Source organism: Phascolarctos cinereus, unplaced genomic scaffold, assembly GCF_003287225.1.
Source record: "Phascolarctos cinereus isolate Bilbo 61053 unplaced genomic scaffold, phaCin_HiC Scaffold_5;HRSCAF=322, whole genome shotgun sequence".
Classification (NCBI taxonomy): domain Eukaryota; kingdom Metazoa; phylum Chordata; class Mammalia; order Diprotodontia; family Phascolarctidae; genus Phascolarctos; species Phascolarctos cinereus.
Window position 1 is genome coordinate 8,725,903 of NW_027555958.1, and position 72,089 is coordinate 8,797,991.

Sequence of the window (72,089 nt, forward strand, 5' to 3'; positions counted from 1 at the left end):
TTGACCATATGGCCCTGGGCAGCTTACACCGTACCAGAGGGAAGCCTCTAAGTCTCTGAGAGGCAAGTGGCTGTGATCTGCTGGTAGAGGGACTTTCCTCACCTTGGAGTTCCCTATGTCAATGAAACCACAGATTCAATCCTCAGCCCTGCCCTGAGAGGAGAGGCAAGGCTTGGAGTCAGAATGCCTTCGTCTAAGTCCCGGTTCCACAAAACCTTAGCTCTGTAGCTTTGGTCAAGTAATACACCCTCTCTCAGCCTTAGTCTCCTCATCTATATGTTGGGTACGATACCTGCATTCCCTATCACACAAGCTATTGTGAAATTCAGACTACATTAATGGTTTAAGAGCCTTATAACCATAAAAAAGTTCTGCTACTTACTACATATGGGGCCTTGGGCAAGTAATGTCCTCTTCCTGGCTCCATGCGTTCACAAAGAACTGTACATATGTCACCTCATTAGATTTGATCCTTACAACAAGCCTGGGAGGCAGGCATTGTTATTGTACCCATTTCACAGATGAGGAAACTGAGGCTGAGAGGGACTAAAGGCTTGCCCAAGGTCACACAACCACCAAATCTCAGAGGCAAGTTGTGCTTCACACAACCCATTATTAGATTGGAAGCTCTTTGAGGGCAGGGACTATCTTTTGCCTCTTTTTGTATTCTCAGCACTTAGCACAAGGCCTAATGCATGGTAAATACCTAATACACCTGTGTTGAGTGGATTTGAATTACGTCTGTTGATAGAAATCACAGTAAGTAATAGCAGGCATCACCACGTGTCCAAAAGAGTCTATGATAATAATAATAATAATAGCTAATATTTATATAATGCTTACTGTGTGCCCAGCACTGTGCTAAGCGTTTTACAATTATTATCTCCTCTTACCTTCACAACACTACGCTGTTATTATCTCCGCTTTCCAGAGGTGCAGCGACTTGTCCAGGGCCACACGGCTAGTAAGGGTCTGAGGCCATATTTGAACTCAGACCTGACGGACTCCAGGCCCAGAACTCTATAGTCACCTAGACTATGATTAAAGTATCACCAGCAGCCTTCCCCAAAGGCCTCGTGGTTCAGTCTCAGCATGCCCTCCCAGCACGTGGGGTTCCTGAGGAAGCTCACTGTGCCCCTTAGCTCCCCTTTCTGTATCCAGGACAGAAGAGCATGACCTAGTCTTGTCCTGTCTGGGCCGTGTGTGCACACATCTTACCGCGCTTTCTGGGCAGATTTTGAATTTCTGGGAGGGTTTACTTGCTGGTCCACAGCTGGGTGCAGGACCCCAGAATCTCTAAGTTACAAAGGACCTCGGAGGCACCTAGTTACACCTCTACCTGGAAGCATCCCTTACAAGCGGTCACCCCACATCTGTTGTCAAACCTCCACTGAAGGAGAGCCTGCTCCCTCCTGGGTGTGGTGACCCAGGCTGCTTCCTCCAGGACGCCTGAGCCCCTGCCCATCATGGCTGCCAAGCCAGCTCAAGCCAACACATTTCTTGACTCTGCTGGGCAACAACTCTCAGCAGTGACCTGGGCCACACAAATATCACTTTTCCAGATGGTGAAAGACCAAGGCTCTTGAGGAAGGAGGAGAAAAGACAGAAGCGGTGAACATTTTCAAGGATTTGAAGGCTGTAAGTAGAAGACTTATTGTCTTGGCCCTGGAGGGCAGAACCAGGAGCAGAGGAGGGAAGGGAAAGGGAAGGAGAAGGGGAGAGCTTTTGGGTCAAAGTCAGGGGAAAAAAAAACACTCCAACAGCTGAAACTGTCCTGGAGTGAGCCCTCAGGGGCTAAAGTCACTTCAACTGCCAAATTCTGTGCTGGGCTACCTTTATCTAGAGTGCAACAGACTCCTTTCCCATGCCCCTCCAAAGGGAACCCCCAGTTACAGGAGGCAAGCACAGATTTAGAACCAGAAGGGACATCAAGTCTAGTCTAACAACCTCATTTAAGAGATGAAAAAAAAAACCTGAAGGAAACAGAGAGGGCAAGGGACTTGTCCAAGATCATATGAGTAGTTAAGGGGAAAGCCAGAATTCAGATTCAAGTCCTTGGACTCTAAAGCCAGGGCCCTTTCTATTGCGCCATCCTGCCTCTACCTCCCACATTTGCCTTCTTCTTTATTTGGTAAAGGTTATTCCAAGGGCTCCTTGTTTCAGTCCTTCGAATGTGACCTCACCCCCAACACACGCATACAGCATGCGCAGGAACCACACACACACACACACACACACACACACACAGAGCTTCACTAGACAGAATGCTAAATCTGGACTCAAGGGATCTGGGTTCAGTTCCTGGCTCAGCCTCTTGCTTTGTGATCTCAGCAAGTTACTTCCTCTACCTGGGCCTCAGTTTCCTCATCTGTAAAATGAGGGGGTTGTACTCACTGACCCCTCAGGTCTCTTTCAGCTCCAGCTCTGGGTCAGTGACCCCAACAGTAGCTCACACCTCTGGATGCTTTGAGGCTTGCAGAGGATTTTAGAGGTGTCTCGGCTGGTCCTTACGAGAGCCCTGGGAGGTAGTGCTGCGACCATCCCCATCTTACAGATGAGCAAACTGAGAGATTTGGTGACCTCACCCGGGGTCTCACCACAGCCAGGAAGTGTCTGAGGCTGGATTGGAACTCACCTAATGACCTCTTGAATGGCTGCTTCTGTCCCTGGGTGACCTCCGCAGTCGCCCCCTCCCCCAAGTTCTAAATCTATGGTTCTGTGATGCTGGAAGCCCATGAATAGGAGGCCTCTGAGGTCCCTGCCCACCAGTGTCCTTACCCGAGGCCTCACCATTCTTTGGGATTCTCCAGCTTGCTGACTCAGCAGCAGCAGAAGGCGGCCTTTCTCAGTGAAAGCATCTCTGATTATCCTTGGGGATCCGTATTGGGGCCAAACGGGCATTCCAGATTGCCCAACAGTCTGAAACCTGGAGAAAAGCCATCCTTGTCCTGCCCCCCAGGCAGGAGTGAGCACTGATGGGTCAGAGGCCAGAAGGTGGTTCCAGGCCTGGGCGGCCCAAGCAGGCCTCCCTGATCTCCTGTAAGGTGGGATTCTGCCAGCACCTAATGAGAGAGACCCTGGGGCAGCCCTGAGGGGCTTAATGAAGTAAGCCAAGGATGCCTTTGGCCCTGGAGCCTGAGCTTGGGCGCTTCATTCTTCCTTCCTCTCTTCCTTTTGATAAAAAGCTGCAGTGCCTGCCCATTAAAAGCTTTTCTCAGACAACATTAGTCTCGGAGCTGGCCGGCCACATTCATGAAGGATTATCAAGAAGGCTTTCCTAATGAGCACTAAGGCCGTTAATTTCCTTGGCCTAAGCCTTGGTATGAGCGGCCCTTGCCCAGGCAGAGCTAACAGGAAAGCTGGAGACAGAAGCAGACGGATCGCGTGTGAGACCAAGGAGTCCATCTGGAGGACCGTGAGGCTCTTAGGCAGGTGACGGATGATGGTTTTCAATCAGACAATCCTCTTTGGTTCCTGAAGGGAAGTGTCCTAGAAGAAGGCTCCCTCCCTTGAGCTGGGCTTTCTCTCCTTCCCCCACCAGAGACTTAAGTCCAGAGCAAAAGGCCAACTTGATGATAAGAATGCACAGCCTCGCTGGGCCCAGAACCAACAGATGGAGAGAGCAATTTAAAAGTCTCTGCTCTCTCCTCCCCCACGTCTGTATAAGGTGGAATACTGATAGAGTCCAGGGATGACGGTGAGGTGGGGACAAGGAACCCAATCCATTTAAGACGTCATTTCCAGGCTTGAGGTTTTCTCTTGCCTTTGGATTCAATTCTCAAGGTGCGCATCAGCAATCCCCGGAAAGGCCTTTGGGTGCCAGCTTCCAGAGGAGCTGGCTGTGAGCCCCTGCCCAGCCCCAAATGCTCCATCCAAGGGCCCACGGGCTTGATGTCAAGGCGAGGCAGAAGGAGCATCCTTGGGCCTCCTCTAGAACACTAGGGCCTGGCTGTGTGTTAAGAACATCAGATTACAGAGCCAGAGCTGGACAAGATCTTAGAGGCTACCTCACCTAATGCCTTTTTTACAGACAAGTAAACTGAGGCCCACACAGATCATAGGACTATAGAGCCAGAAAGGATCTTAGGGCTCAGTCACCTCATTTATTCCCTTCATTTTACAAATGAGGAAACTCATTTGTAAGGGGAGTGACTTGCCCAAGGTCACACAGACAGTGAGTGTTAGGACTGAGATCTTAAGCAGAACTGGGATTCAAAGCAGGTTCTTCTCACAAGGGGTTCCACACTTTCTCAAGCAGGCTTTTCCTACACTCACCTTCATTCATAGGGGAGATCTGGACCTGCTCCTATTGGTAAATATACCCTTAAAATGTGGCATCTCATAGGGAATATGATGTTTTCCAGGTGAGCTGTTCCAGAGGGCTGTAACTAGGGCAGGGTCAACAGGGTCTTGCCAATGGAATGCTTGCATTAAGGGTACCTTTCACGGCACTTGCCCTAGACCCAAAATTATAGCTAGTCCCACCTCAGACAGACTGGGGATGTGACCCTGGGCCCACTGAGCCATCTCTCAGAGCCCCAGACAAGCCTCTAAGACAGTAAGGCTCAGAGCAGGTGCAATGAAATCAACGATCTGGGCAAACACTCCCAGGCAGGGATGGCTTCGTTTCTGCCTGTACTCCCACACTCACACACAGCCCTTTGCCTGTAACATTGTTAGCCCTTAATAAGTAACTTAGCTGAATGGAATCGCAGTGTCCTGGGACACGTCTCTGACAATTCTAGCGCTGGCTGGGTAAGCGGCACCGACGTCTCAGCCTGCAGCGTTCCCTCTCTCTCCATGTGCAGCCTCCCTGGACCGAGGTAGTTTGAGGACAGCACCATCTTCTTCTGTCTCGTGGGGTTCACTCCCATGTCCCAGCCCAGCTGCTCTGCCTAAGGATTTCTTTCTGCATCTGCCACTTGGGCCTCTGGGTAAAACAAACGGGTGATTGTCCCTGTGTTATTTTTTTTTTCCTCTGATTTTCATTTCCAAAATAGCTTCTTAGGTTTCAGTCAGGACTTTTGAATTGGGACAAAAGCACCAGGATTGTTCTGAGAGGGTCGCGGTTAAATAGAAATCCTCACTGCCAACTCAGGGTGTTCCTCGGGGCTGCATGCTGGGCCCCTTCCTAATGCTGTCATTGTGATTTTCTCAATAGCTGGGAGACATTTTGAAAGCTAGATGACAGAGGGTTGGTTGAGATTTTCTTTTCTGTTCTGGCTTCCTGAATCTTTATCAGGTAGCCAAAGGCACAGCCACCTGTGTGATTTCCCAGCAGAAATTGCTGCAAAGATAATCTCCCAGGCCCATGGGATCCAGGCGAACATACTTGTCTGTAGGTAAGACGATCACTTGTGAGCTGAGCTCTCTTGCAGCTACCAGCTTCCCTGTGTTTCTGGGACATGAAATCCCTGGGGCTTAGGTGCACAGAAGGACCCACTGGGCTGGAGGAGTATGCTGTACACCCAACTTACAGAAAGATGAAGCCATGTGGGAATTGTGTGTAGCTGGTAAATTGGGCAGGCAAAGGGGAGGAAGAGAAAAGGGCCCCAGGAAGGAAAAAACATGGAAGTATGGGAAGGAGATGGAGGGAAAGAGCCAGGACAATGAGACGTCCAGCTAGTCTCAACTCCAACGTGAGGTGGTCTAGTCAGGCTAGACAGTGGGTCCATAGCAGCAGAGACTCAGAAGAGCGTCTTAAGAGAGATGGGAGAGACTTTACAGACATTGAATTCAACCTCCTCATGTTACAGATGAGGAAACTGAGGCCCAGGGAAGTTAAGTCATTTGCCGAGCATCAGACAAATAGTAAGGAGCAGAACCAAGACTGGAACCCAGGGCCCCAGATTCCAATCCAGGGCTCCTTCTGCTTCCCCAGGCTGTCCCTCAATTTGTCCTGGGCACTTCCACACACAGGAGAGAGGCCAGTAGAGGGGGAACCATCCAGCTGCATAAGGCAATCCACCGGCACCGGTACTAGCCCATTAATGACAGCAAAATTCAGCAAACATTTATTAGTCCCCTATTGCATTCAGCGGGTGGTGCTGGCTGCAGGGAAGAGGCAAAGCCCCTGTTTTAGATTAATTCTATGATAATTTGGAGCTGTACCATAGAAAGAGCTAGATGTGGAGTCCAAGGACCCGGGTTCAGATTTTGGTTCGGTCATTTGGGCCTGTGTGACGTTGGGGCCCAACTTTCTGGGGCCTCAGTTTCTCATCTGTAAAATAAGAGTGATGGATCCACTGGACTGTGTTTCTTTTTCATATTTGTATCACTAGTACTCAGCACAGTGCCTGGGACATAGTAGGTGCTTAATAAATGTTGATTGAAGGGGCAGCTAGGCGGCACAGTGGATAGAGCACCGGCCCTGGATTCAGGAGGACCTGAGTTCAAATCTGGCCTCAGACACATAATACTCACTAGCTGTGTGACCCTGGGCAAGTCACTTAACCCCATTGCCTAGCCAAAATTAAATAAATAAATGAATGAGTGTTGATTGACTGCCAGATTGACTGACTGACAAGCACACCCCTACCTTCCCTCTCATCGGAAGACTTCAGGAAAATAGGGAGCCACTCTCTACCATGAAAACAGTTTGGGTGAGGGTGGGGACCCTGGCTCTGAAAGTCTACTTGAGCAGGAAACCTTCTTTGGAATAAATTGGCCATGTAGCCCAGACTTGAAGCACTGGAGTTGGAAGGGGTCCAGCGGCCATCTGGTCTAACATGAAGAAACCCCGACACTCCGCCTGACCAATGGTCGTTGCCAAATAGCCACATCAGCTTCTTATCTTGTGCGGGGAGAACACCAGGGATGATGTGGGCACCCACTGATCAGGACACGGATGGACAAACTCGTCCTCAGCTGGTCATAGGATCATAGATCAAGAGGCAGAAGAGACCTTCAGACAAACCCCCTCAATTTTCAGGAAAAAACCAAGAAACAAAGATGTGACAAGTGCAATGACTTGCCCATGGTCACACAGGGAGAAAATGATGGAGCCAGCATCCAGGCTGTTCCCTTACTCCTCCAAATGTAATGCCAGTGCTTTGCTCCTGTTGCGAGCACAGGGACTGTTTCATCCTATGTATCTGTATGCCCAGCTCCTGACTCATAAGTAGTGATCTGAAATGCTTGTAGATCACTTATTTGGGGCACGATACCTCTTCCATGTGGGCATGCATAGACATATGAGTACCAAGGAATAGCCTTGTTTGTGCCATAAGGAATGGTGGCTTCAAGGAATTCCAAGAAACATGGGAGGACTTGTACCATTGGGAGCAGAAACACAGAGCTCAAAGAATCTTGGAGGTCTTCTAGCCCAGGGGTGGGGAAGCTGCAGCCTTGAGGCTCCATGTGGCCCTCCAGGTCCTCAAGTGTGGCCCTTTGACTGAATCCAAACTTCACAGAACAAATCCCCTTAACAAAAGGATTTGTTCTGTAAAACAAGATCTAGGATTTAGGGGGCTATACGTGGCCTTGAGGCCATAGGTTCTCCACCCCAGTTCTAGCCCAATCCCTTCATTTTACAGATTAAGAAACTGAGGCTCAAAAGCCTGCCCACAGGCTTCAAACTCAGGTCCTTTCACTCTAAATCCAGAATTTGCCCTCACCATATCAAGCTGCCTTCTATGAACAGTGGCTAGATGGGGAAATAGGATGTACCAGGAGAACAATTTGCCTAATAACTACACTGATGTAAATGGAAAAAAAGCAACAGAATGACACTACATGCAGTGGAATTATAATGAACAATCCTGGCCCCAGAAAAGTGGTGAGAAAATGCACCTTCTATTTTTTTTTCTTTTGGCTGGGAAGGCAGGGAACTATGGGTGCAGAATGGTACATACACTATCAGATGAGTTAGCTTTCTTGCTGAAATTTTTTTCTGCTTTGTTGCAAAGGAGGCATGGAGAGAGACAGGGAGACAGAGACAGAGAGAGACAGAGAAAGATGGAGATAATGAGAGAGTGTAGGGAGGAGGAGGCTTACTTACCCAGAAACTATTGCAAGGTCAACACAAAATGATGGAGGCAGAGTCTGATTCCAGGAAAGTGAGTGGAGGGCAGGGGCATCACACATCCTTCTGATGACCTTTTGTACTTTTATGAGTAGCAGGGAGTGGCAATGACCTGCTGCCCCTGGAAAATCCCTCCTGGTCCTCATCATAGGAATGTACCTACTTTAGGGAGGTCACCCAATGCTCAGAAAAGAATCCAGGAAATGTGACACTCTCTGGGCTCTAGATACATTTCTCCATTCATGATGAAAGCTCTGACTAGAGGTGATAAATGGATCAAAGCCGTGACCGGCCATTGGGAAATCCCGCTGGATGTAAAAAATGGATCAAAGCCATGGCCCACCATTGGGAAATCCCACTGGATGATACAATGGCATTCTCCTGGCTACTGTGTCTCTGGGCTGGCCTGCCAGATTTGGGGGGATGTGCTCTTAACAAATTAAAATTAAATTAGGCCTGAGGCTTAGACAAATTTACTAGGCCTCAGTTCAAAACAAAAAACCCACCAAATTACTAGTTGTTCATGAAGACAAAAGAGCCTACAGGAAAATGCTGGCATTCTTTGTGTTAGAAGAGGCTAATAATTTTTTAAAATAAAAAATTCAGTATGTCCTCATAAATACCGATTGTTTGGGTCTTTGTGATTTCCAATGCCTCCATCTCAATCTGGACGTCTTAAAGCCGTGCAGTCATTGACCTCTAAGATCTCGTGTCACAAATGCATCCTTGACTAGTTTTCTCTTTCTGCCAAATAAACCTCCCATTTTTGATTTGTGACTTTAATATAGGCTCTGTAGGATGAGGTGGTTTTTAGAACTTTCCAGACAGTTTTCCGAGATCCAAGACTCCAGATTTCTGCGGTCAAAACCAGGACACTTGGTCGAGATCTCTTCTGAGGCAATGGTAGAAAGCTTATTTGGCTCTTTATTATTGTCCTCCAAACAGCTGTTGGATGTAAGTAACAAACAAGATAGAGGAGAGGGGTTGGATTTGTGATCTCATCGCTCTTGGGAACTGCCAGATGAAGAAACTCCCTCTGACAATTCAGGTCAGCAATTTCTTTGTGACTTACTGTCTTAGGCAGTTGCTTAGATCATATTATAAAAGATTTAGAGCTCAGAGGGACCTGAAAGACCCCTGAGTCCAAGCCCTTCATTTTGCAGATGAGGAAACTGAGGCACAGAGCTATTGAGTGACTTGCCCAGGGTTCCACAGCTAGCATCTAAAGTGGTGTCTGAGCCCAGGCCTTCCATGCCCTGTGCCCTCTCCACCAGGCCAGCACTGAGAAGCGGCTTGCCCAGTCAGCACGTATCAGAGGCAAGACCTCTAAGGACAGTTTTGTCCGCTGCGCCACACTACCTCTCCTAAGCAGCAAGCAGCATTTCTGATAGATCTGAGATGGCTAAACACAACACAAGGTAACTCAGATTACTTACTGCAACAAGCTCTTTGCCAGCAAAAGTCTCTTCCACCCAGCCCCCCTCCGGGGATGTTCTGCTCTGGCATCAGCCTAGGAAGGGCCTTCGAGGCTGCTGCCAGTTGCAGATTCAGGAGCTACGAGCTTTTGTCTTTACTGCCCTTATATCCTCTGGGATCTGCAGGATCCAAGATCAGGAGTCTTGCCAGCTAGGTCATCCTTGGCATCCTGAGAGGGAAGGATCTTTCTCCCCATGAGAGCAGCTGCCTTAGGGATTGGGCCTGGACCTGGGATTTTACTGGCAAAGGAAAGACCCTGGTGAGGAAGCTTCTTCCAGCAGAGCAGGCTGGCAGCATCTCTGGGCCACACAGCCTCAGCCCAGGGCTTCTTCACCTTTCTCTATCATGGAATCCTTTGGCAGTCTGGGGAAGCCTAGGGATTTCTTCTCGGAATCATGCTTTTATTTTTAATTATAATTAAGGGAAATGCTAAATTTTGATTAGGAGTTAATGAAAACAAAAATGTTTTTTCTTTTCATATCCAAGTTTACGGCCCCCTAAAATTTATCTATGGGACTCCTGGGGGTCTGAGTACTCCAGTTTAATCATCTCTGTCTTCGAGAGTAGCTTGGGTTACTGAGAGCACTGCGCACTGGCTTGCCCAGGGTCATATAGTCAGGACTTGTCAAAGATGGGACTTGAACCCAGATCTTCCCAGCTTCAAGGCCTGAGCCTGTGATGTGAGATCCATTCCTATTCATGCTGCCTCTCTTTAGGTCAGCTAACAGATATTTCCCTTTCTTATCCTTCCTTTCCCTTCTTCCCACTTCACAGGACTCAGAATCAAAATGGGCCTTTGTGACCATGGTCCCAGAGCCCAGCCATCCATGTTTATATTTTCAGACTGCCTCCACTTCCACCTGATCTGAAGCCATAGACAGATAGACTTCGCAACATCTCTGCTCAGTTCTCATGGCACCCCTGAGATACCGAGATTCCAACCATAAAGAGCTACATTCCAAGGAAAGACAAAGCTTGCCAAAGTAACTTGAGCACAGTTAAGAAAAATAAACTCCCTGGAAATGTTACAATGGCAGCCAAAAGTAATGTGACCCCCCAATTAACCTTTCAGTTTTTTATTATTATTATTATTATTATCATCAATGAGTGGAACAAATCAGGAGGCAGGGGACTGACCAAAGCTTTAGAGGCAGGGAAGGATGTGGACAATGTGAGCTGGACTTCATTTCTTTTTTTTTTTTTAAGAAATCATTTGGAGTTCTTTTTGATGTTTGAATTCTCTACAATCTGTGGAGACACAGAATATGCTGTCCAGAGATTCTGGTGGAAAAGGTAAGGAAGAGAATCTCGGAGTGACAAGGACTCTGTCTGAAGGACCCTTGAGAGGGAAGTGACTTGGCCAGGATCATACAGCCTCTCAGTCTCTAAGGTGGGATTCCCACTCAGCTATTCTGACCTCAAATCCAGTGCTTCCTCATCATTTGGCCCCAAGATCAAACAATCACAGATCTAACATTGGAAGGATCATGCAATCACAGATCTGATATTGGAAGGATCATGCAATCCCAGATCTGATATTGGAAGGGTCAACAGTGAAACTCCCTCATTTTACAAACAAGGAACGGAGGCCTAGAGTGGAGATAACAAGCCCAAGGTTATGCCACTCGTGAGTGAGGTGATGAAAATGATGGTAATGATGGTGGCTAGCATTTATATGGCCCTTTCAGGTTAGAAATATTATTTTAAGGGGCAGCTAGGTGGTGCAGCAGATAGAGCACCAGCCCCTGAAGTCAGGAGGACCTGAGTTCAAATCTGGCCTCAGACCAAACACTTGACACTTACTAGCTGTGTGACCCTGGGCAAGTTACTCAACCCTAACTGCCTAAAAAAAGAAATATTACTTTATCTTCTCAACAATACTGGGAGATGGGTGTTATTATTGTCCCTATTTTACAGATGAGGAAACTGAGGCAGATAGCAGTTAAGTGTCTTGCCCAGAGTCACACAGCTAATAAGCATCTGAGGCTGAATTTCAACTCAGGTCTTCCAAAGTCTACGTTCAGTACTCTCTCCACTAGACCAGACCACCCACCCCCCTACCTGCATGGGAACCTGACCACACCCACACTGCTATGGGCACATGCACAGGTGTAATGCAGTAAGGATGACTTCTCAGTGGATCACCCAACAGGTCCCTCTGTAGACCACAAATATGTGACTATGACATTCCAGTCAACAGTGACAGAAGAAGCCCAGTCTCAGGCCTAGCTCTCTGCTCTCCAAGAAGATTGAGGCTTGTACCCCAGGAAAAGAGCTATGCAGGGTGTCCACGCCTCAGCTAACAGCTGGTGTATCCCTCCTGTCTAGGGTCAAAGGATGACAATCCACTTCTGCCATCACAGCCTGGCACTGAGCCAATGGGAACCTGCTTGGTGATCCCACCCACCCCAAATGTTCACATTTGGGGACAAATCTATTCACCCCGTTCACACAGAAAAGCTCTTTCCTGATCCCTTTTAATATTCCCTCTGAGATTATCTTTAATTTATGATACATATTTATTTATAAATATATATATAACTATAAGTAGAAAACTATATCCTATGTACATATACACATATATTTACACTTATGTGTGGTTTGTACATATTTGTTTGCATATTGTCTTCCTTATTAGACTGTGGACTCCTTCAGGTCAGGGACTGTTTGGGGCTTTCTTAGTATCCTCAGGGCCTGGCACATAGTAGGCACTTTGCTTGTTAACTTGACTAATGGCCCGCAGTCTGGTAGTCAGTGAGGAGAAACTAACTGGCCGAATCAGCAGGGCTCATCACTCGGCCAAGTGGGTCATCGGTATCAGCCAGTTTAGGACACACACACACACCCCCAACCCAAGATCCCAAAAAGTGAAGCATGACTTTGGACCTGATCTGAACTTTTCCACATTCTCTGACTTTGAGCCTCTAGCTCTATGGCAGATTTCTCCTGCTATACACTCAACCTGGCAATTAGTCCACGCTTTGTGTCAGACCCTTGAATACTGAAATCCATCCCCCTAGGACCTCCTCCCATGGTCTTAGGGTTTCCTATCTGCTCTTCTCACCGCTAGCCTCCCCTGCCCCTGCTCCTCACCCTCAGGTAATGATTGCCTTCTCTCCAGCTGGAAGAGTTCGCTAATTATTGGCATGTGCCAAGCCAGCCTCAGGCAAGAGCATGACACAGACAGGAAAGTCACTTCATACATAGAATCTACAGAATGTGACAACTGATGGGTACTCAGCTTGGGAGAGAGGGGAGAGTCAAAGCTGCTTCTGAGGCTGTAACCCAGCTTAAGAAAAAGGTCCTAGGACTGACAGAAATAAGGACCCTAGAAAGAGGGGAAGTGGTTTTGTTATTCTTGTTAAAGGAAAATGAGTTCATTTGGGGATGTTGAGTTTGGAGGGATCGGGGTAGAGATATGTAAGAGCTAATTGGGAATTCAGGGCTTTAGAATCCAGATGAGGGCTAGAAAGAGAGCTTTAGGACTCATCTTCCTAGGGATTGTAATTAAAGCCATGGAAGGGGTTGAGCAGAAAGTGTAGCATGAGAAAATAACAGGGTCAAGGTCAAATCCTCAACATTTTCTGGTTGGCTACTAAGTATGAGGACCTGTGCACGTGTAAGAAAGACAAAAATAACTTGGGGGAATCTAGGACTTCATCAGCCAGGTATCCTAGACTTTGGCAAATGAGATTTTGTTAAAAATACAGATTAAAGTAGGTATAATCTTATGTCTAGAAATGCAAAAAAGGGAAGATGAAACACAAGGAATGAGAGGCTTTTAAAATCAGCATTTAAATATTAAACACCACTGTGTAAAATTCTAGTGCAAAACAAAAAAGGGAAGATGTAAAATATTTCATGTGACAGCAGAGGAAGCTACCTAGCTCAGATTCTGAAAGGATATATAAAAAAGATGAATAGAATGGGCAAGAAGCAAAGAATGGATGTGAGCGGTACAGTCACTGGCATGCAAAACCACACCCAGAAATCTAACACAGGGTGAGCTGAGGCTCATGGAAATACTATTTCATTGTGCTTCAGACCAAGAACGAGGACGAGATAGGTCCACTCGTGTGCGTCTGGATTCATAACTTCTTGGGGAAAGCTGGCACACAATGATAATGATAGAAGGCAAATCTACCCAGTTACCATTTTGCTTTTAGCTTTTCAGGGAAAACCTTCAAAAGGGCAAACGAGATGCCATAGACAGAGGATGACAGGCCAACCCGTCGCCTCCAGGTGAGGAGGAGGAGACTCCCCATAGGCTTCAGACAAGCTCAAGCCTCCTGACTATGATAAATAATACTCAGAGTGCTGAAGGAGCTGATCGGTATCATCACTGAGCCATGGTCCAGAATCCCTGAAGATGGACAATTGGCCAGTGGAGACAGACAACGATAGGTGTGATTTTTTTTAAAGGGTTTGGGTATTTTCATCACAGTGAGGAGATGACTGTGGCTCCTTGATGGTCATCTGAGTGGAATGCAAGCTCTGGAAGGTCCTGTCAAAATGGAAAGGCTTTGAGTGAAGGTCAGGTGACAGACCTCTTCAGGGGGATGTGGCCAGCCCCCTGAGGTTCTGGCAGCCTCAGCACCAAGTTGGCCCCAGAGTAATGAGATTTTTGACAGCAGGGCTGGCAAACTGCTCACTTAGCTGTGGAAGAGTTGGGCTTTGCACAGGTGATAGAAGCAGCCACGCTGATCATTTTATTAAACCGAGCTGCCATGGCAACAGAATAGATTTTGATCTTTTTCTTCAAAAATGACAGGACTTTCTCTGTAGAGGAAAAACAGAATGGAAAAACACATAGCACCTGGGGAAGCCCCTTGCACACATGGAGACTTCAGAGAGGCCATCTCAAGGTCAAAGTCCTCTGTGAGTCTACAACTACTCAAAAATGAACTTCACGAGCCCCCACTTGTATGTTTATTTTGACTAGTCAGCCAGAGGTCACAATGAGTTCAAAGCAATGGCTTTAATGAAAGCTAGCAATACACCATTCCCCCTTAAGCTTGGGAAAGAGTTGCCCATACATACACATGCCATCATCAATGAGAAGACTTGACATGTCAAGGGAACACATCTGGAAGAATGTGTAGTACGTGTTGCCATGGCATGCCCTTGGAGAAGTACAATCATTGAGAATTCATGTGGCCAAGGTTCATACCAGAGGGATGCAAAGTGGGGACTGTGGGTGCCCAGGGCACACTCATGCCTCTGCAGAGGCTGGGCTGCTGTTTGCCTTCTAGGAATGTCCTTGTGCTGCTGTCACTGGGCTTGCTCCCCACTGGCCATGGGACATAGTTGCTATTTGGTTATGACATCTCTCTGGTCCCCAGGGGTCATTGCTAGTCACTGCTCCACTGGTCTGGTGGTCATTGCTGGGCATTTCTGCTGGGACTGGGGTTAGCAAGGTTCTCTCAGTATCACATGGAGCATAATGTATTAACAAAGTAGGAGCTTCAAATTTTTTTTAAAAAAAAGCCATAGCAGGCATTTAACAAATATTTGTTGAGTGATAGTCAAAGAAGAGGGAAAAAAGCAGAGTAAGAAAATAGAGGAGGCATACAATAAAGGATGTTTCCAATGAAAGAAAATATGGAGGAGGTAATTAATTTGGAAAATGGTGGGGAGGATAACTTTATCTTAGCTTTCTGAAAAGAATCTTTCTCCAGTATCAGTCACCCCGCTAATAGGTCAGCAGTCATATACACATATTATAGAGAGGACATCACTTATTATAGAGAGGATATCAATGGCCATGTCCTGTGGCCTTAGTTTTTAAACTTGCTCAGAATCATTTGCATAACAGACACCCATAGCATTGTGGAATTCCTAAAACAAACTGCAGTGGCCCCCACCCATACATCTCTGTGTGTTTTTTTCCACAGAGTCCTCCCTTGAAATAGGCCCCCTGGTAAAGAAAATAAGCAGGGAATTAGAACACATTTCCAACCATAAGTCTGAGTGAGTCTTCTGATACAGATATTGCCCTCGGTGAACAGGGAGTCGAGGTTAAAAAAAGAAAAATTGGCTAGTTAGTATGAGTGCGGGCTACAAAGAACTCATGGGATAACGAATATGCTTTTAGAGGGGGAAATACCACCACCACCACCCCAGGCTAAGACACATAAAAGATCTCCTTATAGCACTGGGCCAAACACTGGTAAGGAGCCCTGTGGACTGCACGTTGACTGAAGAAACCACATATTAACATTATTCTTTTTCTATTGCATTGTCATTTAGTTTGTTAAATATTTCCCAATTACATTTTAATCTGGTTTAGGAAGAGTGCTCGGGTACTTGCTACCCCTGCCTTGTAGCACTAAAGTTGCTTTTCTCTCTAGCTCTAAGGCCGGGTGTCAAGAAGATTGATAACCCTTTCTAAAAGAGCCAGGTATAAAAGTTTCCAGGATTTAAGCTGAAAGAGAGAGGGCAGAGTCAGTTCATTCTCTTACGAGAAGAGGGAGCGGCTCATCTGAGGACTCCAGTTCACGTGTTTGGCCAAAGCTCAAAACTGGAAGCAGAGAGAAAATCCAGAACCTAGTGGCCAGGGAAACAATGTCTGGCAATGGGCAGCAATGGTGACAAGGCCTTCAGAGGGCTGGGGGGTGGAGGGGGCAATGCCTGCCAATGGGCAGCAGTGGTGACAAGCCTTTCAGAAAGCGGGGAGGGGGGAATGCCTGGCAGAGACTGTGTGCTGGGGAGACCAGCATGGCCGCCTCTCCACAAGACATCGACAGCCACCGGCGCCAAAATGCGTGGCATTCCTCCAAATGGGCATGCTGGTTACATGGATCCCTGCATGCTATGCACACTCCTTACACATGTCTACTCTTTCCATGTTGGTGGTATAAGATTGTGACCCAGGATGATGAAGGAAATATCACTACTTTTCTTACTACGTGATTTCATTAAATGTCTTTTTCATTTATTTAAGTTTCCTGACCAATTAGAAAGGTAAACACATTGGTGATGACTCATGAGTGAAGATTGTGAGTGGATTTTGTCAGTCCATGTTCCATAAATTTAGGGTAGACACGTTTAGGGTACCCATGTGCAGGTTGGGAGGTGCACCCAAGTGTGCCACTCAGCTGTTAAAAAAACAAAAAGCAAAGTCACCTTCCTTGAAAAAAAAAATTGGAGTGGCGATGTTAAAGAAGGAAAGGCCCTTCAAGACCGTTTGGTTCAATCATCCCACTAGGTCTAGAGATGTTAAGACAGGTGCCCAGGACCACGCAGCTGGCAGCCAGATCTCAAGCTCAGTTTTCCTATTCCCCAAACTCCCTCTGGCCCCAGCATGGGCCAGATCAGAGCTAGCTCCCATTTCTTCCTCGTCCAGTGTTCTAATGCAAAGACCCTTTCTGAACTGCGTCACAACTGTGACTTCCTAAAAACCCAAGCAGCTCATTGTTGTCAGAGCTCCCCACTGCTCCTGACTCCATTTGGTTCCTGGCCGATCAAACCCACCTTTGCGTTGGTTTGTTTTCACTCCTGCACTGGTCTGTGCACTGAGAGGCATCCAAACAAGGAGGGAGGGGGACAAGAGGAGAGACCCATGAAGGAAGGGGACTGAGCAGCCTCTAAATGGTCCAGCCTCTGGGCTGAGTCCCGCCTTCAAGGTCTGCTCTGAAAGATTCTTTCATCAGCCTTATTTTTTTTCCTTTTTTGAGATATCCGATTTTTGCTTTGGTTTTATTTTCTCGGTTGCTGGCAATGAAGGGAGAACAGTGTGTGTGTACAGGGAGGTGTTTCAGACAAGTTTCAGTCTGTCTCCCATATTGGTGGAACAAACAACCCAGCCTGCCCTCCCCTCCCCCTCCCTTTCGCCTTCCCCTTCCCTTCTCCTTCCCCTTTCTTCCCCTCCTCCTTCCCCTTCCTGTTCCCCTTCCCCTCCCCCCTTCCCCTTCCCCTTCCCTTTCATTATAGGATAGTTCCTGTCCCCATATTATTCTACTTGTTCTTGGCCTCAGAGGGCAAAACTAGGACCAATCAGAGAAATCACGATGAGGAAGATTTAAACTCAGTGAAAAGCAAAGCTTGTAAAGACTGGGCCAGGCCTGGCTGCCTCTGATAGGAGGTCCTCAAGCAGAGGCCAGGTGCTGTTTGTCAGGAATCTTCTGGAGGGAGGCTTTATTCCAGTTTGGTTGGATTCACTGGTCTCTGAGGTCCTGTCCAACTCTGAACTTCATTGTGCCTGGGAACTCTTAGATTATTACTATCCCTGCATTTAATCATCCCTTGTGGTCAAGTTTGATTTGCTTTATGCAAAGTAGTAATAATAATAATAAATAAAAAATAGTAACCCCCTGCCTCGGCTGGTAGCTAACTTTCTGAGGTTGTGCATGAGGGACTGAAGTCCTCCAGCCCCCTGCTTGAGCAGGAATTTCCCCTTCCTCCCCCTCACAGACGATCATCATAGCAGGAGAAGAGAAGATCCCCTCTCCCATACACACATGGCCTTCAGATTGGGCACCCCAACTTCATTCTCTGTCATATGCAGAAAGAGATTCTATCACCCCCATTTTCCAGGAGGGGGGGTCCAGAGGACCAAAGAAGAAGGCTTCTCGGCACACTCCCCAACTCCTGTCCCAACTTTGGCATGTGCAGAACAAAACCGTCAAGGCAAAGGAAATGGTTGCTCAGGAGAAAGAAGAATGAGCCAAGATCATTTGTCAGAGGTCCCTAACAGACCAGCGGCAGATGGAGGCCTGGCCTCCTACTCTGAGAACACCTTCTGCTTTGGACAGTGAGTGAACAAGGTGGGCAGGCCAGTGTTTATCTACAGCTTACAAAAAAAATTCTCCAAATAGTCCCAAATCGCCCGGGACTAAAACAGAGTCTGCTGGCTTGTCAGCTCTGATGAAAAGCAACTTGTCTCAGACAAAATCCAATGAACCCAGCTGAAATCTGTTCTGATTAATTTATGTTCAGACTGAGGAAATAACAAGTCTCTGGTTTGGGGCCTAAATGTGAAAAACATACAGACTTCTGCCAACGTCTGGTCAGAATGTGGCTGTTCTTAGCAGACCCTCAGAGTCTGTCAACTAGAGCTATGGCTGCTGACCTGCAAAAACAAACCAACCCAAGGCCCAGGGCTGACCTTGTGGCATCGGTAGAATAATTACTGACCCCAGGCAATGTTTCCTTCCTGACTTGTTCTCAATGGCACTTTTTATTTCCAATGTATTTTTGTTAAGTGGCCTGTCCCTGGAGGGGCTCCCGTTCCCAGAATCAGAGACTGGAAACTGTAACCTGGGAGAACAGATAACCTTGAACAAGTGAATTCTTCTTGTCAGCCTCAGTTTTCTCATCTGTAACATGAGAGGTTTGATAGGACTGGTCCAAGAGAATGAAACATGTATGTGCATTGAGGGTGAGGAGATAATAAAATGTGTGTGTGTGTGCATGCACGTGTGTGTGTGCACGTGTGTGTGTGTGTGTGTGTGTGTCAGGGGTGAGGAGGCCTAACACGGCACTGCCCACTGGCCAACCTGCCCTACCTCACTGGAGGAGTAGCTGAGAATGACTAAAGGCCTGTCCCCCTTAGGGGGCTTTTATTCAGCAACATCTCTTAGAGACTAGAAGCTTTATTCTTCTTCTGTCACCCACTATTCCCTCTATGACTAACAATTTCTTATCACCTATTTCCTTCTCCATTCCTGCATTAATCAATCACTGGTTGCATCCAGAGAAAGAACTGAGAACTGGAAGTATGTATAGAATGGTTTTATACACACACACACACACACACACACATAGATATACACACATACACACATACAGATATATATACGTATACACACATATATTTATATTTATATACACACATACATATACACATATTTCTGTCTAATGGTAGCCATCTCTACGGTGGGGGAAGAAAAAAGGGGGAAAAAGATAGTTATGTGACAACCTTATTATATTTAAAAGCAATAGCAAGTTGTGTGTAGTAGATTTGCATTTTCATGTGCAATCTTTTTTTCTATTCCATTATGGTAAAGATAAACCCATTGTTTTATTTAAGTTCAAATACATTAAGTTTTACAATAAAATAAAAATCAAATGGAGTAAAAACAAACCAAAACTCAGTCACTGGCCTGGTAAAACTTGTGCTTCTCTCCTCCTCTTCTCCCCCCATCCCCTCATCTTTCTCAGTCCTAGCCCACCCAAGCCCCACCCAGTCCTGCCCATCCCTTCTGCTCTGCCCTCTGTTCCTTAGTGAACGAGCCTCCCTTTTCTCTCACTCTCCCTCTACCTTCCAGCCTGCACTAATACCTGCTCTGTGCCCTGCCAAGGTGGTGATGTATCCCAGGCACTCCTCTCCACCCCTGGCTCTCCCTTCACCCCCGCACTCCTACACACTGCTTTGGAAGGATCTGAGGGTCTCCATGCTCCTCACAGCTACTTTCCAACTCTCCTGTTACAACCATTACTCAACACACTCTCCTCCTTTGAACAGCACAATATCAAAGTTTTCTGCCCCATTTAGGTAATGGTAACTGTTGTATGCCAGCCCCCCAGGTCATTCTCCCTCCTTTCTTGAAGTGTTTGGCCCCTGAATCACCACCTTCCTCCCCTCCGTAATGCCCACCTTTATACTAGGCCTGGCAGCTAGGGGGCACAGTGGATCGAGTGCTGGGCCTGGAATCAGGAAAACTCATCTTCCTGAGTTCAAATCTGCCTTCGGACTTTTGCTAACTGGGTGACCCTGGGGCCAGTCACTTCACCCTGTTTGCCTCATTTTTCTCATCTATAAAATGAGCTGGAGAAGGAAATGGCAAACCACTTTGGTATCTTTGCCAAGAAAACCCAAAATGGGGTCATGAGGAGTCTGACATGCCTGAAACAACTGAACAACAAAATTATACTAGGTCACTTCAACATCCATATAACTCTACCTTCAAACTCCCCAACTTCCCAATTTCTCAGTCTCCTTGAATCTCATAACCCCGCCCCCCCCACTCTCTGTGATCCAGCCAAACTAGAGGAAATAAAAATAAATATCAACAAAGTAGTTAGGTCCTCCTACTGGAAAATGAGGGTTCTACAACATCCTTCTGGAAATGATGAAGAATGCTATCTCAGGAATGTTCATTCTGAAGAACTTGTATGAGGTCAGGGAGAGGTTCCCCACCCCCCCACTTCTCCTGCTATGATGACTATTTGAGGTGATGAGGGAGAAGGAATTCCTCCTGTTCAGGCAGCAGGTTACATGACTTCTGTTCCTTTTACACAACTCTATCTCCCATCTCCATGCCTTTGGACTGGTTGGCCCCACCTCCCAGAATCCTTCTCTTCCTTCCCTCATATATATATATATATATATGTGTGTGTGTGTGTGTGTGTGTGTGTGTGTGTGTGTGTGTGTATGTACATATATACATATGTGTATATGTATGTGTATATATACATATATATATGCATATACATGCATGTATGTTTATTCACTTTGTATTCATGCCATGTATGTTTATGCATCAATTCATTGTTTCCTCCATTAGAATATATTTGCTATGAACAGAGATTATTCCCTCTGTTGTAGTAGTCTCCCTGGTGCCCATCAAATTGCCTGGCATAGAGTAGGAACTTTTTTTTTCAGCCAAAGACAAGGTTTATTAAAGATCCGCCATATTGGTCAGACTCTTAAGGAATCTGAACACCTTAATGGAAACAAGATGGACCTTATATACAGAAAGACTGTGGGAGGAATCTAGGAAGGATCTTGATGGGAGTGACTAGGAGGTTGAGAATGGATCCAGATAGGGTCAAGGGTGGGAGGTAGCCAGGGGCCATAGGGAGGTAAGACAATGGAGGGCTAGGCGAGGTTAAGGGTAACAGAGAATTGGGAGATTGGGTTTAGGCAATAATGAAAGACCAGATGATAGGATTATAGCCTCAGTGGAACCCCAGAGACCTCCTTAATCAAGTGAGAGAATTCAAGGAGAATCCCTGAGACAAATGGGACCCAAATTCTTTTTGGGGTAAGGTACAAAAGTCTCGGCTTGGGTCCATACCCCATCCTTCCCCCCTCAAACAAATGGGACCCAAATTCTTTTGGGATAAGGGGAGAAGGTCTCTGTTTCTGAAACTGCTTCCTGCTGGCAAAGAGTGTAGAGCTGTCCCTGCCTCTCTGGGTCCCATTCAAGGGGTCAGACTTCAGGTCTAGTGGGTTAGAAAACTTTGGACTCAGTTAGAAGTTGGTAGTTTGAGCAATCATCTGGAAGTTGATGGCTAGGACCCTGGAGGAGACAAACCTGGCAAGGAGGTTAACAATGTTTGGGGTCGCATGAGTAGCTCACCTAGGAATTCCCTGATCCCAAAAAAATTAGCTCAACTGTCTCCCACACTTCCAGGGGAACATGAGGAGGTCTGGTGCACAGAAGGAAAAGGGAGATGGGAGGCTTAACTAGAGAAGATTGGCTCCCCAACTTCACCATCAGGTCCCTTCCCAACAAAGAGGTAGGGCAAGAAGAGAGCATAAGGAAGGAGTATTCAAACAACAGATCCTCAAATAGGCAGAGGAGGGGGTATGTCTGGAGAAGTCCCTTAGCCCTTACTCTAGGGGTGGGTAGGGCCAAAGTAATTGGTTAAAACAGAGAATGTAGCCATGATAAAGTGGGTAACCTTACCTTCAGCCTCGATTTTTGCCCAGGGCTCAGCAAGAGAGAGATGGAGGATACAGCAAGACAAACTAATACAAAGTGTATACAAGGCAACACAAAGCAATTTCACATTCCAAGATCAAGTGAGTATGAATAAGGGCATGGGTATTAGTAACTCTAACCCAAGAGGGGATTAAAGGCCCTTCAGTCTGTTGGACATTTAATATCCACTCTATCAAAGAGCAAAGCTCTTAAAACAAAATAACAGCAGCAGTATCAATGACAATGTATTTAATGGACTCCACTGAAGTGTATGTATGCACTGTTTATAGGTGTCTATTATTTCAAATTTACATGTTCTAGGCTCAGACCTTGGTCACCTTTTCCCAGGATGTCTGCCTTAGTCACCTAATGATTTCTGCTCTTTCCCACCCACCCTCACTCGCCTGCAAAAATGATTTTCCTAAGACTTTGGGCAAAAGTACAAAAGAAAGCATAGAAGGCATAGTACTGTAATACCTGCAATGGGGCTACTTCCTGGCACTCATTCTCATTGGTGGTCCAGAAGGTTTTCTCCCTGGGAGAAGGCTTACTATCTTTCTCCTCAGGGCTCCATCCCTGGGTAACACTGAAGATTGTCTAGTTTCTTCTGGGAACTGTTATTCGCAAGCCTCCATCCAATGTGCTCCCTGTGATCCCTTAACCAGTAGAATTCAGGATTACTTTTAGTAAATTAGCTTTTACAAATGGGACTTACTGAGAAGATACAACAAGGCAGATATTACAGAAACATCTGCCCAAATCAGGGGCTTGCTCACCCCTTGTAGACATAAAGCCCTTGGAGGAAGTAGGCTCAAATTTGTAGAGGCATGTGGGCCAAAGACAAACTCACAGCTCACAGATACTGAAAATCCCTTTCCCCTTTTGTAGAATATTCATGAAGTTCACCTCAGATTGAAATCTCTGTTGGACTCTGAAAGGTATCAGTCCCCTTGTGTGGAACTGAGTCTTCTCTTCCTCAGTGAGTCTAGTTTGTCCCTGGTGTGGTTTTCAGCTTCTAATTCAGACACTCCCATCAGCCACTGCTACTCCAGAGACATTTCAACCACTGCTGGATGGAACCCTTGACCTTCTGACTCTTCACAGTTCACCTGGTCAATATGGGGGAGAGGAGAGAAATTAGATCCTCCCTCAAGGGCAATTTCCTCTCAGGAGTCCTCCACTACAGGATCTGTCACCTACTACTGGAATGAACACACAATTCCGGTTCGACATATCATGGTCTACATAGGCCCAGATGTGTGTTAGAATTCTTCCAAGCAATCACAAGATATTTTCTGTGTGGTGTCAGCTGTCTTTGTTTGCATCATTTGCAGAAGGATGCTCTAGAGCCTTCATTTTCCAGTAGGGGCACCTAACTCCTTCATTCCTCCCAAATTAAGAATTTGTTTGCACCTAATTTTTACCCTTAATTGACTCAATCAATCAACAAATATTTATTAAGCAACTCCCATGAGCCAAGCACTGAGCTATACCTGGGCACCGTGCTAGGCACCCAAATTCAACATAATGTATAATATGTCTCCAGTTGCTTACTGTCTCAGGAAGGGAGAGGGAGAGAGAAAATTTGGAACTTAAATTTTTTAAATGAATATTAAAATTTGTCCTTATATGTAACTACGGGAAGATAAAATACTATTTTTAAGAAATTCAACAGTCTAGGCCTTTTGTGATGACATCAACTGAGGTATGTTATACTTATACTGCCTTCTATTTATTTAGATATCTTCTGTCTAGAGTTCTTCTGTAAGAGGCAATGTGGTGTAGTGGGTAGTGAGCTAGTTTCAGGGCCAGGAAGACCTGGGTCCAATTTCTGCCTCTGAATCATACTAGCGTATGATCTTGGACAAGTCTCTGACCTCTAAGGCTCTGGGCAAATTTTCAGAGAAGGTGCCTACAGGTTAGAGTTAGGGTTAGTTGGGAGGGTTAGTTAGTTAGGGCAGAGAGGTGGACAGGGACAGAGACAGGAACAGAGACAGAGAGAGACACAGAGAGAGGCAGAGAGAGTTTTCCCTCATCCAGGAGTTCGCTATACCAATGTAATCACATCCAGCCATACTAATCAAACTACCAAAAAACTATTTTATAGAGTTAGAAAAAATAACAAAAAAATTCATTTGGAAGAACAGAAGGTCCAGAATATCAAGGGAACTAATGAAAAGAAATGCAGAGGAAGGTGACCTAGCCATTCCAGATCTTAAATCGCATTATAAAGCAGCAATCATCAAAACTACTTGCTACTGGTGAAGAAATAGAGTGGTAGATCATTGGAATGGGTTAGGTACACAAGACACAGTAGTCAATGACTATGGTAATCTACTTTGATAAACCCAAAGACCTCAGCTTCTGAGATAAGAACTCACTATTTGACAAAAACTGCTGGAAAAACTGGAAAAAAGTATGGCAGAAACTAGGCATAGACCAAAATCTCACGCCATATACCAAAATAAAGTCAAAATGAGACCGTGTTTTATATATAAAGGTTGATACTATAAGCAAACTGGGGGAGGAAGGAACAGTTAGCCTGTCAGATTTATGGAGAACAGAAGAATTTGTGACCAAATAAGAGATACAAAACATCATGAAATGCAAAATGGATAATTTTGATTACATTAAATTGAAAAGTTTTTGCATAAACAAAGCCAATTCAACCAAGGTTATGAGGGAAGTAGAAAACTGGGAAAGAATTTTTACAAGCAGTGTCTCTGATAAGGGCCTCATTTCTAAGATATAGAGAGAACTGAGTCAAATTTATAAGAATACAAGTCATTCTCCAATTGATAAATGGTCAAAGGATATGAACAGGCAGTTTTCAGATGAAGAGATTAAAGCTATCTATAGTCATATAAAAAATGCTCTAAATCACTATTGATTATAGAAATGAAAATCAAAACAACTCTGAGGTACCACATCACATCTATCAGATTGACTAACATAACAAAACAGGAAAATGATAAATGTTGAAGATGTGGGAAAATTGGAACATTAATGCGTTGTTGGTGGAGCTGTGAAATGATCCAACCATTTTGGAAAGCAATTTGGAACAATGCACAAAGGGCTATAAAAATGTGCATACCTTTGGCCCAGCAACAGCACTTCTAGGTATGCATCCCAAAGAGATCATACAAATGGGAAAAGGACCCACGTGTACAAAAATATTGATAGCAGCTCTTTCTGTGGTGGCAAAGAATTGGAAATTGAGGGGATGTCCATCAATTGGGGAATGGCTGAGCAAGTTGTGGTATATTAATATAATAGAATACTATTGTGCTACAAGAAATGATGAGCAGGTGGGCTTCAGAAAAACCTAGAAAGACTTATGCTGAGTGAAACGAGCAAAACCAGGAGAGCATTATACACAGTAACAGCCACATTGTGCAATGACTAACTTTGATAGACTTAGCTCTTCTCAGCAATGCAGGGATCTAAGACATCTCCAAAAGTCTCATGCTGCAAAATGCTATCCACATCCAGAGAAAGAACTACAGAATGTGAATGCAGATGGAAGCAGACTATTTGCTTTTTTTTTCTTCTGTTTTGTTTTGTTTCTTCTTTCTTGTGGTTCCTTCTATTGATTCTAATTCTTCTTTACAACATGACTAATGTTAGAATATGTTTAATAGGAATGTGTATGTAGAGCCTATATCAGATTGTACGCCGTCTTGGGGAGGAAGGTAGGGAGGGAGGGGTAGAAAATTTAAAACTCAAAAGCTTATGGAAGTGAATGTTGAAAACTAAAATAAATAAATTAATTAAAATTTTAAAAAAGAAATCACATCCAATTCCTATCCTATATTTCTTTTGTATATAGTTTTAAAATTACACGGTATTTCCTCCAATGGAATATAAGCTTCTCGAGGACAGGGACGGTTCCATTTTTGTGCATGTCTTTTTAACATTGGTGCCTAGCACATTGTCAGCACTTAATAAATGCTCGCTGATTGATTAATTGATTGTTTGAGCTATTGAATGGGGAAATGCCAGATGAAGTCGGAAGCAGAGAGGGTGAGAGAGGGGCTATGGAAGGCTTGAGTAAGAAGACAAGATCTGGAATAGCCACTGGGTGCAGTGGAACAGAGAATCAACTAGGGAGGCATGAGGGACTGCCTTGATATAATGAGCACTCCTTTGAGATCACAAACATTTCTAGTGGTTCTAGACAAATCATCTGTGTGACTTTCTCTAGCTCCATTCAGTAGTACAGAATTATAAGCAAAAGAGGAAGAAAGTGGAAATAACCCAGGGGTGGGATTCTGTAGTGTGGAGGTGACCTTTGGGGGTTTAATGGCTATGGAAGTGGATCATAAGCTCTAGCAAGTCCTAAAAAGATAAAAAGACTTGGAGAGTTGAACCTGGCAATGGACCTTGGATCTGTTGACTGAGGACCAGAAAAGGCACATTGGGATAAGCTCATCATTAAGCTGGGGTGAGGGTGCGAATTTTTTCTTTAGTAATAATGCTTCTCAGAAAAAGAGAATGGGGGGTGCAGCTAGGTGGCAGAGCGCATAGAGCACCAGCTCTGGAGTCAGGGGGACCTGCATTCAAATCTGGCCTCAGACACTTATTAGCTATGTGACCCTGGGCAAGTCACTTAACCCCATTGCCAGAAAGAAGGAAGGAAGGAAGGAAGGAAGGAAGGAAGGAAGGAAGGAAGGAAGGAAGGAAGGAAGGAAGGAAGGAAGGAAGGAAGGAAGGACAGGAAAGGTTACAGGATAGGAGTAGAAGATATTCCCTCAAGAAACAAATGTTCAAAGATGATGAGCAAACTGTTCAGAAGAAGAAAGCCAAATGGCCAATAGCACACACACACACACACACACACACACACACACACACACACACACATGTTCCAAGTCCCTAATAAAAAGAGAAATGTCCATTAAATGACTTGAAATTTCACCTCACAAGTATCAGATGGACAAAGAGAACAAAACAGGCAAAAATGGCAATTTCTGGCAAGGCTGTGGCAAGAAAGGCACATTTGGGAACTGTTTGTGGAGCTGTGAACTGATCTAACTGTTCTGGAAAGCAATATGGAACTATTTGAGAAAAGTTACTAAACTGCACATACCTTTTCCTACTATGAACCCCAATGAGTTCACAGGAAAAGTTGCCACATTTGTCAAAGTATTTATAGCAACCCCTTCAGTAGTAGCAAGGGGGGAAGGGGGTCACCAAACAGGGGTGCCCATCAATTAGGGAGTGGCTAAAGAGCCATCAGTGATCGTCCACTAAACCAGAGGAAGTGTGGTGATCTGCCGCTGAAGAATTAACAAGAATTACTAAAATATCAGGAACAGAAATAAGGAAGAAGGGTTAACCTGGGGGATAAAAGTAGAGTGACGGATTCCTTTCTTCCGCGCTTTTTTGTCACTCGAGCTCCACGTATTTCTTTCTTACAGCATGCTCTGATATTGCCAGACAACTGAGTGGCAGCAGAGTGCACCAGGCCTGCTGGTGAGGCCAGGCTGGTGGTGGCCCAGCTCCACAGGATCAGAAATGGGGAAGTTTTACGGCTGATTCAGGGTATACAAAATTATCTCAGGAGAAGTGAGCCTAGAAACTCCTTGTCCAAAGTTGATCTAATCATAGAGTCAGCTCTCAAACCATCCCATTCTCCTGGGGCTCTTTTGGTCCAAGGGTGAGTCAGGAACACTCTACATCTGGGCCAGCTGTGGACTGGGCTTGGCTTTCCAAGCCCGGGCCCAAACTGGGCTGACCAGAAGAAGTAAGTAAGTGAACAAGAGATCATCTCATCGATGGTTTTGAAGGTGAAAGGGGCCTTAGAGATCAGTGAGACCATCTTCCTCATTTCAAAGTGGACAGGATTAAAATGATGGCAAGAATTAAGATTAGATGAGGCTGTTAGGTGGTCCAATAGGTAAAGTGTCAGACTCGGAGTCAGGAAACTTGAGTGCAAATCTTTACTCAGATGTTTACTAGTTGTGTGACCCTGGACGAATCACTTTAACTCTCCGAACTTCATTTTCCTTGTCTGGAAATGGGCATAACAACACCACGTATCTCCTAGGGCTGCTGTGAGGATAAGAATGAGATATTTATAAAGCATGCAGCAGAATTTCAGTGCCATATTTGGGCATGCTGCAGGACAGATGGGGGGTGGGGGGCGTTGGATTCAGGCATGGGCCTAGCTGTCCCTGCTGCTTCTTGGTCCTGACCAGGACTATGGAGAAAAACCGTCAATTAAAATATACCTGCTTACATGCTTTGGGGAGCATGGACAGGATGCTTCTTTTGGGTACAGTGACAGTGGAAATCCCATTGGGTTTGGAATTAGAAGACCTGGGTTTGAATCCAGATTCTGCCACTTACGCCAATGAGGTGACCACGTGCAAGATGCCCAGGCAAAGCTCTTCATGTAGGCTAGCCAATGAGGTGAAATTTGTAAGTGTCTGTGTGTGTGTGTGTGTGTGTGTGTGTGTGTGTGTGTGTGTGTGCTATTGGCCATTTGGCCTGCTGCTAGGACTCAGTTTCCTCATCTTCAAAATGAAGAGGTTAGACTGCATGATCCCTAAGCTCCTTTCCAAGTAAAACTGAAGAAAATTCCAACCTCCCAAAGACACGGTAAGTCAAGTCCCTTGCATACTTGAGAGTGGTGGATAAATGTCTGCTGCTAGTATTGCTTCTGAGTGTAACCTTTGTGGCAGAGACTTCTTGACCTCCTGGGTCCTGGTACCTTTCATGAAGCCCTTCACTCACTCCAGGCTTATCCTCTCCCCCCAAGGCAGAACTTCAGCATCTACTCCTGCCCCCAAAGAAAGCCTCCAGCTCCTCTAGAAGCACTTAAGCTCAAACTGTTTCAAAACAGAAGGGCTTGATTTACACCCTAAAAGACAGAGAAAATGCTTTCCTCAGAGTCAACAGTCAAAAGCAAATAGCCTTCTTGCCTTCCTTAATTCCTGTGGCTTAGGGTAGTAGTGGTGGTGGTGGTGCGCAGCAGCAGCTGTAGTAGTAATAGCAGTGGTAACAGCAGGAATAGCAGGAGGAGGAGGAGGAGGAGGAAGAGGAGGAGGAATAGGAATAGGAGTAGTAATGGCAGTAGTGGTGGTAGCAGCAGCAATGGCTGCAGTAGTCATGGTGGTGGTGGTGGTAGTAATAATGGGACAGCTAGGTGTCACAGTGGATAGAGTGTAGGGCCTGAAGTCAGGAAGATTGATCTTACCCAGTTCAAATCTGACCTCAGACACCTACTGGCTATGTGACCCTGGGCAAGTCTCAGTTTCCTCATCTGTCAGATGAGCTGGAGAAGGAAATGGCAAACCACTCCTGGAGCTTTGCAAAAAACAAACAAGCCCTAAATTGGGTCATGAAGAGTTGGACACCACTGAAAACAAGTAGCAGCAGCAGCAGCAGTAATGACAACAGTAGCCAGCATTTAAATAGCATTTTAAGGCTTGCAAAGTGCTTTACATGTATTTTCTCATCTGATCTTCACAACAATTCTGAGAAGTAGGTGCTATTAGTTTCCTAATTTTAAGGAAACTGAGCCTGAGAGGTCAAATGAGTTGCCCACAGTAACCCAGCTAGTAAGTGTGTGAGGCCAGATTTGAACTCAAGTCTTCCTGCCTCCAGGTTCAGGGCTCCATCTACTCACTGTACCAGCCAGCTACCTTCTCTCCCTGAATGGGCCCCATCAAGGTGGAAGGCCAGGTCTGCTCCTCCAGGTCGGGATTCTGAAGCTCCTCGTTCTTTCCCTGGTAATTCTCTTGCTATCAGAAGACAGTCCCTGGCAGAGGGGGAGCTTACAAAATATTGTTGGTTTCTTGATGGTCCACTGCCCTCTGTCCCCTGCAGGGACCAAGAGTCTAGCTCCACGCTGCCTCCGTCCTTGGCTCTCTGTAGGCATCATTGCCCATCTCCCCACTGTCTTTGTCCTGTTCCAATGCTCCATGCTGCTTGGCCCCCTTCTACCTGTCAGTGCCAGTCACCAGCAGCCCAGATACCAGCTCTCTGTGATATGCTCTCTGATGGTGCTGGAAGAATCATAGTCTAAGAGCTAGAGGGGACTTTGGAAGCCATCTAGCCTAGTGCCCTCATCTTAGAGATGAGGAAGCCTGGTCTGGAGGTTAAGAGATTGGCCCACAGCCCCACAGATGGTAACCGGCAGAGCCAGGATTTGAACCCAGGTAAGGTCTTTGATCACAGATCGTGCTGCTTTCCTACATGTCTCTACTCATAAATCCTAGGATTATAACTCATGCTAGCAGGGACTCCAGAGGCATCTAGTCTGGTCTAGTGCCTTCAGGTTACAGATAAGTAAACTGAGGTTCATGGAGATGAACAGGCTTGCCCAGAATCCCACAGGTAGAAAGACTTGGAGGTGGAATCTGAACCCAGCTTCTCTGATTCCAGAGCCAGTGGGTTTTTCACTCACTGTCTTGGGCTTCAGCAATCACTCCATCCAGTCCTTTCAATTTACCAGACAGTAATAGCCAGCCTTTTTAATAGCAATTTAAGGTTTGCAAAGTGTGACAACATATGTTATTACATTTGATCCTCACAGAAACCAATGAGTGAGGTACTATTAGTGTTCCCATTTTACAGATGAGGAAACTGAGGCCTATGAGATGAAGTTAGTAGCCCAAGGTGACAGAGGGAATGTCAGAGTTGGGATTTGAATCCAGATTTTTGTCTCCAGAACCAACGATCTTTAATTGGACTTGGCAGTCTCCATAGTTGTAGATTTTGTTAAGCCCAAGCTGTCCTCACCCAGCATTAAATCTTTATGGTGTTCCTGTGTACCATAATTATTTTATTTTTCTTTTTGAGAGGAACAAAGTAAGACACCGTGTTCAGAACAATGACCTTGGAACAGTAGCCCTGCTTCCTGAAGAAAACATTTTGCAGCTGCAGGCTCCTGGAACAAGCCTCATCAGCATCTCTGTAGGTCAGTCTTCACCTCCAAGACTTGCATTCCAGTCACGCTCCAGCCAGACTCCTCTAGTCATTGTCTGGTCTAAAAGCTCCGGTCACCGTTGGAGTCTAGGGTCTAACACTTTGCACTTAGCAAATGGTGTGCTCAGGACCATTTCAGTGGCTCATGGGTCAACCAGAGGATCCCGCTTCAACAAGATTGGTGGAAACCAGGCTGGCAAAGAGACACAACCATGGGTCCAGTCTTTCCCCTGCATCCAAGTAGCAGCTCCCCTGCATCTGATAAAAAAAAAAATTGGCTGACATTTATAATATTAGATGCCTTCTCTCCACCAAAGAGCCCATGATGGGGAAGATGGATTAACCAGAGAGTTAAGCTAATTAAAAGCACATTTGGAAATGATTCGGGCAGGCCCCCAAATGACAAAGGCAGAAGAATTTCAAAATCCAATCAGCCACTGCTTGCATAATTCCTTCCATTGGAGCAGGTTGGGAGGGCCTCCTTCTCTGCACTGAGCTGGGCCAGCACATCTGAGCGGGGTTGAGCCAAAGGTTAGCGGCTTAGTTTTTTAGGGGTGAGGTGAGTTCATTCCCATCTCGGAAACTGATGGCAAGAGCACAGCACAGAGCTAACCCCTTCATCATTGCAACTCCTTTCTTACTCAATTTCTAAAAGCGTGTTAGTGTTGATATTAAAACTGGATTCAATTTTATCTGGTACAAACCAATGAACACTTATTAAGCGGCCTCTGTATACAAGGGATATGGTATATGTTTCAGAAAGTCCAATGTCACTCTGAGGTAAAGAGTTCTAATAATTAGAGCTGTTTATGAGTGGACGCTGCTTTCTTTTTAGGTAGTGAGTTCCCCATCAATGGAAGTATTCAAACAGAGGCTAGGTAACCAGATTCCCTGATTATAAAATCTGATAGTTGGAAGAGAACTTAGAGTCACATGACCCACCCTGCTATCCCATCGTAGGAATTTCTCTGCAGTATCACCAATCGATGATCTCATTTCAGAATTCACTGCCTACATGTAATTGTTAGGCAGTTCTAAATGCATTCTCCCCATGGCTTCTACCCACTGGTATTCATTCTAGGCTCCTCTGAGAGTGTTCTAAGGTTCTTTCCAGGTGTAGTGCTATGATTGGATGATGCCATGCTAACTCAAATAAAGAAAGGTCCCTGTTCCCATCCCCCCACATCTAGTCTGTGGTATTGTAGAAATTCAATATTTTCAAAAGAGAAACCATTCGGGGCTTGATAATTTTTCAGTCACTACAGAGAGTCACCAATCATGAAGCGCCCCTCCCTCAATGAAAAGAAAATCATTTTTCCAAGAAACCAAACGAATGCAGATTTTGCCAAGTGGAAACCCCAGTTGAATTTAAAACACACTGTCCCTAGCGGCCTGTGTCTTTTCTGGGGGCCATTAGTAAGAATACTGTTTACAAGCCGAGAATCTAACGACTCATGCAGGAAAGCCTGACACCCTCAGACCAGCTGTCTGACACACAAGCCAATAACAGGCCAGAAGGAATGTGCTTCTCCCTTTAGCATCCGGCCTCTGAGGCAGAGCATATTTGAATGATAAGCAATAAGAGCAATTGAAAGCAATTATGTTCAAAAACTTTGAACAGACCATGAGCCTTTTCCAGGAAAGAGCATGCAATTTCCCAAATCATAGGCCTGTAAGCTTTGGGAGTTCAAATGGGCTTTTTGAGGTCATTAAGCTCAAACCCCTTCCTCCTTTCTAGGGGAGAAGAAGCCCAGCCATCTTTCTACTGGGCTGGGTCCCCTCCTGTTTTCCTCCAAGGTCTAGCTCATTGATGGCCTGAGCGAGGACCACCTCTCAGAGCAGCCCTGTCCCCAGCTTTCCAATTTATGAGAGGAGATGAGAGGCAGTCTGGAGGGATGGGACTGCACTTGTACCTCCAACACTCCCACACCCACTGCTTGTGGCACTCAGGGCCAAATCACTTCACTTCTGGGTGTGCTCAGGGAATTCTTTAAACTGTGATCACAGAGGAGTCACCTCTCTGCGTCAGTGGAGGGAGTTTCTACCTCAAAGAGTTCCCTTAGTCAATGAAATTTCAGACCTGGACCAAAACAAAAAGGGTAGAGAGGAGAAACATAGTGGCAGGGTTGTTATGAGAAAGCACTTTGTATTTGAGTTTATTATTAGCATCCCATCATCACGGGAGGCGTTGTGGTGTACAGGTAAGAAGGGATGGATTTGGGATCAAAGATCCTGAGTTCACATCCTTTCTCTACTTCTAACTACATGTGGATCATTAAACACGTTACTTAACCTCTCAGAGACTCAGTTTCCTCAGCTGTCCAATAAGGGGTTGGTTGAGATGACCTCACAGGGCTCTTGTGAGTCCCAATCTATGATCCTGTGAGTCCATCATCATGGAAGAGTCTTGTCCCCTTGGGGGTTTTTTCTTTGTTTGTTTTGCTGTTGTTGTCGTTTTCGGGTGATTGGGGTTAAGTGACTTGCCCAGGGTCACACAGCTAGTAAGTGTCAAGTGTTTGGTCTGAGGCCAGATTTGAACTCAGGTCCTCCTGACCTCAGAGCCAGCACTCTATCTGCTGCACCACTTAGCTGCTGCCACTAGACTGGTTCTTTGCTTGGATCAGCACAAATACTAATGGGGTTGCTTATATAGAAGAAAGAAAGGCTATCCTGTCCCCAAGTCCACCGTTTCTTATCCAAACTTGTCTGCAGGAAGGCCTTGCTCTAGTGTGGCCGGGTGCAAAGCCCGGCTCCATCTCACACATGGTCAATTTAGAGGACGACAGTTTGTAAAAGCCCCTCACCCCTTCCCCCCAAGGCATCAGCAGCAAGATAGATGAGGTGTGTTGGTCAGACATCGACAATGAGCGTTGCTCAGAATGGAAGGCGGTACACTTTCCTTGCTTGAAGAATACATCTGCCATGTACCTGCTTCCCAAAAGCGAGGCACACTTTGATCTTTGTTTTCAAAGCTCACTTGTCTTGGCAATCACTAAAATTCCACCTGGAAAAGAAATGAAAAAACCAGTTTTCGGGACAACCTGAAGTGGATAGTGCAGGTCGTTCACCTCATCTGGGAGCTCATTGTACCATTGTATGAGCTAGCTCGTTGGAAACTTTGAACCACCAGCTCTCGACTGGCAAGAAACAATCTTTCTGTCTCCAATCCCCTAACACCTTCCTTAAAATCCGTGGCCGCTCCTCTGGGGAGCTGGCCAAGCTGCCTTTGTGGGAAGCCCTCTCTCCATCAAGCAGGGTCTGCCACTTACGAGCTGGAGATGGGGTGGAGGGAGCTTTCCACAGTAATGATCCTGGCCAACTAAGAGGGAATGAGAAAGACTACCTTCTTCTAAGGAGGAGAAGGAACTAGAAAGGCAAGTGAAAGATGCTGACCAAAGCACATCTGGCACATTTAGACTCACATCGTGCTTTGAAAGATGTAACACATACACACATACCCAGACACACACATAGACACACACACACACACACACATACCCAGACACACACATAGACACACACACAGATACAGACACACACACACAAACACATATACCCAGACACACACATAGACACATACACACAGACACACACACACACAGATACAGACACACACACACACACACACATACATGCCCAGACACACACATACCCAGACACACATACACACACACATACCCACACACACACATACACACAGACACACACACACACACACACATACATATACCCAGACACACATACACACACATACCCAGACATACACATAGATACACACACACGTAGACACATACACACACACACATACACACATACACACACACACATGCCCTACAAGAAGCCTCTCTCCAACCCCTCTTCTTGCTGTTTCCTTCCTTCTCCAGTTTGTCCTGTGTGCATCTTGTTTTTATGCAGTTCTTTTCATGGTGTCTCTCCCGTTTGACTGGGAGCTTCTCAAGGACGAGGACTGACTTTTGCCTTCCATTGTATCCCCAGTCTTAGGACAATGCCTGGCACACAGTAGGTGCTTAGTAAATGTTAACTGACTGACCAACATGGCGCAAGTTATATGATGGAACAAAAAAACAAAACGAAGCAAATCTGCTCTCCAGAAGTATTGACACTCAGTAGCAGTGAGAATCAAAGCTAGCATGATATTGAAACCTCCCCAATGATATTTTACCCTTCATTGTTACTACTGATAAATTAAGGAGTGGCAGCTTAGGACAGTGGATAGAGCCAACATCAGAGAAGAAAATCAAGGGTCAATAGTTGCTTTTGGCAGATTCTATCTGTGTGACCCTAGGAAAGGTACCAAGCCTCTCAGTGCCCCAGGGCCACTCTCCAAATGGCCAACATCTCTAAGGGCCCTCCTTCCCTTCAAGCTCCAAAGCTATGATCTCATGAGCATGATTGTAGAGGAGGCACAGACCCACATCGGCACAAGAAGTTTCCTACATTGATGAAATCACAGATCCAGTCTCTATCCCTTATGCATTAATAGAAGATCATTTGATGACAATTAGTTACAATCTGACACCTTCTTTTACTCTTTAAAGCCTTTCTTATATCTATCATCTCATTTTTTTTTCATTCTTCTCCTGCTAAGACAAGAGTTAAGCAGCATCTCAATATCCATATGAGGAAACAATCAATCAACAAGTATATTTAATTAACCGCCTCACTAAAGAGCAGAGGCTCCTTGAGGATCCCTTCTCTTGTCTCATCAATGCCTGGTATACAGTTGGGGTTTAATAACTTCTTGTTGGCCCACTGATTTATATATGACAAGCCTTGTGCAAGGAGGTAGGGATACACATATAAAAATAAATCAATCCTGTCTCCTGTCAAAAAGGTTATACTCTATTAGCACAGAGGAAGATGATGGGACTGATCTAAGGTCACACACTTGGTTAAGGACCAATCAGAAACAGAACACTGAGTCTCCCACAATTTCCTTTGGTTGTCAGTCATTTCTTTGTTCATCTTTGGAGCCTGGGGTTCAAACCCAGAGGATCTTACATAAGACTCTCCTAATGGGGGGAGATGAATCCAAGCAGTGCTTCTGTATGAGAGAGTGATGGCAAGGAGGAAGCTAGTATGCGTGAGTCTGGAGTATTCTCTCTCTTTTAAGGAATGACGACCATAAAAGGTAGTAGCTTTATTGCTTTTGAACCTTTAAAAAAATCACTTTCCTAGACTAGCAGTATTTGCGGGGTGGAAAGGTCAGATAGATATGATTCTAGTCCTATAACCTCCTCTCTCAAAGGAGATCAGAAGAGCCAGCCTCCTGGCCCCTTGTCCCTGGAAGGCAAGGGTCAAAATCTTCTTTGAAGATTCCATAGATATTTCTCCATGTCTCCCCACAGGTTGCATTTAGACAACTCATATGGACATGTACATCTTACCCGGCCACGCACACTTTATATCTGATTTGTTCATACAAAGAATCTTTTTCCTCCTCAAATCCCCATTCTCAGATTAGCAGGCCCTTAAGGGCCTGGCCTGTTTCTTTCTTTTTTTTTTTTTGTCTTTAGACTGCCTATTAGCTCTGACCCCCTCTTTCAACCAATAGGACATCTGAGATTCTTGGAAGGAAAGAATTCTTTCTCTGGGTTCTCATCCCTGTCTCTTTCTCTTGAGACAGAAACTTCTTGGAGATATAAATAAATCATCCATTTCTCCCTGAATTTATTTTCCTTTAATTCCCAATGTTGACCACTATTTGAGTAATAATTTTACTTATTTTTGCAAGAAGGCACTATACATTTTTATTTCTACATTTACATTTATTTATATTTTTTTTATTGTTGAGTAGTTTCAGTCATGTCCTACTCTTCCTAATTCCATTTGGGGTTTTCTTGACAAAGATCTGGGAGTGGTTTGCCATTTCCTTCTCTAGTTCATTTTGCAGATAAGGAAACTGAGACAAACAGGGTTAAATGACTCTCCCACAGGGTCTCATGTCTGGGGCCAGATTTAAATTTAGGTGTTCCTGACTCCAAGCCCGTAACTCTAACTACTGCACCACCTAGCTTCCCATTTATATCCTATTTTTATGTATAAATATATCGCTACAAATATATTTACATTTATCTACATATTTATGTTTCATATAATAATTTCAGTTAACATCATAGAGAGGCAGTATGCAGTATAGCATAGCGGATAGAGACCTGGCTGTGGAGTAAAAAATACCTGGATCCAAGACCTACCTGTGAGCCATCCTGGTTGTGTGACTCTGGAAACATCACGTAAGCTCTCAGTGCCCCAGAAAGTTCTCTAAAATTATAAATGATGGAGTAGTTGCCAATCTATTGTGGCTGGATGTTGCCAAGCTCTGGGGACACAAAATAAAAAGGAAACCTCACAGGCCCTCACAGAGCTTACAGTCTGCTGGGGCAGACACAGTGTGTACACCAGCAAGGTACTGCAACCTGAACATCAATCAGCTTTGGAGTAGGGAGGTTTGGGGATGAGCGTTAATACCTAAGGAGGTTGGCGAAGGCTTCGTGGAGGGGGTGGCCCTGGAGCTGAATCCTGAAGAAAGTTATAGGTTCCAAGAGGCAAAGGTTATGGGAGAGCCTTCCAACTGTACAGAGATACAGGAGGCAGTTAAATTGCCTCTTTCAGAGTCCAGCAGACCTCAAAGCTACAGTATGTCTAGGCCAGGAATCTTGATTTAATTCTGATTTTAATCCCCCAAATGTTTGTGGCTGATCAGACCCACTCTCACTCACCATGGCTTATCTTGGAAATGGAAACTTCAGCCGTCCTTCTGAACTATTCCATTATCGTCACACCCCCATTCCCTGACACAGTGCCTGGAAAATAGTAGGAAACTGATAAATGCTCATGATGGATTGACTGGCCTTCCACACAAATTAATCTAGCATGCTGTCCTCCTACACTCTGCCCCAGCCACCCTCTGGGAAGAGGGCTCCCCCTGTCTCCAAGCTGTTGGCGAGAATAACATACCCCTCTTCTGACTCTCCATTTACTTAACTGTCCCTCAATTTTTATTCATTAACATTATATATTTTTTTTCCATTGTAGTCATAGGGGTTCTCACCTAATACTTATCACACTCATTATCACAATCCCCTTAGCTAGTTGAAAAGAGGTGTGTTAATAGCTCTCAGCAGGACTGTAATACTTAGATGTCCAATTCTAACACAAAAGGTTCCAATTTGTAGACAAAAGCCAGGTATAGAATTGTGTTTCACCCATGGAATTCGGGGTGTGACTACCAGAAATTTCTCAGCACAAAGTAATGAATAGCTGATAGATTGCTCATGGGATCTCAGGTAATGGGGAGTCCATTTGTGGAAAAGAAAGAATGAATTGAAAAGTGATATTTAAAATAATGGCAGGGGAAAAACTTTAAACAAAGCTACCATAAGTGAACCAATCACTCAAGCCAATTGGAAAGGTGAAGACCATTTTAACCACTTGGTCAGACGGTTTGGCCACTGTCAGATAATAATAACTCATAATAATAATTTATATGGGGCTATTAAGATTACAATGCATTTTCACACTACAGTGAATGTTACTAACCTCCATTTTAGAGATGGAGAAATTAAGCCTCAAAAAGGCTAATTGACTTGTCTAGTATCACAGAACCAGCAAGTGCTGGAGCCAGGACTTAATGACCAATCCTTTCAGGTCCAAGTTCGTATTCTTCCTGTTACCTTACATGTTCTCCCTATAGCCGAGTGGGAAAGAATCAGGTTTGAATCTTAAGAGAGTAAATAGTACAGAACCTATAGGCAACAGAACAAATATTGATTCTGCAAAGGCAAGAATTATACTCAAGCCCTATTTAAGATCAGAGAGATTTGATTTGGAGCCGGAAAGGTAGGTTAGAGAGAGGTTGATACTTAGAATAAAAAAGACCTGAGTTCGAACTCTGCCCTCAACATTTAGTGGTTTTATGTCCTTGAGCAAATTACTTAACCAGTTCTCTGATCTGTAAAATGAGGTCATATTACCCCTACGACCTCCCTCACAGGGGAGTTGTGAGGATCAAACTTAGAGAATGCATGTGAAAAGTTTGCAAACTTGAAAGTCTTATAGAAATGCCAAGTATTATTATTAGAGATGATTATTCCATGCTTTCTCTCCACCCTGACCTCCACTGATGTTTCCTTTCTCTGATATTCTCAGTTACTGACTGGTAGGATTCTACAGCCCAGTACTTCAGCATAAACAGTACTAACATTGTGGTTTGCTAATCACTCTTTTTCCATATTCTTGTCTCCTCAAATCAACTGTAAAACCTTTGGAGTCAAAGAGCATGCCATCACCCACTCGATAACAAGGCACTCCAAAAGCACAGAATACTGGACACAGACATCATTTATATTTGTGAGGAAATCACAAGCTGTAGCCCCAGCGGCAACTGCCAGAGTGGTATCCACAAGATACGATAAATTCACCTTCATTTAAATAGATGATTACTTGCTTCTGCTATAGTAAAAAGACCCCACAGATCTTACGTGATTTAAGACAGTCATTCCCACAGTGCTTTGTTCCTCAAACCCTTTTCAACAATAACAAAAAATTTTTGAACCTCCCACCTCCCCAATTAATTTAATATACCACTCACAATATTCTTTTAAATTTATTTACTGAATATTTCAAATACCTACAATAACTTTGTCCCCCAAAGCTATAATATTTTATTTCTACCTATAATCATGAAAGCACCAAACATAAAATGCTAATTATAAAATAATTACAAATATTTTGTGTGTGGCATTTTGAAAGAATTGAAAGAAATAATCCAGTAGCACCTCATCTGCTTATTATTATCTGTAAGGCTCCATGTTAAATATCTCTGTTTTATACATTTTCTTGAATATGAATCATAGCATGCATGAAATAGGTTACCACTTGGAAGATGTTTATATAATAATTACACAGAAACTTAATTTTGATATTGGAATTTTTTATTTGAACCAAGATTTTCAATAGTTGGGATAAATTTGAGATGAACATAGTCTCTAATCTCACCTTGCATGAAGTGATTTCTTCATTTTGATTTAAAATAGGAATAAAATGAAAATACTTTCTCTCATAAATATGTGATGGAAAATGGCAGGCAAATTTTACAAGTTCTCTGAGAGATAGACATTCTCATGAATGATCAGTGAAACTTAATCACTAGTTATGATATAAAATATTTACTTTTTACCAGCTAATGACAAGCACTGTTTTAAGTGATAAATGTATTTATAGTTCAGTTGCATATATTATTTCATTTTTAACAATATTTATATTTGTATATACACATATGCATATGTATATTGTATACACACACACACACATATGTGTGTGTGTATACTAGCTTTTGTAAGGAAAGGATCTCTCAACTTTCTTCCCTTCTGCCACTGGCACACGGTCTTATAGAAACTCTACTGACTGACTGACCAGTGTTGCCAACCAGTTTATCTGAAAATGTTCCAGGCAAAAGAATAGCAACATAAGTAGAGAATGAGTTTAAATTAACAAGCAACCTTGATATTGCGATGAGAGGCAATCTAAGGTCTGTTTGTGTAGAACATTTCTGAGAGCCCCTGACGGTTCCAAGATGGCTTCTGGCGCTCACCCCCAGACAAAAGCCCTGTATTTGCACCACAAGGTTTTACGGCCTCTCAGTCACATGATCGCCGAGCTCATGAGGTACAATTGCAGTGTAACCGAGGGGAGTGAGGGAACTGTTCTGGTGCAGCGTGCAGAGCGCACATGAGAGTTTCAGTTTACACTGGGATGTCAAGCCCTGGTGATTGTTTGGAAACAATTTGATGACAGGTTGAGAAACTTCAAGAACATGTTGCCCTTAATCAAAAACGGTCAAAGTTTGATGTGATCACTTAATGGACATCAAAATACACGCTCTTGACTGCTTCATATCACTGCAGAAACAAACCCATGATGCTTCTAACATGCACCTGCTTATCGCTACTGAGGAAAACTATGTTTGTAACATAAGTGGGCAATTATGTACTGTTTAAGGTGCCATTAGAGAATATTTGACGCAAACCCCTGGAACTATTTTTTAAAGCCTTAAGAGGTTCTCAAACAGCTGACTGAGAACTACTGATTTGGGGTAATAATCAATAATAAAAAAAAAAGCCTTATTTACATTTCAGTCATATCAGGGAGAGGTCAGTTGACTCATATAAAAACAACAAGGATCTCTGTCCATTAAGTGAACTCTGCTTCAGGACCATTTGTCATCAGACTATATAGGCTATGAAGGGAAAAAAATAACTGAGGGGCAATCAGTTTGGACCACACGCCGTCTGGAGCTGGCCTTGGGACAGGACAGTTAACTGTGTTCATGGAGAGGGAACCAGGTCTTGCTAATCTGTTAGTCTGTGCTGGCTTCAGAGGCTTCGAATAGGCCGCTTCTGTTTTTCTCTGTGGCTAACCTTGCACTTTACTTGGTGTTAACACCAAATGAAAACTTACCCACAAATGTTTGGAGGTGACTTTTCATTTATACTCAAATAGGATCTACTAGATAGATGGAATCACTGTCATCAAAGTAGAAAAATACATATATAAGGCAAGTCTCTTTTTCCTTCCATAGTTTATTCATAGGAGCACAGAATCAAAGGACCTTAGAGGTCACACATTCTAACTACTACATTTTACATATGAGGAAACAAATGCAGCTGGGCTGTGCAATGGATGGAGTGCTGGACCTAAAGACAGGAAGACTCATCTTTCTGAGTTCAAATCTGGCCTCAGACACTTAATAGCTCTGTGACTCTGGGCTCTGTTGGCCTCAATTTCTTCATCAGTAAAATGAGCTGGAGCAGAAAATGGCAAACCACTCCAGTATCTTTGCCAAGAAAACCTCAAATGGGGTCATGAAGAGTCGGACATGACTGAAATCACTGAACATCAAGCACAGGCCCGAAGAATTAAATTGACTTGCCAAAGATCTCTGAGGCAAACAGAGGGAGAACTCACACAGGTTATGTGCCAAGTTAGGTGATCATATCTGGAAGTTCTCCTGGTACTACCTTCCTTGGCAGGAAAGAGCTCATGTACAATTAGAAGAAAGCAGCATGCTGTGGACTCTTCAATCCTAATAAAATAACAGAGTTGAGCTAAAAGGCAATTAAGAATTTATTTGTCCAAACCCCTCATTTCACACACGAGGAAACTGAGGCCCAGAGAAGTTCAGTGATTTGTCCATGGTCAAAGAGATCGTAAGTGATGTAGGTGGTATTTCAATCCATGTCCTCTGGCTTCAGGGCTCTTTCTGCTCTGCCACACTGCATCTCTTGTTTTATTAGCTTTTATTTTCTATGCTTTATCAGTGACCCACTGTTGGAGACCTCTGCATCAACATGAACACATTAATAAACATTGTTAGGATATTGTCATTCTACCAATGACAAATTCATCTAACTTTATGATCATCCAGCTCAAATTTTTCCATCTTTTCATTTCAATTCAACAACTATTGATTAAACACTCCCTATTTATATCTCAGCTAAAACTCTACCCTGTACCAAATAGAAAACAATTTTTCCTAGTTCCTCTTAATGCCAATGCCTTCTCTCCCCTGATTATCTCCATTCTTTCCTGTCCATATCTTATATGTCTATAAAGTGTTTTAGCTTGTTTTCCCATTAGATTGTGAGCTCACTGGGGAAATTATGTTTTTTTATTCCCAACACTTAGTATAGTGCCTGGCACACAGTAAGTGTTTAATAATAAATGCTTGTTAACTTGACTATAAGGTATTGCTATAAGGGAAACTGTGTCAAATGCCTTGATGAAATCAAGATGTCTTCATCGTTTTCCTGATCTATGCATTTTCTAATCTCATTAACAAAGAAAGGAGCTTCCTCTAGCATGCCATGTTTTTAGTGGGCTCGAGAAGGCTTCTCATGATCCCTACCTTCTTTTAGAATATCAGTGCTCATAAGCATTTCTTTAATAATCAATCCTAGAATTTTTCTAAGAAATGAATGTCAAGCTCATTGAATCATAATTTCTGGAATCCATCTCCCCATCACAAAAAGTGGGATAATATTTATCTGTAGTCTTCTGCCATCTCTCTTGTTCTCTACAATTCCTCAAAGTGGACCAGTCATTACATCTGTGAGCTCTTATAGTCTCTTGGGGGTGTACTCATCCAAGTATGGACCCTTGAATCTTTTTAGGGTAGTTACCTGTATTAGTCTTCAATTTCCTCTTGGCTGTGTTTATCCTACCCTGTCCAATGAGAAGATCATTCTCTTTGACAGAGAATATAAAAGCCAAATAGCATCTGAGTAGGATCTGCTTTTGTTCTCTGTACTGTCTGCCATCATTCCACCACCTGCCCTGAGCAGTGTCCTAGCTCTTCTGGCTTTGAACGTGGCTCTAAAATCTTCTTCATGCCTTCTTTGACATTTGTTGAACTCACACCTTATTCAAGGCATTAGTCTTACAGACAATTTTCTTCCCACCTTGTATTCATTCTCCATTGTCCATGTTTCCATCTTTTGTACAGTGAAAAATAAAATAAAATAAAATAAATTGAATCTCAAACACTCTCTAACTCAACAGAACAAACCCATTCATCCTAATGAGGAAGAAGCAGGGAAGGCACCTAAAATGATTATGCTATGACACTACTTCTCTGAGCATCTGTAAAGTGAGAGGGAATGGACCAGATGCTCATTAAGGTCCCACTAGCTCTGAATCCTATGAGTCTATGACATCCAAGCTTATCCCTGTGAAACCCTCATTAATCTCTTTCCTTCCCTGATTCTTCATCATCAGGATAAATGGGGTTTGTCCTGCTCAGTCAGAGTCTCTGATAGGGTCTTAAGAGGTAGCTCTTGAGTAATCTTTTGTTCAAGATTCTTGGCTCATGCTTCCTGGTTCTCTCAATTTTTTTGAATCTTCCTTCATCAAATGCTAATCATTTCATCATATCCTACGGTACCGAGCTGGAAGGTACCTCACAGATCATCTAGTCCAAATCTCTTGGTAAACTTTAAAATAATATAAATGCTAGTTAGATGATAATGATGATGATGGTGGTGGTGATGATGATGATGATGATGATGATGGGAGGGGAGGAGGAGGAGGAAACCAAGGAGAAGTGATTTGGCCAGGGTCACACAGATGTTAGGTGGCAGTCAGGATTCAAACCTAAAGCACAGATTCCAAATCTAATGCTCTTTCCACTGGACTACAGCATCTCTTTAAAACCAAAACAAAGTGCAGCCATATCAAAACCTAAGACAAATTGCCCAAATACAAAGTAGAATCGTTTGCATTTTCCATATGATTCCAGTTAGTCATCACTCAGTCACCATGTTCTTCCAGCCCCTGAGCCATGTGTGCTTACAGCTACTTCAAGAGTCAAAGTTTTCACAGCCCCCATGTTTTGTCTTCCTGTAATTCATTAGGCATTTCCCTGTGCCCTGTGACAAATGCTGCCCTCAGCCAGGAATTTTATGCTGTCTTTGCATGGTGCCATGAGACTTGGGACATACAAGCTAACAAGTCTGTGGTTTGAATGTTTTTGTCTTATTATTATTTGTTCAGGTCATTTGAAAATCCTTGGACAGGTTATTAAAGGATGCTGAAAAATGAAAACATGACTGCTCTCCATTATTGGTTATTATAGCCAGATGTTGTGTATTTCAGAAGTCCCAGAGGACTATTAGGAGTGTTGGAAACTGAAACCTGGCTGCTCATTGTATGAATGGTGCCTCTTTTTCTCATTTACTGCATGTAAACTCTTGATACTTCAGTCAAACATCAGGTCTCCATAAAGTTAGCATTCCTTATTGGATAGTTGGTGCAAGGATGGGGGCAGAGTGAAGTTAGAGCTACCGTCTGGAAATCCTGGTCAGAAAATAGGAAGGTGTTTGGTGTGTGGGTGTTCGCACACGTCTGCTTACGTTTTAATTTGGGCAAAACCCATTTGGAAAGGAAACAAGATATTTATGAAGTCTTAAGGAAATAAAGTACTATGGTGTGACTCTTGAAGGATAATTTAACTTTTGAAAAAAAGAAGGAAAACACTGCAGAAAAATGGCCAAGAACAAAGTGTAACCAGGCTTTTGAGGGGTTCTTGTTTTCCTTTCCAAAGTCAACACAATTCTTCATGCAGGGAACCTTCCTCCCACTACATTCAACAGGCTGTTTTGCTGGGAACTCATCAAAAGAATCTCAGGAGAGTACTTAAAGGACTGTGCACTTTCCCTCAAAAAAAAGTGAAATTGAAGGACAGGAAGAAACCACAGAAGAGAAGCTTCAGGGTGAACAAACCTGAATCCAAGGCTCCTTTTTGGAGCCTGAGACCACATATGTCAAGCTGTCAACTTTCAGGATCTTTCCAAAATACCTCCACTGTCCAGCACGTACAAATAGACATCAGACACACCAGGATGCATTTGGGGAGAAAGGAAAGGAGGGGAACAAAGGGAATTCCATTTAAAAATCCTGGCACCTCTCAGAAAGCAAAATAGCACCTCACCATCTCCATCCTTTCGGGGGCTGTCTAGGGGCTTCATGCCAAATGTGTTGACCTGGGGCACGCAGCTCCTTAAAGCACTAGAATTGCCTCTTCAGTCTAATAACCTCTGGCAGATGGGTAGCTTAGCAGCCCAAGGCAAGTAAATTCTTTGCACACTTGGCTCTGTCATCAACTGTATATGTCTCTGATATACACCTGTTTCACTAAGGGCAAAGAGTGTGCTAACCTTCCAACCCTTCAGCCTCCTGAAATCCCATGAGCTGCTCCTTCCCTTTGTCTTGGCCGCACAAAGATGGCCACGCCCTGGATCTCAGCATCCCTTACGAGTGTTCTACTGCCTTAATCAAAAACTTTCACGACTCCACTGGAACAGAACCTGACGTCATCCATCATTATCATGTGCCTCACTCCTCTTAAACCTACTCCTTGTCTTCACCGGAGTCTCCAGTCCCTCTGACCCCAGCACTGTCTTGGGCCACTTGCCCTATTCTAATCCTTCTTTGCTCTCTTCTCAATATCTATCTCATAATTAACCAGTTGAATGCTAAACCATCCTTTGCTCTCTTCTCAACTCCTCATCTTATTACTGAACCTCAGCCGCAGATGAGTCCTACTATGGGCTTCTTCTCCTCCTACTCACATGATGCTGAACAGACTGCAGGCTGATGGCGTACATTATAAATTCATGGTACCCAGCTTCACTGAAGCCAAATAATCCTTTTTTTTTTCCTCCCTGATTCTGCTCAATGTCACAAATCTATCCAAGAAATTGTTTTTTTTTCGCTCTAGTCTGCATTTCTGTGTGTGTGTATGTGTGTGTGTGTGTGTGTGTGTGTGTGTGTGTGTGTGTTTAAATCAAACAATCAAGTAAACATTAAATATGTACTATGCACCAAGCACTGTATTGGTTTTGGGGAATACAAATACTGAAGCGAAATATCCCCTGCCCTCAAGGAACTTACATTCTATGGGGAAGGTGACATATAAAAAAACACAAAGTAACCATGGAAGGGGGGGGAAGGCTTCATCTCAGAAGGTGGTTCTTGAAGCGAGTCTTGAAGGAAGCCCAAGATTCTAAAAGGGAAAAGTGAGAAAGCACTCCAAGTCTGGAGAAAAGCCAAGGTAAGGTTATGGAGACAGGAGATGAAGTGTTGTATGGGAGGAAAAGCAAAAAGGGCAGCAGAGCTGGATCATAGATATCAGAGATTGTGTGTGGGGGACTAATGTGTTCAAAGGTCAGAAGGGGGGATAGGGTCAGGTTATAAAGTGTTTTAAATGCCAAACAGAAGAATTTTAATTTGATTCCAAGAATGAGAAGGGGCTGCAGGAGTCTGTTGAGTAGAGGACTGACATGGCCAGATTCAAACTTCTGAAAAATCACTCTTAGTTATGTGAAAGATAGATTGGAATGGGGAGACTTGAGACAGAGAAATCAATTAGGAGGAGAATAATTAGTCTGCAATAGTCCAGACTGAGGGGTTATGGGGGTTTGAACTAGGGTAGTGGCAATGTGAGTAGAAAGAAGGGGATGAAAAAGTGAGAGATGTAGAAATCAAAATAAGACTTAGCAACTGATTGGCTGTGGAGTGAGTAAGAATGAGAAGTTATGGATAAGATCAAGGTTTTGATATTTGCCACATGACTGGAAGGATGGTGGTACCCTCCACAGTAGTAGGGAAGTTGAGAACAGTGGGAGGAAGGGTTGGGGTGGGGGAGATAATGAATTCCTGGGAAAGAAATAGTTAAGTGGGGAAAACATTTGCAGCAAATATTTCTGATAAATATGTGATACCTAAGGTATATGGGGCATTGATACAAATTCATAAGAACAAGAACAATTCCCCCAATAAATAAATGGTCAAAGGATATGAACAAGCTCGTTTTTTTTTTTTCCAGAGAAGAAACTAAAACTATAAACAACAATTTGGAAAAAATGCTCCAAATCACTTACAATTAGAGAATTTCACATTAAAGCAACTTGTGCCTATCAGATTGGCATAGATTATAAAGATTAGGAAATGACAATTATTGGAGGGGCTATAAAGGCAGGCACACTGACACACCATTGCTAGAGTCACAATGAACTAGTCTGGCCATTCTGGAAAGCATTTTGGAATAATGTCCCCAAAGTCTTTAAATTGTGCTTCGCCTCTGACCCAGCCATATCACTATTGGGCCTACACTCCTAAAGAGATCAAAGAAAGATGAGAAGAACTCACATACAGAAATATTTATAGTAGCTAGCTCTTTCTGTTCTAGTAAAATACTGGAAATAAAATGGGTGCCTATGAATTGGAAAGTGACTGACCATATTATGGTATATAAATGAAATGGGATATTATAGCACCATAAGAAGTGATGAAAGGGATAGTTTCCAGAGAAATTTGGGAAGACTTGTATGACGTGATGTAGAGGGAAGTGAGCAGAATTGAGAGAACAATTGATAAAAGGGATGGAAAGAAAAATATCTGTCTAAGATTTAAGAACTCTAATCAATGCAATGACCAACCTTGAATCCAAAAGACTGAAAGTGAAACATATGATCCATCTCTTGGCAAAGAAGTGTCGGAATAGAGGCATAGAATGAGACGTAAATTTTCAGATGCAGTCAATGGGTAGATTTGTTTTGCACGACTGTATATGAAGGAGAATTTTTCCCTTTTGAGGGGATGGAGGTGAGGAGAGATGGTAGTGATAGTGATACTGAAATAATGAAGAAAGACAGAAAAATACATTAATGAATCATCAAAAAATAAATTCAGAAGGAAAGTAGGAAGAGGCAATGTTGGAACCATCACAGTAGATTTGAGTTATGCGACAACAAAACCCCAAGACGTATGTAGAGGGGTAATACCTACACAACAGGAGTTCACACCTTCACATAGAACTGGATATGAAAATGTTTGTGTATTTGAAAGATTTTTTTAAAAAAGGAAAGATAATGAACACTATCGAGGAAGTGTTCATTTTGAGATTCCTATGGGACGCTGAAGGCAAAAGCTGGTTTCAGGTTGAGTCTTTTCCCCATGAATTACTTAAAGCAGGCTTGATTTTTCAGTTTTCTTTTGTTTTCAGACAAAATGTTTAACTTTGCTGAGGAATTGATTCTTGGACTGAGTCCAATCCTTTGTTCCTTGACCTTATGCACCTTCTGTACTGTATCCTTTTCAGGAATTTCTGCGAATTCTGTCTCCTGAATTCTTCTTATGCCCTTAATGACAAGATTCATTCTTTGTCAACAAGTTAGCCCAAATGTGGTCTTTGTTCAGGTCTTGATTCAATTCCATTTAATTCAGGGAGGATTTATTTATTAAGCATCTACTCTGTGCTAAGGATAAAAAAGACTCTCCTCAAAAATGTGATGATGGTCCTACAAGGTGATACTTGCTGAGAGATCTGAACTTTATAACTAAATCCCTTTTAAAAATTTGTAAAGCTGGAAACAATTAAATGCTGTTTTTTGTTTATCCACAGTGGTGTGTTCATTTTACGTATGTTCCTAATGCATAAGGAACTCCCCCAAAATAAAGTCATTGAAAGAGCAAAAAGGGGGGCAACTAAGTGGTGCAGTGGATAGAGCTCCAGCCTTGGAGTCAGGAGGACCTGAGTTCAAATCCAGCCTCAGATATTTGACATTTACTAGCTGTGTGACTCCCTTTCCCCACTTCCATTCCCAATACACTTGTCAAAATTGGTTCATTCGCTATCACTACAACTTAGCTGATGCCAGACTTGGCAGTTTTCAACTGTTTAAAATAGAAAATAGAAAGCTAAAAACAAAACAAAACTCTCTGCCATACTGGTTAAAAGTACATACTTTTTTTTTTTTACAAAAAGTATAAGAAAAATCACAAGTTTAGCAATAACCTCTTGGAAATCAAATTTTTGATCAATCAAAGTTAAAGTCATATACACTGAGTGAAAATAGGTTCCAACTTGGGGCTCTTCAGTGAAGTTTTCCAAGGGGGCCCATCTCCCACATCAGGCAGAGCACTGCCCAAACTCTGAGAGCATAAATTGCACTCATTACCCAGACTGGACTGATTCAGCTGTGAATGCACTAGCTCCTTCTTTATTAGTGTCTCCAAGTGACGTTGAAGTGCCTGCCAATTATGAACAGGGGAATCAGAACTGTTTATAACAATTAAGGAAACCTAATAGTTTCTGGACACAAGTGAATGTAAGTGAAAAGAATTTCAAGGATTGTGGAAGCTGACTTCATCTTACATTTGCAGAAAAGAGTCAACCAGGAGACCTCTCATCCCTTGGCCTCCTGTCCCCATTTTTTTAGCCCCTGCTAAATGAGCTAAAACCACTTAGATTTGGAAGAAGCCATTCTTTATCCTTAGAGCTCCCAAGGGGAGACCTTCTTCTGTTTGGTTCCCTCTTTCCCCATGAACTAGCTTGTCCCTGTACAAACATGATGGTCTTGTTCAACTTATACAAAAGAACTGCAAGTAATCTGAGGACTTACTTAGCTGATGCTCCCTTAAGGGACAGTGAGGAGACACCACAGTGCACAGAGCATGGGGCCCAAAGTCAAGAAGATTCATCTCCCTGAATTCAAATCCAGTCTCAGACACTTGCTAGATATGTGACCCTGGACAAGTCACTGCACCCTGTTTGCCTCAGTTTCATTTGTCCAATGAGCTGGAGAAGAAAATGGCAAACCCCTCCAGAGTCTTTGACAAGAACACCCCAAATGGAGTCTGAAAACAAGAATCTTAACTTAAACTCAGATTGCCTGCATTTCAAATCTTGTTATTTTTATGATAGAGAAGGGCCAACTGTCTGGCTGATTCCCTCACTTTGGCTGCAGGTCCAGGGACTTAACTAATCCTCAGCTTTATATGTTGAGAAACTTGGTTTTCTCCAGGGGCAATGTGGGCTGTGTGGCACTTCTCCACACTAACTGATTTCAGAAGTTGTCCAAGTGACAATTTATTAACTTAAACTGAGCCCTTCAACTTCCAAAGATTAAGAAAGCTTGGAATGGCACACAGCCAAGTAGAGCTGTTCCAAGGGCATTCAAGGATGAAACGAGAAGGCCAAGAGATGGACAAAAGGGGGAAATGATTTTGTAACAAACTCTTCACGAGCAAGGAAAGTGTAGCAATCTTATTGGACTCAAACATCCCAGTTCTAGATGGCTTTATAGAGAAGACAGAAATGGCCCTAAAGAAAATAAAGATGGTAGAAACAGCTGGGATAAAGGAAGTACGGATGGAGGAGACATACCATGGCCTGGGTATAATTATAAGGGCATCAAGGGATTGAGCCAGAGAAGAGGGGAGTCGTGGCTTCCCTGTACTCGACCCTAGCAAATCACATCTTCAGGGACTGAGGGACAAGGTGTGGTCGGTTAGGTGAATCATGTTTTAGGAAGAATGTTTAGAAAGATGAGTCTTTCTCACTCCAAGTCCAGTATTCTATCTATTGCACCACCTAGCTGCCTTCCAAATGATTAGAACAGACCGAAATTGTCATGGTCTTTCTTGAAAGGTAATGGGGTTCTCTTCACAAAAGTTTTCAAACAAAGCTTGGATGTCTATAATTCAAGGACAGTGTGAAGGGAATGAGTATGGCCCATGTGGACCAAACAATGGACTTGGAACCAGGAAAGATTTGGGTTCAAATATTATCTCAGAAACTTATTAGCTGCATGACCCCGAAAGAGTCACAAATTCCCCAGCCTCAGCTTCCTCATCTGAAAAAGAAGAATAATAATAGTACTTACCTCACAGTGCTATTGTGAGGGTCAAAGGAGATAATATCTATAAAGCACATTAAAAATCTTAAATGTTCACTATCATCATCCCTATTATTATTATCATATTAGAGGGCCTCTTGTCTCCTTTCTAACTCTGAGATTCCATGATTCTTATTTGACCTTGGCATTTTTTTCTCTTTCTCCTTCAGTTCAGCAGCATTCTCTTGAATCTGTCTCATCCTTCAATTCCACCTTTCTTCTTCACCTCTCACACTGCCTGGCACAGTAGGTGCCTAATAAATGCATATTGATTGAGATCAATGGCTCTATTGAAGTAGACAGGGAGGGCAATTGACCCCACCACTGAATGCAGGTAAGAGAGCGAGCCAACATCCTTTCCACCAGTCCATGGGGAAGTGGCTGCGATGGAGTCAGGAAGACCTGAGCTCAAATCCTGCCTTAGATACTAACTTAGTTGAATGACCCCAGACAAGTCATTTAATCTCACTCAGCCTCAGTTTCCTCATCTATAAAAGGGGGATAACAAAAACACCTGTCTCACAGGGCTGTAGTGAAAACTAAATGAGATAACACATGTAATGAGATTTACAAACTTGAAAGTACCATATAAATGTTAACTGTGGTTGTTGTTGTGTGTAATTCCTCTCTTCCAAATCATGACACAAAGCTGGATTACCAGCCTTCTGCACTTCAGAATTTGGAGCCAGACCTCCCTCCCATCTGTTCGAGGATAGAGGTCCCTGGGTGTGGGATGTTGAATATTGGGAGTCGCCATGGTGTAATGGAAAGAGAGCTGACTTCAAAGCTGGGAAGACCTGGGTTCAGATTGCACTCTAATACATCAGTCTGTGTGACCCTGGGCAAGTCACTTCAATTCTCAGGACTTCAGATTCTAAGTTTCTTAGAAAGTGTTGCCTTGCAATGGTGGGAAGATAACCATGAAATCTCAGGTGCAGTCTCTCTCCCTAATGTCGGGTAGGATGTTATCAGACACAGTGAATGTTTCAGGCTGATTTCGAGAAGCTGTTTTTTAAAATGGTTTTTAGTCTTTGTTTTAGAGGACAGCTCTCAGGGTCAGGTAGGGGGAGGGGAGGGAACAGATACTTGGAAATGAACACAACACAAAACCAACATTTATCAATAGAATTCAAAAAGCAATAAAAATAATTTAGGTCTACAAGAAGCCGTCGAGATTATTTAGTCCAGTTTCCTCATTTAACTTTATTCATTCCTCTTTGGGGGGGGGGGGACAGAAATCTGATTTCAGCGTGTCCTGAATTGCTAGTGAGGAAACCCACTCTCCCAATGCAGATCACAGCCCATCTGGAACTCAGAGCCTTAGAAAATTGCCCGGGGGCACTAAGAAGAGAATTGATTTACCCAGGATCATACAGCCAGTAGGGATCAGAAGTGAGATTTGAACTCAGGTCCTTCTGTCTTCAGGGCTGACTCTTTAGCCACTAAGCTACACTCCCTAAGGCAGGTAGAACAATTGTTATCCTAAGACATTAGTATTTGAACCCAACTCTCCTAACTGCATGTCTAGCTCTACCCTGAGGTTGCCATGAGAGTCCTTAAGCCAGGCTTTGAGCGGAGGGGATGATTTTATTACCCCATCCCCAAAGAGTAAAACCATCCAAGCCGCAATCCCTGTTTGTCCCCTGGGAGTGAAGACTGTCGGGCCTTCAAGACCAGTGGACAAGAGCCAAGTTTCCTAGCTGGCATAACTAATAAAACACCAAACTCCCCATGTCTCAAGCATAAAAGAGGAAGCGTTTTCACATCAGGATTGTATTAAGAACCTTCCTCTTCTCAGGAATTGGGTATTCCAAATGTGGAAACCAGAATCAAGCTACCACAGGCACACACAGCCTTACCTATGTCTTCCAGCCCTGGTCTCTGGGCCCTTTGTTCTGTAGACACCAAATGAGGTTGTCAGGAGGTGAAAACAAAAAATTCTGTTTTGAGCTCCCCTCCCCTTTCCCCACCTCTCAGAGTGTCTCACTACACTCAGGGGCTCACGGATGTAGAGCAGGAAGGGACCGCAGAGGCCCAAAGAGGGGAAGTGACTTGCCCAGGGTCACACAGATGGCATCAGAGCCATAATCAGAGCCTCAAACAGGCTGGATGCCCCCTTGTTGGTGATATTATGGAAGGGATTCTCCTCATACAGATGGGATGGAGTGGGATGGGATGGGGTGGCCCTTGAGTTCTCATTCACCTCTGAAATCTTGGGATTTGGAAGCACTTTTTCCTCCTTTGTTTCATTTTTTTTAATAACGAAAGCAACCCACCATACTCCCATACCACCCCTCCTCAAACACACACACACACACACACATGCACAAATTTTTGTTTTCTATTCTTAATGCCTACTCTTAATTCTATTCTTAATTCATAGGTCCTTGAGGTTAGTCCCCAAACTCTAAGCCAGGCTTTAGTTAGGCCTGGGTTTTATAGAGGAGTCCAAAATAGAAGTTTTTCTAAAGGAAACATTGGAATGGCGCTAATGCTCCATTATACGTTCCCAGATCTTTATTAGGCTAATTCAGGCTTGCTTTTCAGCATCTTGGGCCCCAGTCCATTAAAAGCTTTTTAATTGGCTATTCTTGTTTATATCGCAGCAAGCTCTCCATGGCAAATATGTTAGTAAATGGAACAAGCCTTTTAGAGGGATGAATATTTTAATATTGCAAACCCACAAAAGGGTCTTTGGGCAGTGCCGGCAAGCTAGGCTTCCCTCCAGAAGGAAAGCTTCTTACACAGTGGTCGGTTGGTCTTCTTCATCTTCTTCCACCCAATACCATGTGGCTGAGGAACTGGAAAGGACTGTGAGAAGAAGAACATCTGGGCTGATTTCCCCGAGATACCATCATTCGCAGTGATGACAACATTTCACCTTCATCTAATAGGGTCTGCAAAGCACTAAATATCAGTCGTCTCATTGAAGCCTGACAACTACCCTGTGAGGAAAGTGCTAATATTATCACCATTCTCCAGAGTAGGAAACTGAGGCCCAGAAAAGGGAAGTGACTTGCCCAGAGTCACAGACCTAGGAAATATTGAAGGCAGGATTGGAACCTAGGTTGTCCCAACTCTAAAACTAGACTTCTACCCAGTAAAGCAGAGGCAAATCTGTCGATTAAACAACCAGTAAGTATTTATGATGCTTCCGAGAAATCTAGGAAGACTTGGATGAACTGATACAGTGAGAAGAACTGTGTTATGGATACAAAGACAAAAGTGAAACAGCCCCTGTCCTCAAGGAGTTTACATTCTGTTGGAGGAGATAACACACACATGCATACACAAGTACATGTATGTAAGTATGTATGTGTACATATATGTGTGTATGTAGATAGGTAGACAAGATGATAGAGAGAGACAGACAGACAGACAGACACAGAGTACATAAGATAAAATACAAAGTATTTGGGGAAAGGGATGTACCTGGAGCTGGGAAGATCAGAAAAGGTTTTATGGAAAAGATATTGTTTGGTCTGAGTCTTGAAGGAAAACAGGAGCTTCAAGAAGCGAGGAGTGGGGAAGAGCCTTCCAAGCATGGGGACAGTCAGCGTGAAGGTGGAGGTGGAGTATTATGTGTATGAGTGCAGTTCCTGAATCCCAGGGAAAAAATCTCCTTTAATTGAAACACAAAGCCGGTGTAGACCACATCTAGCTTCCTGAGCAAAGGAAGCCCCAAACAGAAGCTACTGGCCACTTGGCAGATCATCTTCAGTGTGACCAAGTGAGCCTTACCTGACTGAGCATCTCTGCAGGCTGCTGACCCCCCCTCCTCCTGCACACTTTCTTCTCTCCAGGTTTTCAGGCCTTGATAATCCTTAGTTCTCCTTCCAACTGCTCTGCTGCTCTTTGCAATCTCTTGGAGGGAAGGGTTCCAGGGCAGAAAAACCAGAACGACGTACATGAAATGACTGCATGTCAATTCCACCTTTTGGCCCTTCGTAAGATTTCTGTTCTCACCCAAAGGGGAAGCCCTTCCATCAGTGCAGAGCTGATTAAATGATTCAGTTCTCACGCAGATCCCCCGAACACATAGGGTCAGAGGTTCAGAGCTGGAAGAGACCTTAAATGCCCTTCAATTCAATCCATTCAGGCCCAATGTCCCACAAGTGGTAAATGTCAGAAGTGGGATTTGAACCTGGGTCAGTCCTCTGACTCAGTGCTCTTTCGAGCTCTATGAAGGAATATCCATTCACACATTGAACTCCTATTTCCCGAGCCTCCATCATGCCTAAGGTCCATGTGTTGGGATAATTCCAAACCTCAAGGAGTTGTCATCTCGTCAAGGCACATCTTCCCCCTACAAAGATGTGAATCCTTCTACAAAGTGTCAGATGATCTTTGAGAATGACTAGGGTAAACAACTTCATCATGCTATGATATCTGATCAATGAGCCTCTAGGTGCTTAGCTGAACTTGTCCTTAGGCGACAGACACACAGTTCATCAACAGGCCTAGAGTACAAGCCTCTTCAGCATGGCAAGGCCCAGGAAGGCTCAAAATCTGGATGCAGGCTTTAGAAACAAACACAAGATCACCTCCATGCCATTAGGAGTCATCAGAGGAAGCCATGAGTAAAGATGAGGTAAGACTACAATGACAAAAAAAAAAATCGAGTCCTTGCCTTCAAGAATTTCCAATCTAAACCTATTGTCTCCTTCCCATTGTACATGTATTCTTAAATGCTGGTTTCATTCTCAACAACCATAACACCTCATTTTCTGGTGACATGAAATGTGGTCATTCATAATGGCCAAGCCCCGACCAGGACAGATGAGTAGTGGAAGGTGAGTAAGAAATAAAATGAAAGACATTGTGCAGATTAGAATGCAGGGAAATGAGAGAAAGGTCATTAAAACAGCCAACGGGACCAGGCACCCTGAATAGGATAGAATTAGAAAGAGAAGACATTTTATTCATGGCAGGGACTGGAGCTGGGTTAGATTGGGATCACTGACCAAAGACCTCCCAGAACCACGGGGATTTTCAATAACATTTAATTCCTAAGCCAAGCCCAGCTGGGCTTTTTGCAAATACTCTGTATAACTGCAGTTGTCCATTGTGTATTCTGTGTGCCCTAATCAAAGGATCCGAGGGCTGTGTCATCAGTGATTTAATTGTGAGAAGAAAATGGGGGAAAATAATAGTAATTCACATTCAGGAAGTCAAACGTTTACCAACTGCTTTCATCACATTCACTTGTTTGAGGTCATTTTTCAGATAAGGAAACTGAGTCTCTCAGAAGTAAAGTGACTAGGGGAAGCTAGGTAGTGCAGTGGATAGAGCACTGGCCTTGGAGTCAGGAGGACCTGAGTTCAAATCTGATCTCAGACACATTATACTCACTAGCTATGTGACCTTGTGCAAGTAACTTAACCCCGATTGCCTCACCAAAAAGTTAAAAAAAAAAGTAAAGTGACTTAGCTAAGGTCACATGGCCAGTATGTGTTAGAGCCACAATTAGAGCTCAAGTATCTCTTGCCTGTAGGTCTAGTATTCCTTCCAATATACTATATTGCTTATATAAAGAGATTAGATTCTTCTGCTTAGAATGGGCCTCACAGGCAGGAGCCCCTAGGGGCACAAGGGCAAGGGCAGGTCAAGGATCATCATAACAGCATCTCAAATGAAATAACGTGAGTAAATCACTTAGCACACTGGCAAACAGTAGGTGCTTAATAAATGCTTATTCCATCTAGGGCAGGGAAGTACAGGAAATAAGATTCACAACAAGATTATTTATATGTCCTTCACAACATCCCTGGAACACGTATGTCACAGTTATTATTATCTCCGTCTTACAGAAGAGGAAGCTGAAGCCCAGGGTCACACAGCAAGGAAATGTCAGAGGACAGATCTGAACCCAGGTCCAGTCCACTCTCCATTGCCCCTGTACTACCTCTCCAAGTAGGCTCAGGGGCTGGTCCTCACACTCCACACAACATTTCCAGCCTCCAAACTTTTGCACAAGCAGTGCCCCATCCCTGGAATCCGCATTCTTCTCCCCTCGGCCCCTTAGGATTCCCGGGTTCCATGGTGGTCCAGCTCAAGCACCACCTCCTACATGAAGGGATTCAAGGATTTAATAAAGTGATCAGTCAATAAGTATTTATTAAGCACCTACTGTGTGCCAGGCACTATACTAAGATCTTGGGATGTAAAGAAAGGCAAAGATAGTCCCTGTTCTCAAGGAGCTTGCAGTGTAACGAGGTAAGAACATGCAAACAACGCGTACAAACAAGAGACATACAGTCCAACTGGGGCAGACCCACAGAGGGAAGGCACTTGGATTAAGGGGCACTGGGAAAGGCTTCTTGTAAAAAGGAGGAATTTAGCTGGAGCTCGGGGGAAGCCAGGAGGGGCAGATAAGGAGAGAGAGTGTTCCGGGCATGGGGCACGGCCCGGGAAAATACCCAGAGTCCAGAGAGGGTTCATTTGTAATGGAGAAAGCCTGGCCAAGAGCAGCTCAGTCACAGCATCTTAGTCAGAAATACAGAAAAACAGAGGGGACCCAGGTGCCCAGGGAAAGAGGAGAAGTCCATCCCCTCCACCCGCGTGTGCCCCCAGCCCATCGCCTGGTTTATCTTTACCCTGGAGAATGTGTGCTTCCTTTCCATGAGAGTAAGAACGTAAGCTCCCTGAGGGCATGCCTGTATCTTTTTGGTCTTTGTACCCCTACCACTCAACAGGTATCTCATACATAGAAGGTGTTTAATAAATGCTGAGAATCTGCCACACCCTCTTTCCTCTTCCTCTCTGCCCTGTCCAAACCTCTCTCCTTTTGCTCTCTGAATAAAGTCCAAACCTCAAATGGCTCCTTGGCAGCTAGGTGATAGAGTCATTAGTTTAGGGCTTGGGGTCAGGAAGATGAGAGTTCAAATCCTTCCCCAAACACGTAATAGCAGCCAAGTCACCTAAACAGTCTGAGGCATTGGACTCAATGGGCTTTTTCATCTCCATCTAAATCTATGGTCCACCCAGACCTCAGTTTCCTCATCTGTAATAAAGGGGTTGAATTAGATGACCTCCAAGGTTTCCCTCGGGGCAGCTAGGGGGCACTGTAGCTCATAGAGCACTGGACCTGGAGTCAATAAGACTCATCTTCCTGAGCTCAAATCCAGCCTCAGACACTTACTAGCTGGGTGACCCTGGGCAAGTCACTTCACCCTGTTTGCCTCAGTTTCCTCATCTGTCAAATGAGCTGGAGAAGGAAACGGCAGCGCACTCCAGGATCTTTGCCAAGAAAACCCCAAACGGGGTCATGAAAAGTCAGACTGAAAATTGACTGAACGACCACAAAAAAAGGCCCCTTTCAGTTCCAAGTCTGTGATCCTATGCCCCCTCATTAGACATTGTGTCTACACTGGCTGGGTTGCTCTATTAAACTGTACCTTTCAATTGAGTCAAAGCAGCAGGCCAGCTGCGATTCCAGCATTGACAGAGCTTAAGCTCCCTGATTCCTTCCCACCTGGGCTTCCTCTGGCTTTGATCCATGCAGATTGGGGGCTGGTGCAACTCCTCACCTGCCCCACGGTGTGCCCAGTTTCCAGGAAGGTCCCTGGCAGGGAAGGAGCCTTCGTGGCCATCCTCATTCATCACAGCTAAGGGCAGACCGGGCATACAGACTCAGGCCAGGCTATGGCCAGCCGGACAGCAGCTCAGGTACCTTGTATTTACACAAACCGTTCTAGCCTTTGATTTTCCTTCTCTGAAAGGAATAGAGTTAAAACAAATCCACACGGGTTAGCAGGCCATGGAAAAGCTTCTCTTTGTTTGGAAGGATTTGCCCATCACCCCAAGGCAGGGGGCCCTTTTTGGCAGGCAGAGAAGTTGGTGCAATGGTCAGACTTCTAATCCATGCACGCAGCTAGTCAGCCATCCGAAGAACACTGAGGAGGTGATTAGTGGGGTGACATGCTGACAGATGATAAACATAATAAGGCTTGAAAGAAATTAATGATATTCTGAACCTTCGCTAATAGAACGTCACCAGCCTAGCTGTGATATCTCTATCCCAATTGTCTTTCTTCAGAACCAGTGGCAAGCTGGCTCAGACCTCCTTTCAACATCAAGCTGGTTTTCCCCCAGGATGGTATAAAAGGGAGTTAATTCAGGCACATTTTCCCCTACCTCCAGAAACAAAATCCTCCTCTGTTCCATCCAGGGCACCGAAGCTTCCCGGAGGCCCATTGTCCTGAGATTTTTTTTTTCTTTTCCACAAAGAGGTTGGGCAAAGGCAGAGCCAGGAGCCAGGTGTGAAAGGTCACCCAGTGGCAGAGAAGAGGCCTTTCCTGATGAACAAGGGCCCGTAGTGGTTCCAGGGGCTCATTTAATCATCGACATCTTCCTCCTAATTATGAAGAATCTTTAAGAGCCTCTTTTCCCGGGGCTCTGCCCGTCTGGTCCCATAGGGAGAGGCCAAGGGACAGGAGCTATTTGAGCTGGTAGAGGCCAGACAATGAGGAGCTTTCATAATTCTGACTGGAGGCAGGCAGGTCATTATTCAAGACAATCCCATTATTTATGAGGCTGTTCATGGTCTAGAACCCAGAGCTTGGGAATGCAATAACCCCTGTCAGCACAGTGGCCCTTGACCTTTGCACAGTCCCTTCTAGATTAGTTCTGTTGGAGTTTTGGTTTTTTTCATCTACAGAATGGGAATCCCCAACTTCCTGTAATTCAAGCATAGCACTGCTTGCTGAAGATCCAAAACAGAAATAAAATAGCCCCCGCCTTCAATGGGAAACAACACATTCACAGATGAATACGTAAAAAATCTAAACAAAGTCATTTCAAGATGACAGGAGGTCAGTAACAATTGGAGGGGGAGTGGAATCAGCGTGGAGTTTGTGCAGAGGGTGGCCCTTAAGCTTTGAATGGAGATGTCATTCTAAGAGCTGAAGGTGAGGAGAGGGGGTGTTCCAGGAAGAGATGGGAGATGGGATGTCTGTGTGGGGATCAGCAGGGGAGACCGTCCCCCCCTTAGTCATTAGTGCTCAGTCCATCTGCCTGGAATCACCACACTCACTGTTCACACGCAGTAAGATCAATGCTCCTACGTTGTATCCTCCTGGAGGAATGGAAGCTGCATGAGGACAGGGACTTTCTCATTTTGGTGTCTTCAGAGCTTAACTCAATAAATACTTGCTGGTTTGGATTGGATTAAGTTCATAGAGCAAGGCTCTGGGATCTCGTCCATGTCAGAAAATCCTTGTATGGGATACCCCCCTACTGATCAGATCTATAATAAATCTCAGAGACTTGCTTGAGAAAGGTTAGCTGACTTGTTAACGGCTCAGTCCACCCAACTGGACAGTGTAAAACACAGAGTGTGAACTCTGATCTTTCTGATTCCAAGTAGAACAACACCCTAGCCCTGCAGCAGCTGCCTCTTAGATCAGTAGGAACATGGGCTGGACCTGTAACTTTATTGAGATAGGGAACTTCCAAGTGAGGAAAATCCCTCCACCGATGTCAGTTGATCTCTGAAATCTGATCAAATGAGATAATATTAGCAAAGCAGATTATAAACCTTAAGGACTATATAAATGTTAGCTCTTATGAATATCATTTGTACTCTTTGTTTGGGGGTGGTTTTTTGGTGATGGCTGAGGCATATTTTTTTCAGAAACATAGCACTCTTCAATTTCATTTTGTTTAAACACAACACAGAAACAGTACTGGGTGGCCAAAAGTAAATATGAAGAGAAAGAGAGAATGTCAAGAGTTTCTTATAAATAGTTTCAGGTTTTCTTTAAAAGGAAAGAGGGAATAAAGGAAAGAAAATTCCAAGATCATTTTATTGGGAAAAAAACAAACACCAACCAGTCTGTTGGCTTTTCAGTAAATTCCAAGCCTGGGAAAGCTGGAGCCCACAATAGCAGAGGGCATTTTGGCATACCTCTACTCACTTATCACCTTATCAAAGTGAATTCATTGGAAGCCCATGCAGTGGGAACCCGTTGGCATTCTTCTGTACAAAGAAGAGGTGACTCAGACTCCTGGAAGCGAGAGGTGGCCAGAGCTCCTGGGACAACTCCCTGGCCCCAGATTCAGCCCTTCAGTGGGTTTTTCCCCAAATCATGGAGAGATGAACAACAAAAGAGGAAGCAATGAATCCCACAGCAGAAGGAAGGTAGACATCTTGGGTACAAAGGTGGGGTTTCCTCTTTGGATTTTCAGGATGACTATTCCAGCAGCTTCCAGGATTCCTTGATGTTCTTGTACTAGGTTAACAAGTGGTAGAAAATCTGCAGGGTAGATCTGACATTTAGCTTCTTCAAGGGGAGCCTTTGGTTTCCTGAGTCCTCCATTTTGCATAGTTCAAGAGCTAGAAGTAGACCTTTCCAGAGTTAAATAGAAGATACAGAGACTAAGGAAGGAGTCCTCCAGAAGACTCACAAATCACACCAGGTACACTCCATCTGCAAGCTGGGTTTCTAACAGGTTCAGCCTATTGAGGTGACTATTCATGAACATGCTAAGAGACTTCTTCACAAGGTTGAATTTACTGGGGGCACAGTCAAAGCATGTGTCAAAGGTATCCATTCATCCGGTTCGAATGCCTCTGTGGTTGTGGTCAATTGCTCTATAACACAGGCCTTCCTGCTGTTTGATGACCACAGTGTACATGTATTAAAACATGCTGGGGAGCTGGATGGGGACTTAGAAGTACACTGGCAAAGGCAAAGAGGATCTTTCCATGAATTGAGTCCACATGTCACTTGATAGGCTAACCATGGGGTCTTATCTTATTCTCTCCTTCACTAGCACATTGTTAATCTAATCAGTTAGAACCTCGTTCAACTCTTGGAACTTGGGGTCTTCCCTGGAGGTAGGATCAAACATCATATGTTCTTCATTCTCTTCCAGGAGGGCAGGATGGGCACCCACTAGAACAGAGAGTAGCATTTTTCCCTCTTCCAGTTGGTTCTTTGAGGCCAACACACCACGGAGTTTGTCCAGAAATAACTCATCCCTCTTGGCTCTGGGAAGCCACAATGGCAGCATGATGAGTGAAGAGTGGCACTGAGTACTGCCTGCCATGGCTGGAGAAAGCACCAGAGGGCTAGATCCAACCCTGGCACATGTAAGAGAGCCCCAGACCATGAGTAATGTCTGTGGCTTCTAGTATTAGAGAATCATCAACAGTATAAGAGATAAAGAGACTTGCCTGGGGTCACACAACCAATGTGCAGCAAAGGCAGGACTTGAACCCAAGACTTGTTGGCATCAAGGTCAACTCTCTATCAACAATAACTCTCTCTGTCTGTGTGTGTGTGTCTCTTTTCTCTCCGTACTTCCTCCTCTCTCTCTCTGTCTCACTCTTTCTCTCCTCTCCTCTCCTCTCCTCTCTTTCCCCGTCTCTCTCTCTATCTTTGTCTCTCTTCCTCCCTCCCTCCCCCTCTCTCCTTCCTCCTCTCCATCTCTCCCTCCCCCCCAATTGTACAATTCTTTTGTGGTTTTTGGTCCAAGGGATCTGGGGGCTAGAAGGCAACAGCATCATTGGGGCACCGAAAGTTGGCCCCAATCAGGAAAATTTAAATTCAGATTCAGCCTCTGATACATACCAGCCGTGTGATCCTGGGCAAGTCACTAAACCACTCAGTGATCCAGGCAGCTCTCTAAAATTGTAAGTTGCAGAGAAGTTATTGATCTTCTTTGGGAGAGGAAATTCCTGCCCAGTGGCTTCCTTAAGTAATAAAGTCATAGGTGCAGTACATACTTGCATGTGTGTGTGTGTGTGTGTGTATATATATACATATATATATATATACATGTCCACATATATCTATACATACATGTATATATGTTTCTAATATCTATTTTTCATCTGTAAAGTAAGAGAATTGCATCAGATGAGCTCTAAGGTCCCTCCCAGAACTAAATTTCAGCTCCTGGGGAATCAGAAAGCTCTTTCAAATCCATTCACCTCACAAGGCAAAGCCAGGGACCACAGCCTCAGGATGAGGGTGATGACTCCAGCTTCTGCTTCAGAATCCTCTCTGCACTGATACTTTATGGGGGAGAAGGATAGTTCATGTCCTCTTCATTTCTATAACATCTAATTATCTCAGCATGGAGAGGAAGCTTTGTGCAGTCTTGGTTTATCTCGTCTGAGGAGCCCAGAGTGGTTTCCCATTAAAACACACTCAGCCTTCGGATACCCCATTACATATTATGGTCCCCCAAGACACCACAGCCTGACTTCACTGTCATGAGGAGCAAATGTGGTGGTATTTCCTTGCTTCATTTAGAGAGACCTTTCAAATAATCTTTTTACACACACTGAGTGAGAGCTATGATAAATTTTCCCACCACTTCCCATTGGAGTAAACGGGGAAAATTAAGTATGTTAACCCCAGAAGGGTGGAGAAAGTAACTGAGAGGAAAGGAAAGAGTTGTCATAGGGAAACAGTGAGGCCAAGAGGGTGGGGGAAAGGAGAAGGACCTGGCGAGCTTGCTCAGGGTCAGAGGCTTAGAGCTGGAAGGGAACTCAGAGATCATGGACTCCAACCCCATTTATAGACAAGGAAACTGAGGCCCACAGAGACAAGGGACTTGCCCAAGGTCACATGGCTAGTTAATAGACAAACTGAGATTGAAAATCAGGTCCCTTGACTCCAAATCCAGGTTTCTGTCCAACTTCTCCATTCAGAAAGATAAGCCTCATCTTCCTTTGCCTGATGCTTTTGCTATAAAGCCACTAGGAGTGACATGGAAAATGATCACAAGTTGGAGAGACAAGGGCACCCTCCCTCCCCCTGCCACTTGGTCCTGCCAGAGCAATGGGCTAAGAGGGTAAGGAGGTGGGCTGGGGGATGTGTTTCCAAAGTAGACCTCCTTCTCAGGACTATAACTTGGGGGGATTTACAAACATTTGCAGGGATTTGTTTCCCTTCTCATTATAGGGAGAAAAAACCCTTCTAAAATATCACGAAATGTTCAAGTGGGGCATCAGTCTGAGTATGTATAAAACGCAGACATGTCCCAGGTTTCCTGGGTAGGGTCTATGAGGCAAAGGAGTAAGAAAATCCCCCAAACGTTCTTGGCCCTTTGTGGCAGCCTAAGCGGTTCATGTAAGCCATGGGTGGGGCCCAAATCGGGCTCAAACAAGTGGTTGGGAGGTCGGGGGAGCAGCCAAGGCAGTTGTCGGATTAATTGCCTGGTCATTGGCTGGAGCCAGCGGTCCGTTCATCAAAGCATCCCCATGGAGACCTAGCCACAACCACCACTGGCACCACCGGGGGAAGGAATTCACTCCCCAACCACTGATTTTTAGTTGAAACAGCTGCTGCCTGGGATGTGGGGACAAAAGAGGGGCAAGATGTTACGATAAAAGAACATTCAGGAAGATGGGAGAGGCAAAGCGTGGCTGACCCCTGGGCCATGGTCTCTGTTTCCCACGTTTCATTCCATTTAATATAAAATATACATAAAATGAGATGTAAAATAAGCATGGAAAGTCCTTAGCAAACCTTAAAGTGTTCATTTCATGCAGGTATTCTCTGCCATTGGACTGGGGTTCTAAGCATCTGAAGGGCTAAGGAGACAGAGGGAAGATAATTAGCATTAGGAGGCCAGGAGTGGAGGTGGGGGAGAGGTAAGATAAAAGAGGTGTGGAAACTGTATCCTTCAAGGGGTGAGGAGAAGAGGAGAGAAGTTGGAAGGTGTGAGAAGAGAGCAAATGCCCTGCACATAGTGTGCCAAATTTGTCTTTTCACCATAACCAGTAATCATCGATACCATTTCTATAGCCCTTTAATGTTTGCAAAATGCAATATAAATATTTGACACCTTGATGAATTGGGGGGGATGCACCTTGCCGTTGCTGTCCCACCCAGGGAAAAGAGCAAAAGGAGACAGTCATCATCCCCTCTGTGTGTGAACTCAGCTCTGGTTCAGCATCCTTCCTTCTGGCTCCCTAGCCAATCAGACGATTTCTCATCTCACCATGCCCGCCCCTCACTCGTGCATGGCTAAAGTTCCATGGATTGGATAGGAACAAGCCTTCACCAACCAGGAAGGGAAAACACAGGTGGGTTCTACAGTCTGCACCTTCCCAGGCTATTCTCTCCCCTCACTCCCCATTATATATGTACATCCCCTTGTAAATTCTGGAGTCTTAGATCATCAGTTATTCTTCTCAGGTCCAGGATCCTCTCCTCCTCTCCATGGTGGTCCTATAACTAGGGTCAAGAACTCCATGGTCCTTTAACCCCCACTGGAGAAATCCTGGGACTTTCCAGAGTCACTAAAGCACCCCAGCAGCCCCGTGAGAGGCCGGGTACCAAGTCGGCTTGAACTCACAACTTCGGGTGCCTTTGTAGGTTTCCATTTGCACCTGCCTCAGAGAGTAGCAAAAGGTGCCTCTGTCAGCAGCCTGACAAGGTGCTTGTCCTGGGTTGTCAGACCAGGTCAGAGAATGGAAATTCCTCTGTGACTTGTGATCTACTCTTCAAAGAGACCGGAATCATTATTTGAATGCCATGGCTTGCTTTGGTCCAATTTCAACTCCCTGCCATACTCCCTTGTGTCCTCACCTCTGAGCCATCCGTTTGAAGTCACTAACTCTCCTGACTTCAAAGAGTCTTTAGATGTGAAATAAATAGGAGGTTCTGAAAATGGTAGTGTTGGCTAGGTCCCAGCGGGATAAATAAAATAGATGACCACAATATCCAGGCTCTCAGAGCAGTGTAGAATAATGTAGGAGGGTATTAGCAGGGTCATCCAAACAGACTGCCCACAACATTCCCACCTGTGTACCTTTGCCCAGGGTCCCCTGTGTATGGAACATATTTCCTCCTCGTTTTGCCTCTTAGAAGTCCTAGCTTCCTTCAAAGAACATCGTAGATAACACCTCATCTGGGAGACTTTCCCCAATTTCCCACTCTCCTCCCAAGAGGTTAGAGATCTCTTCCTATTAAGCTTACTTTGTATACGGTTTCCATTTACTTGTAGGCAGACACATGACATCCCTCAAATAGAATGTAAACTCATGGAGAGCAGAGACTGGGGCGGTTTTAGCTTTGTATCCTTGCACCTGGTAGGCACTTATGAAGCCTATCTTGATTTATTGAGCTAGACTGAATTGAATTGCAGGATACCACCTTTTTGTTTTCCATATGAAAAGTACCAGAGGCTTCAAGCAACCAGGCTTTAGGTCCAACCACAGCTGGACCTAGAGGCAGTAAGAACTGAATTTGAATCCAGCCTCAGACACTTACTAGCTGTGGGACTCTGGGCAAGTCATTTAACATTTTTTAGAGCTCAGTAAAACTGGAATAAGAATAGCAGCTACCTCGCAGGGTTGTTGTGAGGATAAAATAAGATATTATAAAGTATCTATAAAATGAGATATAAATAAGCATTGTAAAGTCCTTAGCGAACCTTAAAGTGTCCTATAATTTTTTGCTAGCTATTATGATTTTAGAATCTGAAAATCTTAGAATCTTCCATCCCTTCAAAATTTTTAATCTGGTAATAACTGAGTCGCTGAATCTTGAATCTGCTGAATTCTTTGTAATCAGAGAATGGTAGCATCTAGGAGCTGTATGGAACCTCACAGGTGGGAAGTCCCACTGATGCCTGAACCAGAACGCTTTGTCCTAGACAAAGGGTCCCCCAGATTTGCTTGAAGACCTCCAAGGGGCATGTTTACCTCCAGAAGCAGTCAGGAAGAGCAGACAGAGTCTTGGACAAGGAATCATCGAATTCCAGCATCCTGGAATCTCTGAGTGAGAAGGACCTCAGCAGCCCAAGAAGGCACACACCATGTCTGAAACCGAACAAGGCGCCATCCAGCCTTTGATTCAAGTAGTAGAGACTACCCCCTCCCCCAGAGGAAGCCCATCTGGCTTTGTGATGGAGTCAGAAGAGAGTGGGCTTTCCAGCCTTGCTTGGATTCTTAAGCTGTGTGACTATGAAATGGGGTTAGCAATATTTCACTTCCAGCTTCAGCAAGTTCGTTCATAGAGAGTAAAGCACATTGTGAACTTGTTAGCACAATTAAAAGCTGCTGTTCTCTTGTAGAAATAAGTGAAATGGGTCACACCACGTTCAGACAAATTCATTGTTGTTCAGTCACCCTCAGATTCTTCCTGACCCCATTTGAGGTTTTCTTGGCAGAGATACTGGAGTGGTTTGCCATTTCCTTCTCCAGCTCATTTTACAGATGAGGAAACTGAGGCAAACAGGGTTAAGTGACTTGCCCAGGGTCACACAGCTACTAAGTGTCTGAGGCTGGATTTGAATTCAGGGAGATGAGTCTTCCCAACTCCAGGCCCAGCACTCAATTCATTGTGCCATCTAGCTGCCTATTCAGACAAATAGGAAGTTGGGAATACCTTCTCTGGGAAAGCATAGAATGGTTAGGACACTCCAGTTTGACTGCAGGTCACAAAATCCTCAATCTGTAAGAGAGCTGCTTCCAAGGCCATCTCATCAAAAACCAGCTTCAAAAAGAATCCACCCCACAAGGGGTCACCCAGCCATTGCTTGGAGAGTTCTGGTGAGGTGTGCACCTCTGTCCAACAAGATGCTTGCTCCCCCCTCAGTATTGGGTTCAGAATCCAAAGCTTTGCTGTATGCTTCTCTCCACCTTTCACTGTAATTCTTTTTTTGTAAAAAAAGACAGAGACAGAGATGTATTTTTTATTTCTATCATATTTTCTTTTTTTTTCTTTGAATACTGGTTCCATTATTTTTTAATTACTGGTCTCTTTTGTTTTTATATCATGTTGATTTTCAAATATCTTCCCCTTTGCTTATCCATAAAGATATCCCTTTAAAAAAGAAAGAAGAAAGAAAGAAAAATAGTAATTCATCAACGTCAATTACACATCAGCTGAGTTTGAGAAAGTACATCATGTTCCACACCCATTGCCCTATTCCTTTGCAAATAAAGGAGGACCATGTGTTTGCTCAACTCTTCTGTGGGAGTAAGCTTCATAATTAGAATCATATCATATTCCATTTCCTTTTACTTGACATTATGCTTTCTATTTCAATGGTTGCATTCATTGCCTATGTTGTTTTCCTGATTCTGTTTATTTCATGTAAGTCAGTCAATCAAGGAAACAAATAACTCACAAGAATTTCTTAAGCATCTGATGGAGCCAGCACAGTGCCAAGAGGTAGGACTCCAGGCAACCCCAAAGACAGCAGCTCTGCTCTCAAGGAGCTCAGCCTTCAATGGGAGAGACAATCTGAAGAAATTGCATACAAACAAGCTCGAAATCAGGCAAAATGGAGCATGAAGGGGAAGGGGAAAGGCTGCTTGTAAAAGGTGGGATTTTAGCTGGATTTGAAAGAAGCTGGGTAGGTGGGCTCAGAGGCAGAGATGAGGAGGAGAGCATTCCAGGCATGGGGGTGAGAGGAGGGGAACATTCCTGGCACTGTGGTGGGACAGCCAGGGAAAATGCCCAGAGTTGGGAAATGGGGGCTTTAGTGGGAGGGACAGCAGGTATCACTGTATCACCAGGGCATGGGGAAAAGAAGGTATAGGAAGGTGAAAAGATCTAACTGAGCTGGGCTATGAAGGGCTTTCAAAGTCGAAGTGACAAAAATGAAGAGTTCCTGCCCTCAAAGAGCTTTTTCTATCATAGGCAAGAATATATGAGATGTTTATATGTTTTCACACACATATGTGTGTTCTCTAGCATACATGATATACGTTGTACATAGATATATACATATTTCTATACATATAGATATATACCCATATACATACATCCACATACAGGCTTCATGCTGAAGGTTTCATTTAAGCAAAGTTTTCAGGAAATCAGGGATTCTAAAGGTAGAGTTGAGATAGAAGTGTATTCCAGGCATGGAACACAGTCGGTATAAAGGTGCAGCAATGAGAAATAAACTGTTGGGGCAGTTAAGTGGAACAGTGGATAGAGCACCGGCCCTGGAGTCAGGAGGACCTGAGTTCAAATCCAGACTCAGACACATAACATTCACTAGCTGCTTGACTCTGGGCAAGTCACTCCACCCCAATTGAGAGAGAGAGAGAGAGAGAGAGAGAGAGAGAGAGAGAGAGAGAGAGAGAGAGAGAGAGAGAGAGAGAGAGAGAGAGTAAGAGAAAGAGAGAAAATGTAGTGTGGAAGGAACAGCCAACAGTTTGGCCAGACCATGGAATGCAGCACAGGAAGTAACGTATCATTGAAAGAAATGTAGATTGAGTCTAGATTGTGTAAGGCTTTAGAAGGTAAACAGAGAAATGTCTATTTGATTCTAAGAGGCTATAGGGAGCCACTGGAGTTTACTGAGCAGGGACAGACCTGCATTTTAGGAAAATCACTTTAGCAGCTGAGTGAAGGATGGACTCCAGTGGAGAGAGACTTGAAGCAGGAAAACCAATTAAAAGTACGTTACAATAGTCCAGGTGAGAAGGATGGAGCTGCAATTAGGATAGTGGGGCTGTGTAAGTAAAGAGGAAGGGAGTGTGTGTGTGTGTGTGTGTGTGTGTGTGTGTGTGTGTGTGTGTGTGTGCACAAGAGAGAGAAAGAGAGAGAGAGGGAGAGGGAGGGATGGCAAGATTTGGCAAATGATCATTTATGTACAATGAGGCAGAGTAAGAAATCAAGGCTGATCTGAGATGACAAACCTTGCTGGCTAGAAGTATGCTGGTGCCATCTACAGAAATGGAGAAGTTGGAGAGGAGGGAGAGAAGATGATACATCCCAATTTGGACTTGAGTTGGACATGCCTACAGGTCAGCTGGTGTGAAAATCCAACAGGCAATATGGGATTGGAGCTCAGGACAAAGGCTGAATATATAGATCTGGGAGTTATTTGCATGGAGATAATAATAATGAAAGTCATGGGAAGTGATGATGTAGCCAAGTAAAAAAGTCTAGAGCAAGAATAGAAAAGTGTCCAGGACAGATCTTTAGGGTACAACCTCAGTGAAGAGGCACAATGTGGAAACTGAACCAGCACAAAAGACTCAGAAGGAGCAGAGAGACAGGAAAGAGGCTAGCATCAAAGATAGAGCAGTATCATGAAAAACAAGAGAGAAGAGAATATTCAGGAGAAGAGGATGATCAATAATGTGAAGGGCCAAAGAAAGGTTATGATGGATGAAGGCCAAGGAAAATATGACAAATGATCATTAAGAGATCATTTGTGACTTCACAAGAGAGCAGCTTCAGGAGAATTCGGAAGCCACATAGCAAAAGGCTGAGGAGCAAGTGAGAAGCACCAAGAATTAATAGCTTTTCAAAGGAATTTGGCTATGAAAGGGGAGAGAGACAGACAGACAGACAGACAGACAGACAGGCAGACAGACAGACAGACAGACAGACAGACAGAAAGTAGAGACAAAGAGATGGGGGGAGAGAAGGAGAAAGAGAGGGGCAGACACACACACACACACACACACACACACACACACACACAGACCGACAGACAGAGAATGATAGGATGATGGTTGATGGTATAGTGAAGGGTTTCTCAAGATGAGGGAAACTTCCACATGCTTGTCAGCTACACAGAAAAAAGCCAGTGGACAGGAAGTTAGTGAAGATTGACAAGAGGCAAGGGGACGATAAAGGAGGCGTTTGCAAAAGATGAGAGGGGATGGATCCAAAGGGGCTGGCTTTGGTAAAGAAAAGAGTTCTCTCTCCATCAGAGACCAGAGGAAAGAAGGAAAGAATGTCAAGGGGTTTTGAGATGGTGAGATGTCCTTCCATGCTTCTCTGTCCTCTCTACATTCATTATTTCTATAGCACAGTAACATTCCATTACATTCATGGACCATAATTTGTTTAGCTATTCCCTGATTGATGGGCATCTACTTTATTTCTAGTACTTGGCTCTCACCAATAAAAAGGTCTTTTACATATTTTGGAGTGTAGGAGACCTTTCCTTTTTGCCATTGACTTCCTTGGGGCATATGCCTAGGAGTGGAATGTCTGGTTCAAAGGGCATGGGTATTTCAATCACTTTCATCCATAATTTCTAAGCTACTTTCCAGAGTGGTCTTACCAATCCACAGCTCTACTAATGGTATATTGGTATGCTCAGCTTTCCATGGCCCCATGAACATTGCCTATTTCCATCTTTTTGTCCTCTTTGCCAACCTGTTGGGTATAAGGTCCATCATATTTTCAAATCCAAGACCTTCAAAGCCACAATTGATCCATGCCTCCCTCTCCATTCCTTGTGAAAAAAGGGGAGTAGCTTTATTTTCATTTGACAGCTCATAAGCTTTAACACATTGAGGCAAACAATTGTCCTGGTATTCATAACAGGAAGTCCTCCACATCTTTTTTGGAATCATTCTTCTCTTCATTAGCCTTTGTTGGAAAATCACTCCATGTTTTTATTCCTGTTTTCATTCAATTAGGCTGCCTGGTTTCTTCATTCTTCCAGATGTTTTAACTGAAATTTAATTTTCTGGAGTTACATGACTCTATCACCACTGTAAACAATTGATATTAATCATTCCATCTTTTCCACACTTTGGAGACATTTCAGTAGGACCCTTCCAAGGCACTTACAGAACTAACTACTAAGAATTACATCTGTTCCTTTCAGGTTGCTTTGTAAATTTGGGGTTCGGAGTCCAATACAGTGAACTTCCAAATCCATCTTTAATTCAGTTGAATCTGGGAAACACCAACTGGGCACTTACCACATCCGTCAGTCATCCAAGTTAATTATACTTCTTTTAAGCTTTTCATTAATGGAAGCAAGGGACTATCTTTTTTCTTTCTTTCTTTGTATCCCTAGGGC